Source organism: Monodon monoceros, unplaced genomic scaffold (genome assembly GCF_005190385.1).
Source record: "Monodon monoceros isolate NGI ecotype Baffin Bay Population unplaced genomic scaffold, NGI_Narwhal_1 Super_Scaffold_5, whole genome shotgun sequence".
In the NCBI taxonomy this organism is placed as follows: Eukaryota; Metazoa; Chordata; class Mammalia; order Artiodactyla; family Monodontidae; genus Monodon; species Monodon monoceros.
The window spans coordinates 112473227-112538192 of NW_021703782.1; the positions used below are offsets into that span (position 1 = coordinate 112473227).

General features: G+C 62.5%; 4 protein-coding genes across 13 annotated transcripts in view; 3 read left to right on the forward strand and 1 right to left on the reverse strand.

Annotated features, from left to right (window-relative positions):
- The first annotated feature begins 5357 nt into the window (after positions 1 to 5357).
- Positions 5358 to 26056, forward strand: TRAF2 (TNF receptor associated factor 2). Of its 3 annotated transcripts, XM_029202804.1 has the most exons (11): positions 5358 to 5416; positions 12531 to 12747; positions 13208 to 13286; positions 13451 to 13549; positions 17654 to 17815; positions 18589 to 18663; positions 20223 to 20297; positions 21755 to 22081; positions 22563 to 22740; positions 23288 to 23436; positions 24084 to 26056. In XM_029202804.1, the coding sequence occupies exons 2-11, from the start codon at positions 12560 to 12562 to the stop codon at positions 24300 to 24302; spliced, it is 1551 nt and encodes a 516-aa protein (XP_029058637.1). In that variant the 5' UTR covers positions 5358 to 5416; positions 12531 to 12559; the 3' UTR covers positions 24303 to 26056. The 3 variants fall into 3 exon arrangements, with proteins under 3 accessions (XP_029058637.1, XP_029058639.1, XP_029058638.1); XM_029202806.1 differs by lacking the exons at positions 5358 to 5416; positions 12531 to 12747; positions 13208 to 13286; positions 13451 to 13549 and adding an exon at positions 13632 to 13678 and having other exon boundaries at positions 13877 to 17815; XM_029202805.1 differs by lacking the exons at positions 5358 to 5416; positions 12531 to 12747; positions 13208 to 13286; positions 13451 to 13549; positions 17654 to 17815 and having other exon boundaries at positions 17829 to 18663; positions 20223 to 20443.
- Positions 26057 to 32407: 6351 nt separating this feature from the next.
- Positions 32408 to 36720, reverse strand: FBXW5 (F-box and WD repeat domain containing 5). Of its 2 annotated transcripts, XM_029202879.1 has the most exons (9): positions 36623 to 36720; positions 35571 to 35786; positions 35249 to 35406; positions 34719 to 34893; positions 34346 to 34494; positions 33858 to 34263; positions 33512 to 33659; positions 33232 to 33444; positions 32410 to 33160 (listed from the first exon to the last, which is right to left on the reverse strand). In XM_029202879.1, exons 2-9 carry the CDS (start codon positions 35761 to 35763, stop codon positions 32923 to 32925), a joined length of 1680 nt encoding a protein of 559 aa, XP_029058712.1. In that variant the 5' UTR covers positions 35764 to 35786; positions 36623 to 36720; the 3' UTR covers positions 32410 to 32922. The 2 variants fall into 2 exon arrangements, with proteins under 2 accessions (XP_029058713.1, XP_029058712.1); XM_029202880.1 differs by lacking the exon at positions 36623 to 36720 and having other exon boundaries at positions 32408 to 33160; positions 33232 to 33426; positions 35571 to 35805.
- Positions 36186 to 41766, forward strand: C8G (complement C8 gamma chain). 7 transcript variants are annotated; one of them, XR_003790798.1, is made up of 9 exons: positions 36186 to 36483; positions 37052 to 37222; positions 37407 to 37569; positions 37650 to 37786; positions 37973 to 38024; positions 38096 to 38203; positions 38458 to 38559; positions 38646 to 38684; positions 38770 to 41766. XR_003790798.1 is itself a non-coding variant. In XM_029202882.1 (9 exons), exons 1-9 carry the CDS (start codon positions 36323 to 36325, stop codon positions 38781 to 38783), a joined length of 966 nt encoding a protein of 321 aa, XP_029058715.1. In that variant the 5' UTR covers positions 36186 to 36322; the 3' UTR covers positions 38784 to 38942. The 7 variants fall into 7 exon arrangements, 2 of the variants coding, with proteins under 2 accessions (XP_029058715.1, XP_029058716.1); XM_029202882.1 differs by having other exon boundaries at positions 37954 to 38024; positions 38770 to 38942; XR_003790795.1 differs by having other exon boundaries at positions 37973 to 38203; positions 38770 to 38942.
- Positions 41767 to 51750: 9984 nt separating this feature from the next.
- Positions 51751 to 64966, forward strand: part of LOC114884516 (collagen alpha-1(I) chain-like) — a 15472-nt gene continuing 2256 nt past the window's right edge. The window contains exons 1-17 of the mRNA XM_029203505.1: positions 51751 to 51988; positions 52168 to 52268; positions 52621 to 52815; positions 52927 to 53049; positions 55915 to 56112; positions 56232 to 56285; positions 58393 to 58605; positions 59011 to 59220; positions 59302 to 59329; positions 59446 to 59904; positions 60044 to 60101; positions 60316 to 60433; positions 62219 to 62303; positions 63147 to 63204; positions 63848 to 64012; positions 64717 to 64807; positions 64942 to 64966. The exon at positions 64942 to 64966 is cut by the window's right edge and continues 173 nt beyond it. Of these exons, the coding sequence (XP_029059338.1) occupies positions 51751 to 51988; positions 52168 to 52268; positions 52621 to 52815; positions 52927 to 53049; positions 55915 to 56112; positions 56232 to 56285; positions 58393 to 58605; positions 59011 to 59220; positions 59302 to 59329; positions 59446 to 59904; positions 60044 to 60101; positions 60316 to 60433; positions 62219 to 62303; positions 63147 to 63204; positions 63848 to 64012; positions 64717 to 64807; positions 64942 to 64966 (2419 nt within the window). The remainder of the gene's footprint in view (positions 51989 to 52167; positions 52269 to 52620; positions 52816 to 52926; positions 53050 to 55914; positions 56113 to 56231; positions 56286 to 58392; positions 58606 to 59010; positions 59221 to 59301; positions 59330 to 59445; positions 59905 to 60043; positions 60102 to 60315; positions 60434 to 62218; positions 62304 to 63146; positions 63205 to 63847; positions 64013 to 64716; positions 64808 to 64941) is intronic.

The following is a 64966-nucleotide window of genomic DNA, read 5'->3' on the forward strand; positions in this document are numbered from 1 at the left end:
CAGCCTGCTCAGGGGCCGGGGCCTCTGGGTTTGCCTGGAGCCAGCGCAGCTAGCCTCTGATGGCCCCCCTCACTCTGGGACCCAAAGGGTAGATCGTATATGGTGCAATTAGCTAAAGGTTCATGTAGTAATCCTAAATAATGTCAGTGATAAAATACAAATACTCCTCCTCAAAATGTCTCCTGTCGGCTGCTGGCACCGGCAAACTCCAGCACACTTTGTATCCTACGTGGAAATCAGCTACACCCTGTGTTTCGGGGGGACGTTCCTAACATTTGGGTGTCATGTGTACTTCCAGCCCTGGCAGAACTCTGCGCTCCTGCATTTAAACAGCAAAGCAGGTGACATTAGCACCGCCACTACGCCCGACTTACTTCAACCCTGTCGTTCTAAACAGCCACTCAGAGTTTTCATTGGAATTTACAATTTTTCAACTGCGGAGATGTCTGAAAGGCACCAGGGATCGGCTTTGACCAAAGACACTAACAGAATCACAATTTGCAGGAGGTACCTACGGTTCTTCCTAACTTGGTGCATCTGTGGTTTCAAGTGAAAGAAAATTACCACAAGTTTATTAAGGTCAATAAAAAGTATTCTTTGATCAACTACGAGTGAAAATAGATGGACAAATATGGCTGGATACTCTATTGAACATGACAAGAAGAAAAAAGACTGATTGTGACAAAAGCACTGTGAAATTCGCATATTAGGACTCAAAAACAGAAACTGGTCTATACTGTTATTCATTAATGTGAAAAATGGATATGTTGGTGTAAGTATTCCCCTTGTTTTCGAGAAAATACATAATGTAAAGAAAGTTTTGATCCATCACTTTCCCCTCTTGTGTACTGTTTATTGAATGTATTTACTTTTTATTCACATGATTCTGTACATGAAGTTCAGCAAGAAAATATTTTCACAGCTTGCTTTTCTTTTCAGCCATTGTCGTCACCGAATACACTTGGTCCCATGGAGAAGGGGAGTTAAAAGATCCACTGGGCGTCCCCAGTGAGCACTGGAAAGGCCAGGTGTGCGGGAGGAGAGGATGGGCTGTGGTCCAGGAGGGTGAGTGGCTGGACTGGGCAGTGGAGGAGGCTGCCAGCTTCTCCTGCGCACTGGTGGCCACTTCCTTCAGCTGCAGAAAGCAGGACCACTTAGACTGAGCCGGGTGCAGGGCCTCTACAGATGGCCAGGGGAGGGGAGGGGGCCGGCTGGAGAGTGTGGGCTGCCAAGGATGGGCCTGGGGTCTGGGGAAGCAAGGAGGTACGGTTGACAGCTGGCAGAACCAGGGTCAGAGGTCCCAGCTGAGCTGAAGAATGCTGGGTCCTGGACAGGTGGGAGCCCCATGGAAGAGGGTGGCAGTGGTGGGGCGGGGAATGCCTGCTGCGGTGGGGTGCTGGGAGACCCCTGAGGGCCACCCCGAGCCTCTCCGACACAGAGCTGCGGACCTTGGCCAGGTGATCACTTGCTGGGTCCGAGTGTGAGCAGAGCCATCTTACGGTTTGCGGGTCCGAAGTGAGGCGGTGGAGCAAGGTCCCCACAGGGAGCAGGGGCGCGGTGCCTGGGCGGGAGGTCCGGCCGGAGTCAAGGGGCCAGAGCGGCAGTTCCGGATGTGGCCGGCAGAGGGCGCGCGCGGACCCGCCGCTGCTCCCCAATGAGGCCGAAGAGGCCGCTGCCCTCCAATGACCCAGCTGGCAGAGGACACGGGCACACAAACCGAGTCTAGTCCCACGGGGTGTGGGGCGGGGGGACCCACTTAACACAGGGCCAGCAGGAGAGACCTTCTCTATCTGAGACCCTAGGACCTGCAGAGGGCCCAGGCTGAGCCCTCGCCCGGGGAGTGAGGGAGCTGGTCCTGGCAAGGCACTGGCCGGTGTAAAGGCCCTGGGGCCAGGTCGGCCTGGCGATCGGAGGCCAGGGTTGGCCAGGGAAGCCCGGGCACCTGTGATTCTGCATGCGAGGTTGTCCCCCAGGCCTTCGGTTCCGGGTGTGGGGTGGCGTCCGTTTTCTGAGATCGGCTGAAGGGAGGTGGGTGTTGAGTGGGGAATCTGGGCAGGGTGGGGGAATTTGGGGTGATCTTTGCCTTCTTCCTGGTACTTTTCTGTGTTTTCCAGAGCTTCCGAAATGACCTTCTGTTGCTTAAAACCAAATGCGTTTGAATCGGTGGTACCATCAGGTGGTTTAAAAACTGTGGGATGGTGTACAGTGACCATGGCCTGCTCCTTGGCCCCCATCATGTTGATTACTTTCTCCTGCACCCTTCCCAAGTCTACAGAGAGTACAAACAGACACGGAAACCATTCTTTTCCACCTTTGCTTACAGAGGACGCAGCGCTATGTGCACGCTGTCACCACCGTGCTCTCTGCACCTCATTAGGGCCTGGGCGTGGGCGGTCCTGGTCCTAGAGCACTGGCTACTGCCATGAAATCAGCTGCGGGGTCTCACCAGCCTCGTCTTTCTCCTTTTCTTGGGGAGGGACGGTGCTGGCTGTGCACTCCCAGGAGGGGAAGTGGGGGAGCCCCTTGTGGCTGACTCCCGGGCAGGGGAATTCTGGGCAGAGCTGGAGGCCGGCCTTTCTGGAAACGCATCCATCTAGGTGATTACACAGCGAGAGTGAAACCAGCTCCTTTCAGAAGCTGCAGCCCCCGGTTGACCTTCCAATGTCTGAAAAGCGAGAAAAGAAGCGGGGCCGAGCTCTCAGGACGGGAAGTGGGCTGTACTGGGAGGCTGGCTCTGCTCAGTGCCGGCCTCTGCTCTGGGGACAGCACCGGGCACAGTAGGGGCAGCCCATGTCCAGGGTCCTAAGTGGGGGCCCATGTCGGCCTTCCTGCCTCCTGGCCCTGAGTGCTGTCTCCCAGAGGCCTGGGTGTGTAAAGGATGGGAAGTGAGATGTCCAAGGGGACTGGCCATGCCAGTGGGGAGCGGAGGTGCCACCAGCATTCAGAAATGTCCTGGGCGCAGACCAGGACCCGAGGGAGGAAAGCCAAGGGGGCGTGGCAGGCGCCAGGGGCCTGGGAGAGGGGGCCTTGGGGCAGAGTGGGTGGCCGCGGCAGCACCCTCCCCCGGGGTCTGCAGGTCCAGTGGGCAGCTGATGGGGCCTCTCCTGCCTGGCCGGCGAGCTGTGAAAAGCCAGCGTCCACCGCAGCATCGACCCGGATCTGTAGCCAGGCCCACGCCTCTCTCTGGGGGGCACTGAGGCACAGGACAGAGGCCCTAGACCCCAGCCCTCAGGGAGCAGGTGGATGACGCAGGCCCCCTCTAGGGTCTGCTCGGGGCTGTCCCAGCCACCTCCCTGCATGGCTGCCTCAGAGGCTGAGTTTTGCTTTCTTTTTGGCAGGAAGGAACCTGCGTGGGAATCCCCTGAGTTGCCCGACGACCAGAGTGAGTCATCCCTTTTCCAGCCCGTCTGGATCGAGGTGTCACCCGTCTGAGCTGGCAGGCGGGGGTGGGCTGGCCGCTTCTCAGTCAGCAGCCCCTCCCTGCCGAGGCTCCCTCTACCCAGTCTCAACTCGGGGGCCTGTTGTCAGAATATCTCTCTCTCTCTCTCTCTCTCTCTCACACACACACACACACACACACACACACACACACACACAAAATGTATTCAGGAAAATCCTCTGAAACTGGCAGTCTGAGAGATATGAAATCATTTTCATGCTGGAAGCATCGCCAGGTCCTTCGAGATGGGCTCAGCCCTGTCAGTGCCGAAGGCTGCAGGCAGCCTCCTTCCCGGGAAGCAAGACCTTCGTCCAGGAAATCTCTTCGGGATGCAGGGTGGGCTGAGGGGGCCCTGAGCCCAGCGCTCCTGTGCTGTCCCCGATGCTGGAAGGGTGAGTGAGGTCTGACCCTCCCCAGGGAGTCACTGCAGAAGGCCGGCGAACAACTTCCACTTTACCCTGAAGAAAGAGGGGTGCTGCTGAGGGGGGACCTCCTCTCTGCAGCAAGAGCCACTTCCTTCTGTGCTGCCAGTGGGTTCACAGGATGGCCTCGGCCCCCCAGACCCCGGGAGGAGAAACCTTACACCTGAGAGCTCGGTTAGTTATGGGCCTTGAGGGAAACCTCATGGAACGCGTAGGTGGGGACTGAGGAGGTTTCCACGGCTGCTGGTGGCAAACTCAGCCTTGAAGTTCACGGAACTTGTAATGGAGGCCTAGTGGCCTTGCTGCTGTATCCCGGAGATGTGGCGTTTGGGATCGGGGAATTCCGACTCCAAACCTAGTAATGATTTATGCAGTGTGATGTGAGTATTTCTGGACACAGCGTGGACCCTTTACATCATGTGGCTTCACAGCCTGCCTGTGTCGTTTACTCTGTCCTTGAACAGTCTGCGTGGCTTCAGATGCTCCCCCTGGAGCGGGGGTGCCCAGTGTGCTGTGTGACCTGGGTAAGGAATCTTGCCTCTCGTAATCTTTCCTTTTCTGCAAAATGGGGAGAGCCGTCCCCATTTCCGGGTGCTGGTATCAGATGAGACGCTGTTCTCAGGTATTTAGAAAGCTGTATTCCACAGGAGAGAATCCAAATTGTCCCCACTGTCCTTTAGCAGATGAGAAACGGCTTGTCCTCAGGTCACACACTTAGCGGCAGTGTGCTGCCCCTTTTTTCTGGTCAAGACCAGCGCTTCCTTTCTAAATATTTCCACTCGTGTGTGTCCATGTGCCATAGGCTGTGCATATTGTTTTGTTTGGTGGTGAAATTCACATAAGATAAAATTCACCGTTTAAACCATTTTAAAGCTTACAATTCAGTGTCATTTGTACTTTGTAATGTCGGGCAACCGTTGCCACTACCTAGATCTAGAACATTTCACTACTCCGAAAGGAGACCTCTAAAGCCTTCCTACCCTTTAGGTGAGCGGCGTCTATTTGTACTTTTTCTCATAAATGTAACCCACACTGGGGCCCAGCCCTGCGCCGGGTATCGCCGTGGTGCCCTGCGCCTGGAGCTAACCCTCTGCGGGAACAGCGGCACCACGCCCTCCAACCAGCGAGCCGCGCCAGCGAAGGCAGACTCCACCTAAAGACAGTCCGCGGGCGGCTTAAGTACTCTAGCCGCGTCAGCTCCGCCCAATCGGCGCCCGCTGCGGCTCCCTGCGCGCTTCTGGTAGGCTGTTGTGTCAGTCAGTCAGTAGTGAGGGCCCGAGGTGGGAGGGGCGGGGGAGAAAGCTGGCCAATCGGTGCCCGCTGTGGCTCTCTGCGGGCACTTGGTAGGCTTTTGTGTCAGTCCGTCAGGAGGGAGGGCCCGAAGCAGGGGGCGGGGGAGAAAACTGGTCAATCGGGGCCCTGTGTGGCTTCCTGCGCTCTCCTGGTAGGTCTCCACATCAGTCCATCAGGCGGGCTCGTGGGCGGGGCGGCGGCGGCGGCGGCGGCGGCGGCGGCGGCAGGCGGGCAGGCAGTTCCGGGCGCGCGGCGGCGGTTGGTGAGTCGCGCTGCGGGGTTTGGGGTTGGGGTTCGGGGTCTAGGTCGAGGGGCGGGGGGGGCGCGCGGTGCCAGGAGGCCCGGCCGGAGGCACGGCCGCCGCCGCGCGCGGGCTTGAGGGGATTTCTCGGAGCCGGAAACTGAAAGTCGGAGCGGGCCCCTCACAGGAAAGTTCGCGAACGGCGGGGCGTCCACGGCGGCCGGCCCAGGTCCGCGCGCGGTCCACGCCCCCCGGGCCGCCCCCGAGCCTCGGCTGCGGCGCCCCACCCCTTCTTGCCCCCGAGGGGCTTCCTGCCCCGCTCGGGGTCCGGACGGGCTCCGCGGGCGGCCTGGACCTCGGGGATCGCCGCTTGTCGCTTGCTGCCCCGGGCCCTCTTCCCGTGTCTCCGACCCCCCTGAGCTTGGGCCTTGTCCGACGGTGACACCGAGCCCCGAGGTGGATGGGGAGGATGCAGGGGTCTAGGGAGCTGCCGGGGCGGACGGAGCCTGGCGTGGGGACTCAGAAAACTGCTGTGTGTGCGGGGCCAGACGCTCCCTGGAGGCAGAGCGGGCTCCTCGTGGACCGGACGATGGGGACGAGGGAGAGCTGGGGACAGCTGCGCCTGTGACAGCAGCCGCTCCGCCCGGCCTTGAGTCTAGCAGAACAGGGGGCGTGCCAGGCCTGACGCCGGGCCCTGCGTGACTCAGGGACCACATGTCCCCGGCGAGGACGACAGCGTTTAGCAACTCAGTTACTGGCTTTAGGTGGGGGTCCCAAGCAGCCCAGAATTGTTGTTTGGGTTATTTTTAACAGCTTTATTGCAGTGTAATTTACATACCGCAAAACTCACCGTTGCTTGAATTTCAAACAAACAAAATCCTAAGCAGTGCTTTTTTGGAAGCTTTTCTGAGGAGTAGAAGCTTTCAGTGCTTTCGGCAGTAGCATCTCCACACGTTCGAGCAGCCGCTCTCTCTGATGCCAGGCCCCAGCCTGGCCGGTGCCCCACCTCAGCCCCACGCCTGGGGACACAGCCCGGCCCCCGTGAGGCTGCAGCTCCTAAAGGCCGGAGCTGTGATTTGGGCCTCTGTGCTCTCTGGTCCTTTGGCCTGGGACAGCCCTGAGCGCACCTCCTGACACACCCAGGCTGCGCCATGGGCCCTTCTGGTGTCCCCCCTGCGTCCCAGACCTGTGCCACCTGCGGTTGCATTGTGCCCTGTGGCCCTCGCCTGTTGGCCACATCGGTAACGGTGCTGCCCAGTCTCCCCAGCTCCACGCGTGCCGCACAGCAGGAGCCTGGAAACATCCATGCGGAGCGACAGAGTGCAGGTCCCGTAGGTACATCACAGGCTCACTCCCTCTGGGGAGACAAACACGCATGTCATTCCCCTGGGGACCTGAAGAAATGGGTTGTTTCAACAGTGGTCGTAAACTGTGGACTAGAGCAAGGAATTTACAGCCATCACTTGGTGCTGGAGAAAATGTTTTCTCCGGGAAGAAAAGGCCTTCTGACTTAGTTCTGAGCCAGGTGTGGGCCCCCCTCTGGCAGTGAGAGACACCAGCCCGCCTGCCCGCCCGCCTGCATGGTCAGCACACCAGCGTGGACTGGGCACGGTCCGGCAGGTGGGTTTCCACCGCAGGGCAGCGCACACATGGGCAAGGGGAGGAAGGTGCAGAGAAGAAAACGCAGAAAAAATGACCCACAGGTTCCACAGATCATGCCAAGAATGGGGTGCACCCCTTCCGTCTGTTCCTGTGTCCACACCTGGGCTTGTTGCCCTGTCCTCCCTGTGTCCTGGGCCTGCTCCTTCACGGAGATGGGTGAGGATCGCTCGCAAAGGCCTGGGCGGCTGAGCCTCGGGGAGTGAGGGGGGCAGGCTCCGCGGAAGCTGTCCCCTGGCTCTGAGCAGGAACAGAGTGGCCACCGTGTTCCCTGCAGGGCCAGCAGGCGGTGGAGATGGCGTTTGGGGCAGGTGTTCTTGGGGACTGGCTGTGATTTAGGGAGGCGAGGACACAGCAGCGGTGGGGGTAGGAGGTGAGTAGTGGAGGTGACTACAGTGCGGGCTCCAGGATTGGGGTGCCCTGCTTTGTGGTGGGGTGGCGCCCGGCTGGGCCAGTGGTGCAGCACGGAGGAAGGGTCAGACACGGATATAGGAGCCAGTGACCGGCGGGAGCCTTGGGAGCACGGAGGGCACCCCTGCACCTCCCATGGGCCCAGGCCCCTCCTCCCTGCCTCCAGGCCCGCGATGCTGCCCGGGCCGAGGAACGGTGCGGGGAGGCGAGGGTTGTTCAGGAAGCCGAGCAGCAGAGGCCCTGGAAGGCTGGGGGCCTGAGGGAGGAGCCCAAGTCCCCAGCTCGTACTTAAGGGCCTCGGGAGGCTCCTGCGGTGAGTCAGGTCACAGTGGACGGTGGCTGGGCCCAGTGGTAGCAGTGTGGTCAGGTCCTGGATGTTTGTAGCGGGTAGAGCCAGTGGATTTCCTGGCCCGTTTGAGGTGGGCGTGAGGTGGGGCTGAGGCCTCAAAGGGGCAGAATCGCTGCGTCATTGATCAGCGTCTCCCTGTTGATGGCCCCAGTTTTTCGTAAGAATCTGGGTGTGTTGATGGCACGAGTAGCTGTGAGTGGGCGCGGGCGGGAAGGGACAGCGCAGCGTTTGCTGTGTGCTTTAGTGTAAACGGCTGTTGGGCGTTAAGTTGGTACCAGACCACTTGGCATCACGTTGAGCTTGAATGAAGATGAAAGTAGCGTCAACGATAACGTTCACGTGGATGAGAACACACGCTGTGTGCGGTCACAGGTCCCCGGGAGTTGCTTCAGGAGTCTCGGACCTGGGGGGCCCAGCGTGGCATGCAGCAGGGGCAGCTTTCAGTGGAGCGTGGATTTGGGGGAGTTTGGTTCTTGCGTTGGGGCATCCCAGAGGGAAGGTCCTGGGTTGAACCCGTGTGTCTGCTGGCAACAGGTGGCCCCCGGCAGCCAAGTGCTCCGACACCTGATGTGATGTCGGTTTGGGCAGCAATGTAGCCTTCTGAGAATTAGTCCCTGACCCCCACACACCGGGCTGAGGACGGTGGAGCCCAGCTGCCCAGCAGCCTCCGGCTCAGTCGGGGTCTCTGTGATTTCTCACAGGGACGGCTCTTTCCCTGGGTCCTCCTGCTGTGTACCCAGGCGGGACCTGGGCTTGGGAAGGGGGCACAGGAAATGGCAGAACAGCGGTGGGGTGCCAGATGCCCCCCACTCTCCTGGGGGTGGGGAGGCAGGAGGGAGATGCAGCCCCACCTGGGGGGGCTTCTTTTGTGTTAAAACCGGTTTTTGAGGTTATTCTGCCATTGTTAATATTATGAAGCAGGGTTATTCTGGATAAACGTGCATGGGTGTACCATAATTAGGGATTTCACCATCTTTCTTTCGACTCTCGGGAATAGAAACTCCATCTCTTTCTTTTTAAAATGAGGCATACATACAGCAAAATGCACAAGTCCTAAATGTACAGCCAGATGCACCTGTGTCCACATATACAGTCATGCCTTGCCTTCCGGAAGCCCTCACATCCCTCAGGCAGCACTGACCCTCCCGCATGGAAAGCTTCTCTGTTTCGCGTCTCACGGGGTTTCTGACTCCAGATGTGTGGGTTTCCCCACACCAAGCAGTTCTGCCTGGCTTTGGTTTTTTTTTCTTTGCGGTACGCAGGCCTCTCACTGCTGTGGCCTCTCCCACTGCGGAGCACAGGCTCCGGACGCGCAGGCTCAGCGGCCATGGCTCATGGGCCCAGCCGCTCCGTGGCACGCGGGATCCTCCCGGACTGGGGCACGAACCCGCGTCCCCTGCATCGGCAGGCGGACTCCTAACCACTGCGCCACCAGGGAAGCCCTACCTTTCTTGATAGATGCCGACTGGGCATCCTGCAGTTTAATTCAGTTCTGACACTGGCCGTCTGGAGTTAGCACAGACCCCTTGTGTTAAGGGTTTGGTTGCACAAGGCTGCCCCCACCCCACTTCAGATGCCAGTGGGGAGGCGGGGCCTCCCATACTTCTGACTGACCGACTGTAAATTGAGGGTCCCCATGACCCCCTCCTTGCGGTCAGTAATTTGCTAGAAGGGCTCAGAGAAACATGCCTAACAGCCCGCTGGGAGGGACACACAGGGCCAGGTACAGGGAGGGACGCGGAGCCTCCATGCCCTCTCCAGCACCCCCTTCCCAGCACCTCCACGTGTTCAACCCAGAAGCTCTCCAAACCCGGTCGTTTAGGGTTTTCACCGGGGCTCGGTTCTGAAGGCAGGATTGATTGAATCACTGGTGATTAAGTCAATGGCCAGTGTCGCCGCCCCCGCCCCCCACCACGGAGATGCTCCTCTGTCCCCATGGCTCAGGAAGCCCCAGGGGTTCTGGGTGCTGGTGCTTTGTGCCAAGAACCAGGACGAAGACCCAACGTCTGTTGTATCCCAGTTCCCAACCCCAAGGGTAACTGCTGTTCTAACTTCTATCGTCATAGGTTAGCTTCGCCTATCCTCGAGCTTCACGTAACTGAAATTATCCTGTAAATAATGTTTTGTATCTAGTAGAAATGCCGTTTCAACAAAATGCAAGTTTCTTGTATAAAGTTAGTGCATTCACGTCTGGAGCATATTTGGGGAGTGAAGTAAGTGTGAGACCAGGGCCGGGCTGTGTGGGAACACTCGTTCACACTCCCTGGTGAGTCGTGTGAATGGATGTAGTTCTTGTTTTTTACCACCTCACCTGAGAGTCAGGATTTGGAAAATAAACTGGAAGCTTGGAAGGACCAGTAGGGGTGTTTGGTTCCATATTGGAGGCTTGTAACATCTGACCCCTAAGTACAAAGGCTGCCGGTCGCCCAGCCCCCAGCCCTGTGTGACTGCTGGTGGGTGGGGTGTGTGGCACCAGGAGGGTCCGAAAGGGCCAGAGACGCGGAGGTTTCTTCTGATGTTTGGGCAGGTCGGGTGACTTTCAGCGCTGAGTTTGGGCACGGCGCTTTAGAGTCTGTATGATGTTTTCCATTACAGTTCTTGAGGGTTCAAGTGTATAACTGTGACTTGAATAAGACATTTAAGGCCTTAAGCACTGAGACCTCCTAGGGCGTGGCAGGGGCGCCCTCTGACCGCCCGCCCTCCTGCCGCGCCAGGTAGCTGTGACCGCTGAGCGGGGAAGACGAGGCCCACTGTGTGTTGGGGCCTTTTCCTTCTTTATTGCTCAAGAAAGAGACCGTTTGTGGTTCTTTTATGTCCAACAGGAGTAAAGGTCCATGGATTAATAAAATGGGCTCAATCTGCCACAGAAGGTGTGGTCAGTCGGCCAAAAAGTGTTTCCCCCAGGTCGGCCACATTCGGGCGGAAAGTCATCGCAAAAGAAGAAAGTCACTCCTGACAGGTCCCCTGGAGACTGTGTTTGAGATTGGCAGTGAGAAAAGCGTCACCCTCATCCTTACGCCTTGCACGAGCTTCATTTTTTATTTTGCTTTCTGGCCCTGCCTGTGTAAAACATGGCTGCAGCCACAGAGGCCTTTGTGTTTCATCTTGTTTATTTTGTTTGTCTATTTATTTATTTATGGCCGCGCCGCAGCTCGTGGGATCTTAGTTTCCCCAACCAGGGATTGAACCCGTGCCCTCGGCAATGAAGGTGCGAAGCCCTGACGAGTGGACCGCCAGGGAATTCCCACATTTCATTTTATTTAACACCTTATAACAAATACGGGGTTTCGACCTAAAGAAGGTGGCTTTTTTTTTTTTCATGTTATATTCAAAAATAAAAACTCCTCTTTCTCATGTAGTTTGGAGCCATGATATTTTAAACCATCAAGGTTACAAAATCAGTTTAGTTAGCATGACCAGAAAAAGAGGGAAGCTAGGAACGTGATGCCTCTCACGCGGGAGGGAGTGCACCTTCACGGGCCTGTGTTCCAGACGCACACACGCGTGTGGCCACCACAGCCTGATCTTGAGCTGCCCTGGCCCACACTGGGGGCGTGTCCGTGAGCTCTTGGGACTTTTTGTTCACATCGTCCACCAAAAGGTTTTACTAATAAAGGCACCTCTCATGCTTGCACATCTGTGTTGTGAGGGCTTGAAGGAATGAGATCCTCCAGCTGTCGAATTGACAGATGGACCCTCCAGGGGCCAGGCCTGCCAGTGTGAGGAGAGCGCGAGAGAGGCAGAGGTGTGCCCTCCCGAGGTGCCCGGGCACAGCGTCCCTTCTGTCGGTGGTTGGAGGCAAGAATGTCGGTTGTGAAACGTCCTGGGAGCTGCCGAGGGCCCTCCGAGTAAGGCCTCCTGTGTTACGGACCCCACAGCTGATTGAGAGTGGCTTTGCCCAGCAGCTAGGGGGCGACACCGTCTGTGCTGTCCCCTCGGTGTCAGGCCAGCTTAGGACAGTGCACGTGGCCCCCTGTGCACGGTCGCTGCCCAAGCAGACCCCCCGCCTCCGCGCCCCAGAAAGGGGCAGAGTTTCATAGCGTCCTGACTTGACCATGCCCAGACCCCAGAGCAGACGTGGGCGTGTGTGCTGGGGGCGTGCGGGGGCAGGGAGGGCTCTTCGGGGATTTGCACGAAGGGCTGGGGTGGCCTGCCAGGGTAGCGGACGAAGAGCAGGCCTCTGAGCGCTGTGGGGGGCCCTCCGCCCGCTCGCCCATCCTGGGTACCTTGCGTGGCGGCCTTACCAAGGCCTGGTGGACGGCGAAGGGCAGCTCTGAAGCGAGAGGGACCCTGGCTGTGGGGACGGAAGCAGAGCAGCAGCTGCACGCAGGCCGCACCCCTGTCCTGGGGCTGAGGGTTGGTACGGCCGTCTCCTGGGCCTGCCCGGGGCCGTCGCCTGCCAAGCTGTCCAGTGTTCTAAGGACACATTCTCACCTGGAGCCTTGGGGAGACGGCAGGGCGCAAGGATTGGGGTCCGCGATCACGGTCAGATGCGAGCCCGGCCAGCTGGCCTGGGAGCAGAGGCCTGGGCCGGGCGGCCACAAGGACAGCCCGCTGGGCCCAGGGCTGCGGCGGGCGTGTGGGTGCCCGCTGTCTCAGCCTTAGCCCCGCCTGCGCTGGGCTCCCCGGAGCGCTGACGTCCTGCCTCTCAGAGGCCCAATGGTCCAGGCCTTGCACATCCCCGGACCCGCCGTGACACGCTGTGCTCTCCCTTAGGACTTGGCCTTGGTGGGGCTGCGGTGCTCATGGCTGCAGCCAGCGCGACCCCTCCCGGCTCCCTGGACCTGCTGCAGCCTGGCTTCTCCAAGACCCTCCTGGGGACCAAGCTAGAGGACAAGTACCTGTGCTCGGCCTGCAGGAACGTCCTGCGCAGGCCCTTCCAGGCTCAGTGTGGCCACCGCTATTGTTCCTTCTGCCTGAGCAGCATCCTGAGGTAGGGGCGCCGGGAGCTGCCAGGAGCGGACACTGATGCCCGCGTGGCCCAGGGCTGCTTTGGTGTGGGGTGAAGTCAAGCATCTCCTTAGAGTCTGTTTTCCCTGCTTCTCCTTGTCTCTGGTGGGAAGCGGACAGTTTAAAATTGCCTGGAGGCTCCCGCTCCCTTTGTGCTGGGCGCCCGAGTCCCTGCGGGGTCGGGAGGTGGGGCCTCCGGCCCGTCAGCAGGAGGACAGCAGCCCCTGGTCCTGGCATCCGTCTGCGCGGGTCGCATTCAGACGGGCCGGGGTTTGGGGCTGGGCCCCGAGTGTCTCGCACGGTGCGTCGTGTCCGCTGGCCACCCCGGTGGCCGACAGAGGTTCCAGAGCCCGAGCCGTGGCGTGGGCCTGTGTTGGTGAGGCCGCGGGTCTCCCACCCTCCACGGCGGGTTTCACAGTGCGGCCTCCCCCTCTCCCCACCAGCTCCGGGCCCCAGAACTGTGCCGCCTGCGTGAACGAGGGCATTTACGAGGAAGGCGTCTCTATCCTGGAGAGCAGCTCGGTGAGTGAGCCGTCCACGCTGACGGTGTCAAGGGGAGAGGGAACCTGGGAACGGCCATGGGAGAGGCGCCCTGGTCCCGAGCCTCCCCGCAAGGCTTGTGGTGTGGGGCGCCAGGCGGGTGGGCATCTGGGAGGGGGCTTACCCGAGGTACGCTCTCTTCCCAGGCTTTCCCGGACAATGCTGCCCGCAGGGAGGTAGAGAGCCTGCCGGCCGTCTGTTCCAGCGAGGGCTGCACCTGGAAGGGGACCCTGAAGGAGTACGAGGTAGGGGCTGCCCTGCACTGGCTGAAGCCCCTCCCGCAGAGCAGCTTCAAGCCCGCCTGACTCCCGCGGAAGGGAGTGCAGCTGCTGCTCCGGACGTGCCCACCTAGACTCTGGAGCCGGGGGAGCCGGGTGTGTGGCCCGGGGTGGGGTGCTCACCCTGTCTGGGCTGTTTCCTGGTGTGTCCGTGGACGCGGTCCTCCAGCCGCAGTGCGGTGGCGGTGAGCAGTGGTGTGTGCGGGGACCCTGGTCCGGCCCTGAGAGCGCCGCGCAGGCAGGAAACTAGCTTTCTCGCCGACGGGACTTCGTTGTCTTTCCTCACTTGGATAGCGCTGCCACTGGAAGACGCGGGAGTAGCTTGCACATCCATTCTGGGGTCACAGGAAGGCATCTGGCCAGTGACAAGGGCAGTGGCCGGGTGCGTATCTTGCAGGCCTGTCTCTGCCGTGTGAGGCTGGCATGTCGGGGTCCCTGTGTGCTGGGCCTCCGGCAGCTGAACCTGTGGCTGTGAGCCCCTCCGGACACTCTTCCTGGTGATCAAACGCCCTTAAAAACTTCCGTCTCCAAGGTGCCTGCGCGTGAGTGCTCCCAGTAGCACCGTTCCCGGCAGCCAAGTGTCCCTGGCAGAGGGCGGGACACACAAGATGGGGGCTGGTCGTGCCACGGAATAGTGTCCAGTCACGAGAGGAAGGGAGCCCCGCCCCAGGCTACAGCGGGGACGGACCTTGGGGATATCACGCTGAGGCCACTCTCAATCAGCTTTGGGGTCTCAGTGAGATGAGCCCAGCAGAGGAGGACAGAACGTGCGGGAACCAGCCCTGTGAGACAGGAGGTGGAGTGGAGGCTGCCCGGGCCGGGAGGTCGTGTACAGTGGTGCAGAGTAATGGGCTGGGTCCTTAAGGTGGGGAGGCCTTGTTGCTGTCCCATGCGGCCGAGGCTGGCGAGGCTGGAGGGGCTGTTTGCAGGGGACCCGGCTCGCCTACGCCCAGGGCTGCCCAGGCCACGGAGCAGCCTCCCTGCCATGGGGTGGGCGCCGGGCTACGACTGAGTCACAACACAGGGGAGAGCCTGTTGGCTCTGGAACTGGGGTCCTGGGTTCCTGGGGCTCCTCCCTCCTGCTCCCGTCCCGGGCGCTGCGCGGCGGCGTCCTCTGGTCTTCTTGACCGACTCGACCTCGTGGGCTTCAGGCTCTCGGTTGCGTTTTGCCAGAGGAACAGCTTGGCCGTCTCTGGGGAGGAGCCAGTGGTCGGGTGGACAGAAGCTGGGCTTTCCTCTGACGGGCACCTGGAAGCGGAGGCCTCTCTGTGCCCTTCCGGGGAGTAGGACTGCAGTCCGTGGACAGAGGCCTCCGACGCCCAGGGGCCACCGTGGGGCAGGGGCGCAGGCAGGGGGTGCTGCCACCGAGGCCCTGCTCAGCAGACGGGCCTGAGCTGTTGTTGCCCAGCGCTGTCCGGAGAGCCGGCCTCAGGGCAGGGTCTCTCCTGGGCGGGTGGGGAGCCCCGGCAGGGAGTGCAGCGGGTACTGTGTCACCTTTTGAGGGGACCAAAGACCCCCAGGGACAGGCGGAATAACCCCAGCTCCCGAGTCCTCTGGGGTTTCTGCCGTCTCCAGGCCGCTGGTGCGGGTGGTGGCTTCGCAGGCCCCTGGCCGAGGGCCTGGGACTGCAGCCAGCCCGTGGGCCCTGCGCCGGCCCTGCAGGCATGTGGGCTGGAAAGTCCCTGGCTGCACCCGGGGAACTCAGGAAAGTCCCTGGGGGTTGGTCACGTGGGAGACGGGCACTGCTCTGGGTCTCTCGGTGCAGCCTTTGACGTTGGGTAAACCTCTCTCTAGCTGGGGTGAGACCCCACCTCGGGGCGCGGGGCGGCCACCTTGCTGCAGCGGTGGCCCTGCTCCCAGCCCGGAGGCAACACGTTTGCCCTTTGGGTTGCTCAAAATTGGGGCGGTGCTGGGGGATGCTGAGGCTGTGGCTGAGCTCCTGAGAGTGTGGCGAGGTGGGGCAAATCCTGGCCAGCCTTTGAATAAGTTTTCCCTTTGCAGCCATGTCTAGTATTTTCTAAAAATTCAGTGAATTAGGACTCCAGTTCAGTTAGAAGGTGTTAGAAGTGGCTGCCAAGTACACATAGCAGCCCTGGGGACTGCTTTTCTGGAAGTGAGAAGCAGGGGCTGCGTGGAAGGAACAGCAGGGAGAAGGGGCCTCGGGCTTCAGAGGAGGGGTCCGGGCGGACCTGAGGGAGGACCAGCTTATGGGGACATTTTGCAGCTGAAAGGTGAGCAGAGTCGGATGTGCTCACGTGTCAGGGAATCCAGAGTTGAAATGCCTGAGCATTTAGCTTGAGCTCTGGTTGAAGTGTTGATTCCCTGAGCCATCTGGTGGCAGTGGGAGCCCGCAGAGCCCGTGCCAGCCTGTGAGGGCGCTGCTGCTCCTGCGCCAGGTGCGCGCTTCAGGGGCTCTGAATCCCAGGGGCACCCGCTGAGTGGCGAGCTGTGTGGGGCTGGGTGCTCAGCGCTGGCCGCGGGCGTCCCTCTCCAGTTGTCCAGTGGCCCCGGGGCTCACCCTTGAGCGTATTCTTTTGCTCTGATCAGATCCAAGTGCCCTCTGGGTGCTGTCGTTTTTGTTTCATGAGCGTGGTTGTTTCCGAGGCTCCCCTGTGGCTCGGGGTGATTGTTCGGGCTGTGCTCAGTGTGGCCACACCAGGGCCCTGTCTGGGGAAGCTGGGGGTGCCCTGGCGGTCGAGGGAAGCACCTCCCGGGCGTGGCCGCCGTGGAGCCTTTGAGGAGCTGTCGCCGGAGCAGGAGCCCTCGGGGAAGGTGTCCCCTCTGCTCTGCTCCCTGTACCTAGTGGCGTCCTGCCCACCCGCACGGCCGGTCTGTGTCCTGGGGCCGGGCCTCTGCGGCAGCGTCCGCGGAGACCCGTCGGGTTGAGTGGGGTCGCCGGGGAGGCTTGCTGAGAAGGCTGAGTTCCATCTGACGTGTGTCCCTGCGGGAGACGTGGAGCCCGGGGTCCTGTGAGGAGGCGGGAGTGCCACGGGCACCACATCTGAAGTCTCCACACCCCGGCTGCTGGGAGAGCACCACATGTGCCATGTCTCTGGGGTTCACCTGGCACCACTTCTCGCTCCCCAAATGGTGAGCTTTGGCCCTGGCAGCCAAGCCTGCTGCATGGGATGGAGACTCGGCCGGCCTGTTCGCTCGGCCTCGGACTGTGGGCCACGTGGAGACAGAGCCCGCGTGAGGCTCCTCCTTCCTCAAGGTCACTGCGGTGGAGCTCTGCGAGCTCTGCGGGGGCCCTGAGCTGCCCCAGCTTGTCAGGCGCCCAGCCTGAATCTTGGTGGAGGTGCTGACCCCACCACGTGGATGTGCTCGGTGCCCAGGCACCAGGGGTCGATTTTGTGTGATGCGTACTTGACCACAGTTTTTAAAAAACAGCAAACAAACCGTCATCTCCCGTTCTCTGCTTACCGGCCCGCCCTCCGTGCCCCTTCCCGGCCGGCGTTTCCTGAGAGCTGCGCACAGCTTCTGTCTGTCCCCTAGGCTTGCGGCCCTGTTTCCTGGTCCCACCCTTTCTCACCTCTTCAGCCGCTGCCACCTCCGCTCAGCCCGCTGCCGCGGCCCCCTAAGTGCTGCGCTGCTCAGGGCCACGCCTGTCCGGGTCGGGCCCTCCCCGCGCTGCTGGCTTTACTGAGCCCCGCCTGGGCCCCGCCTGACCCTTCGGAAGCCCAGGCTGGGCCCCTGCCTCCCTGGCCACGTCACCCTGCACGTCCTCAGCTCCAGGAGGGCGGGGACGGGGACTCTCAGCCTGGGCGTCGGGACGGGTGTGCGCTTCCATCCGCTTCTCGCTCTGGTCCCCACGGCATCACTTCTCTGCCCTCCGTCCACTTAGAACCTGTTCCCGCAGCCCCTCTCATTGTCCCCTCTGTGTCCCGAGGGCGGGGTGCCGCCGGCTGGATCTGGGTCCTGATCTCTGCGCTGGAGCAGGGGTAGTGGAGTGAACGCGGTGGCCCCCATGGCCTAGCGCCGAGAACGAACCCAGACCGGTCCATGGCCGGCGGGGCAGTGGCCCAGAACCCCACGGGCGCTCCGCCGACACATCGCTCCCTTCGTTGCCAGAGTGGCCACGAAGGACACTGCCCGTTCGTGCTGACCGAGTGCCCGGCGTGTAAAGGCCTGGTGCGCCTGGGCGAGAAGGAACACCACCTGGAGCACGCGTGCCCGGAGCGAAGCCTCAGCTGCCGGCACTGCAGGGTGCCCTGCTGCTCGGCCGACATGAAGGTGAGCGCACGCCCGGCGGCTCGGAGGCTCCTGGCGGCCCCGGGTCGGGGGCAAGCTTGCACGGGGGGACGGCAGCGTGCGGCCACGCCACCCTCGCTCTCGCTCGGCCAGCAGCCTCCCTGGGTTCACGCTGAACAGGCCCCGAATGCCGTGTGGCTTTATCTGGAAGTTGTCGCTTGTTTGTGAAGGGCGGGCCACCTTCCCGTGGGTTATATCACGTCTGGAGCTTCACAGGCTTCCTGAGGTCACGAGTGAGCTCGGTGCCCACGTTTCCAGAGTCTGTCCATGTGGGTCACGTGGATCTGCTGGGTCGGGACCCAGACGCCCCCCTGTTGTCTGCAGGTCTCTTCACCTTCAGCCTTTCCCTGTGGGTGTCTTTTTCTCTCTGCCGTTTGTTTGTTGAAGAAGCCGGCCGTTAGCCTGCATTTGGCTGGTCGGGTCCTTGAGGTGTTTTTCACGCCCGGGAAGCTCAGCTCTAGAGGCAGCCCAGGGCCCGAGACTTCGGGGCGCCCACCCTGCGCATCTCGTCAGGGGTCTCGGAGGTGCTCTGGCCGCTTGGGTCCCCCGCCACCAGGAAGTCCGCCAGCCTGGCACCCGGATGGCAGTACTCTCGGGGTGCTGGGGCGCTCCTCCTCCTGGTGTTGCCCCAGCGGCTGCCGGGCGAGGGCAGGTCCTGAATCTGCAGACCCCCGTGTCGCATGCCGTCTCCACCTCGGGGCTCAGGAGCGTTGCTGGCCCGGCCCCAGCTCTGATGGCTGCCCCGTCTCTTCCAGGCGCACCACCAGGTCTGCCCCAAGTTCCCCTTGACCTGCGAGGGCTGCGGCAAGAAGAAAATCACACGCGAGAAAGTAAGCGCTCCCCTGACGCCCCTGAGCAGCGTGGTGTTCAAAGGACAGGCCACACCTCTGCTCTGGGGGCGGGGTTCCCAGGGGTGGGGTCGCAGGCTCCTCCTCTTCCCGCCACCCCCCTCCCCCCCCTCCCACTGCGCAGCCTTGCGTCTGAGCCACTTGGCCACAGGGAGCGGGGATCTGGGCAGTTGGACTGTTTACCTGGCTCTTCTCTCTGCGGGAGGTCTCTGTCCCTGAGGACTCTGTCCCTGAGGACAGGACGGTGGCTTGTCTGTGCTCCTGCTGTGGCGATGGTTCCACAGGCAGGCCCCCAGGCCTGCCCTGTCTGTGCTGGGAGCTGAGTCGGTGGTGGCGGCCAGGCAGCCTCCATGCTCTGGGAGAGAGGGAGGGCGTATGCTCACATGCCTGTGGGAAGCCCGCACCTGGTCCCCGGGGAGGCAGCTGCAGTTTGTTCGATGAGGCCCCTTCGTCTCTTCTTTTGAGCTTCTGAGGTTGAGCTTTCGTGGATTTGTCCAACGGTTACAGTGCTCCAGGGCAAGAGCTGGGAAGAGGGTGCTTCCAGAAGCTGGTGGGGCGCGGACCCCTCCCGAGCTGTCCTCGGTCGCGCACGCCTCTCCCACGTGATGGGTGAAAACAGCATCCAGGCTAGTTTAGGTGGCATTTCTCAAGCTGTGAGCGTGACCGAGAGCTTTCTGCCTGAATTTCACCTGCGTTTCTTTTCCTGGGGAGCATTTGTGACTCCTGTGCATTTCTTGGCAGGGCATTTGTCCTCTGTTTTCTCTGTTTTTGGAGCTCTTTGTATATCAGGGCTGTAAGCTGCAGTTATTTATCCCTTTAGTTAATGGTACTTTTGGTTTGTTCCTGTTTTGGGGGGCACTTTTCAAGGTTTTTCTCATTGTCTCTGGATTTTGATCCAGAGTTGGGATCGTTTTCCGCTCCCAGGTGCAGAGGAAATTCTCTGTTTCCTGCAGGCGTAAGTCTGATTTCCCACATTTTGGGTCCCTGGCAGGTGGAGGCCAGTGGCTGCCCCTTCCCCTCCCCCCACTCCTGGCAATGCCGGTCTGGCTGTGTCTCCCTCGGCCCAGGCACTGCTGGGTCAGCTGGCCACGCTCTGGGTCGTGGGTTCTGCTCTGCTGAGTGTGGCCATGGGCCAGCACCACGCCAGGTCCGCAGTGGGGCCTGATCCCTGGCCAGGCTGCTGGTCTCAATCCTGGCTCCGTTTGGAGCCCAGGCTGCCGGCCCCCAGGCCCCAGGGCCTCGGACCGGCCTGTGAGGGAGGGGGTGGGCAGGGCTGCTCTCTGGGACGCAGAGGCCCACGCGCGGGACGGGCTCTGCGGGCGATCCCAGACGGCCCACGTGCCTCAAACACACACGTGCACGTGTCTGCGTGTGTGCGTGAGTGTGCGCTGCAGCTTTGGGAGCAGGTTGTGGGGTTTTGTCCGGCCCGAGCGCGCAGAGGCCAGTGGGGCGGGTGCAAGGGTCCTTTGATGGGACGCGGACCCAGTCGGTGTGGGAGCGGCTGGAGCAGAGGAGGACCGGTGTCTGATGAGGCCCGTCAGTTTCAGGACCACGTCAGGACATGTGGCAGATGCCGAGTCCCCTGCAGGTTCCACGCTGTCGGCTGCCCCGAGATGGTGAGTCCAGGTCTGCGGCGGGACCACCGGGAGCTCCTGGTTCCCAAGCAGAGGCCGGCGGACGTGACCGCGCCGTGCGGACACGGTCTCCACTCCACCTCCAATCCGGCCCTCAGGTGTCCCGGCTCTGTCCGCTCGTCCCCCAGGTGATCTCTGGTGCCCAGCCTTGACCGCCCAGCTGCTGGGAACCCCCAGCGTGTCGCAGCCCCCTGAGGTCTAGTGATGCCCCTCTGCCCGTCCTCTCACCTCACCCAAAAAGCACACCTTGCTCCACCTGGCTCTTCTGGCCAAAAGCGCAGTGGTCGTTCTGGAGCCGCCTCCTGTCTCTCCCATCACATCCAGTCTCCCAGAAGAGCCTCCATTCTGCCTGCAGACGGGTCCTGGAGCCTCTCTGCCTCCCCGCCTCACCCCTGTGGCCTGCGTGGCCCTCCTGCGTCACCGCACCCCGGTCACCGGCCTGGCTGTCCTCCAGCACGCTGACTTGCCCCAGGCCCTGCCCCACCTCCTGTCTGCCCACCGCACCTGCCAGCTTCTGTGCGGCTCCCTCGGGCCTGGGCAGCTCCCTGCTCATGTGCCCTTGCCCTCCTTTCCCACCTGTTCTGTGCCCCCGAGGGCTGGGCGTGTGCAGGCCCTGCAAGCAGAGGCTGGCTCCATAGATACGGGCACACCAGCCCTCTGCTCTCAGCGACACCCCAGCAGCATTTCCAGTGGCAGCAGTCCTGGGGGTGTTGTCACTTGGTGACTTCACAACACTTGGTCTCGGTGTCCTGCTTTGTTTTTTCTAATGAGGGTGAACAAGGGCAGTGCCCCTCCCGTTCCCTGGGTTTGTGCTTGACATCCTGCTTCTGGGCAACACGGTGCTGGTCATTTCCCGCTCAGGTCCGGGGATCCCTGGCGTGGGGGACGTTAGAGGCCAGAGGAAGGGCCTAGGGCACACGCTGCCACGGCCTCTTCACGTCCCAGTGAGGACGAGTGTCCTATTGACCCTGTGGATCCAGCTGGCCTCGGCCCAGCTTCCAGAAGCCTCAGGTGCCCGGCCATCCCAGGGCGCTCCCGGGCGCTGGGCCTCACGCGGAGGTTCGTCCCTTTCTTTCCACTTTAGGCTTTTTGAGGCTGTCTGATCCTCCAAACTCGTTGTGGAGCTTTGGAAGGGATGTGGCTGCAAAGCCAGATCCATAGGGACTATTTAAGATGAGTTCTATCCCTCTCCCCCCCCGCCCAGCCGTGGCCACTTCTTTCGCGGTGTTTCTCCCATCACCTGAAACACGAGTGAGTCACGTAGGGAGGTCTGTGTTTCGCAGACGTGGTTGAGTTCAGACAGTGACAGATGCAGTGCTGGCAGGTGAGCGAGAAGGCAGGTCACCCTTGTGTCGCCGCCGCGCGCCGGGCTCCGGTGCTCCAGCGAGGTGTGCGGCCGCGGGCCCCCAGGGCTGAAAGCGGGCGTCGTGCCTCGGCAGGTGGAGGGCGAGAAGCTGCAGGAGCACGAGGCGCAGCGGCTCCGGGAGCACCTGGCCCTGCTTCTGGGCGCCCTCCTGGAGGCCGGGCCCCCCCTCCTCAGCCAGGGCGAGCAGGGCTGGGGGGCCAGCACGCCAGGCCCGGCGGCAGCGCCCTCCCAGGCGGCGGAGCTGCTGCAGAGGTGCGAGGCCCTGGAGCGGAAGACGGCCACCTTCGAGAACATCGTCTGCGTGCTGAACCGGGAGGTGGAGCGGGTGGCTGTGACTGCCGAGGCCTGCGGCCGGCAGCACCGGCTGGACCAAGACAGGATCGAAGCCCTGAGTAATAAGGTTTGTGCCCGCTCGCCCGCGGTGCCCAGGCCTCGTCGGGTGGGTGCCAGGGGCTCAGGGGGCTGCAGAGCCAGGAGTTTGAGGGCAGCGCCTGCATTTCCAGCGGGCACTCGGCTCTCCGCGCTGGGCCTGAACAGAGCTCCTCTCTGAGCCCGTTCCCCGCAGGGCCCGACACGGGGCTCAGAGAGGCCGATGGTGGAGCCTCTTCTCTGACTGGGGGGCAGAGGTGGCCGTGGGGAACGTGCCTGGCGCTTCATGCGGGTCCCACGAGCGAGCGCGTTTCCTCCTGGGGTTGGGGGTCTCGTGGGCATGGAGCCCATCCGAGAGCAGCTGACCCAGCAAGGCTGAGGCACTGTGCACGGGGGTCGTTTCATAGCGTGTTCCTCCCAGAGGGAAGCTGGTCTCTGTGGAGGCGGGTGAGCCCCAGGCCCCTCTGGCCCGGCGCCCCAGGGGCGCGTCCTGACGGGCCCCGTGCCCCCAGGTGCAGCAGCTGGAGAGGAGCATCGGCCTGAAGGACCTGGCCATGGCTGACCTGGAGCAGAAGGTCCACGAGATGGAGGCGTCCACCTTCGACGGGGTGTTCATCTGGAAGATCCCGGACTTCGCCAGGAAGCGCCAGGAAGCCGTGTCTGGCCGCACGCCCGCCATCTTCTCCCCAGGTGTTCTTCCGGAACTTGCCCTCCCCCTGAGCTGCTGCCACCCTGGGCCCCCGCATGTCTGGGCTGGAGTCTGTCCCCTGCTGCGGCCGGGAGCAGCAGGGTCCCCCGGCAGAGCCAGCTCCTCAGCCCACAGTCACCAGCCTCACGTCAGGGTCACATCTCGTTCCTTAAACGGCAGGCCCACTGTGTCCGTGGTCGCCCCCTCTGCTCCCCGTTGGACATGAGACTTGTCCAGGTCGGGCTCAGTCCAACCGCAGCCCGTCTGCCCAGAGCCCCTGCCTGGTGCTCAAGTCTCAGTCCAGCCCCTGAGGTTCCTTCCCGGTTGGTAGCAGGGCCAGGGCGGGGTCGCATTTAGGGTTTCTTAGAAGTGCTGTATCTGATTACTACTTCCATTTTCAAGAGAAGTCTGTTTGCACGAGCAGCTAACTGCGTGCCTGGAGGAGAACGTCCCCTCCTTGTGCCCTCCACCCTGAGTGGCGCGTGTGTGTTTCCTGGGGAGGTGGCTGCATGGGCTGAGCCCTGGGCGCTCACCAGCACCTCCCCACAGCCTTCTACACCAGCAGATACGGCTACAAGATGTGTCTGCGCGCCTACCTGAACGGAGATGGCACCGGGCGCGGGACGCACCTGTCCCTCTTCTTCGTTCTGATGAAGGGCCCCCACGACGCCCTCCTGCACTGGCCCTTCAACCAGAAGGTGCGCAAGGCCCTGCCCCGGCTATGCGGGCACGCGGGAGCCCGTGGGTGACCGGTGTCGGCGTCACCACGCCTCAGTGCTTGGGCAGTGTCCATTGTCTCCTGGGCCATGCCGCTGGTCAGCCACTCGGGACCAGCAGTTAGTGGTGGTGCTGCCTCAGAGTTTGTTCCAAGGAAGGGGGGCCGCCAGGGGGCCTTGATCTGAGGGCATGGCCCAACCCTTGGGAAGCCAGAGCCCACGCGGGGGAGGAATCGGAGACCCGGGCACTAGTCAGGACAGACGCCATGACGACGCTGGGCAGCCCCGTGGCCCTCGTGGAGGAGGTGGCGTCACTGAGCGCGGGGCCGGCTCGTGCTTCTCCCTGAGGGGTGCTGTTCCTGGGGGCGGGGACAGCTGCGTGAGCTCTTTGGTGAGAAAACGTCCCTTAGACAAGTGTCAGAAAAAAGCACAAATGGACGTGGCGCGGGGTCCTGGGCTTCAGCCTCGGATCCTGGTGTCAGTGGACAGAAGACGCCGGGATGGGCACAGATGGACAGACCCGGGCCGACCCGTGGCGGCCGTGCTCCTGGCACTCGACTGCAGACCGGGCTCCCGCCGGCTGGGCAGGCTGTGACTCACGTGCTGTCCCCTGGGCGCTCTCCTCCCAGGTGACCCTGATGTTGCTGGACCAGAACAACCGGGAGCATGTGATTGACGCCTTCAGGCCCGACGTGACCTCATCCTCGTTCCAGAGGCCGGTCAGCGACATGAACATCGCGAGCGGCTGCCCGCTTTTCTGCCCTGTCTCCAAGATGGAGGCCAAGAATTCCTACGTGCGTGACGATGCCATCTTCATCAAGGCCATAGTGGACCTGACAGGGCTCTAGCTGCTGCCCACGGGAGCAGGGCCACTGTGCTGGGCGGGCACCTGCGAGCTCACGTCCCAGAGGCAGGGGCCGCCTCCCGGGAAGGGGTTCAGCCCAAGGCCATTGGGGTGGGCTGTAGGCCCGTGTGTCCCCAGCAGGTGGGCCGTGCAGGTGTGGAGCCCTCAGCCTGCAGCGGGGCGGCTGGGGCCACAGTGAGGAGCTGCTGGAGACGAGGGACGGTCTCGGGCCCGGCTGCCACTCCAGGGAGAGCCCTGCTGGGCCAGTCTGACCAGGCCGGCAGGCGGGGAGGGCATCCCGTGTCCCCTGCCCAGTGGCGCGTGCAGGGCGCATGTCCAGCACCCCCCTGCCCAGCCTCCGCAAGACACGTTGGCTTCCCTGTTGGGTGTGGAGGAGTTGCTGTTATACCCTTGAATCTCTGCGGTGAGTGGTGTCCATCTGGCTCTCGTCCTGGCCATCAGTGACTTTGGCCAGGGCCTCCTGGCCTGCTGGCCTCCACGCCCCGTGTGTCGCCAGCTTCTTGAGTGGTTCCGTGGGCTCCCTGACACTGCAGGCTGGCTCGTGCGGGCCTCAGTGAAGCCAGCCATTCTCTCTTCTGGGATGTTACTAGCTGGGCAACTCCTCGTCCCTCAGGCTCCCCAGGGTCTGCCCTGGAGAGCAGTGCCATGTGCGTGCCCCTGATTCTGGGCCTGCCCCGCCCCTCCGTGCGGGGTCCCCCGGCCTGGAAGGGTGGCCGACAGCTTTGTCTGCATTTGGGACCTGACAGGTGGCATCTCCCCAGGACCAGGACTTGCCCGGCCTCCAGGTGTTTCCTCGACAGCGGCAGAGCCTGGGCAGCCTGAGCACAGGCTTGCACCTCGGCTGGACCCAGTCAGGGCTTCAGCCCGGGGCTGCAGGATGGGCACGGCGTCCTGGCCGGGAGCTGGCCACACCCAGGTGCACTAGTGACCGGGACTGGGTGCTCAAGAGTGGAGTCCTTACGAGGACCCATGACAACGCTGTCGCTTCTCTGTTTTGAGAAGTTGAAGAATTGAAAAGCGCAGAATAATAAGCTCCGTGTGTCCAAAATTAACACGTGTACACGTTTTGAATTCTGTATTTTAATTAAAAAGAAACATTGCAGAAAAGTTGAAGTCCTGCTTCCTTTCCCTCTCACCACCTCCTTCACTGGCCAAGGCACCGCCCTCATGGATTTGGCTCCTTTTCTGTTTGAATTTCTGTCTCTGTGGTCACCCACAAGTAAGGCTCGTGTACCCAGTCCTCTGCAGAGCCCTCTTCCCCTCCCCCAGGGGAACGCCTGGTGTGCTGAGCACCGCACGGCGGGCCAGGCGCAGACACAGACGGTGTCCCTCCTCCACGTTCCCTCGGGCACGTGCCTCCCCGCTCTGCCCTCCTAACCTGGACAGAGCATCCCCGCTGCTGCCCGTCCCATCCCGTCCGGCCCTTGCTGCTCGTGCGTGCAGGCTTGTTGCTCCTCCAGGGTCCCTGCCTGCCGCCCGCCTGCCTGCTGGGTTGTTGGTCCTGTTTTCCTCCTGGTCGGAGAGAGCTCCCAGTATTCCCGGAAACTGGCCGTGGAGCACGTGCGGGCCATGTGTGCAGGTGTGCACAGAAATGGAGCGCTTGTACACATGCGGGTCATGGACAGTGCCGCTGGCCACTTAGTCAAGAAGTCCCAGCCCCCTGCCCCCACCGGCCTGACAAATACTGTTTTCTTCTGATGGTTGGGGTTTTTTTAAATAAATAAATTTATTTATTTGTTTATGGCTGCGTTGGGTCTTCATTGCTGCACACTGGCTTTCCCTAGTTGCAGCGAGCGGGGGCTACTCTTCGTTGTGGTGCGTGGGTTTCTCATCGTGGTGGCTTCTCTTGTTGCGGAGCACGGGCTCTAGGCACGTGGGCTTTAGTAGCTGTGGCTCACAGGCTCAGTAGTTGTGGCTTGCAGGCTCTAGAGCGCAGGCTCAGTAGTTACGGTGCACAGGCTTAGTTGCTCCGTGGCACGTGGGATCTTCCCGGACCAGGGCTCGAACCCGTGTGCCCTGCACTGGCAGGCGGATTCTTAACCCCTGCGCCATGAGGGAAGTCCTGTTCTGATAGTTTTAAACATACTGTTTGTTTTTAACATACTGGGTTTTTACGTTTGAAGTTTGTTTATATATGGTGTTTGTGTGTGTGTTTCCATCAGGTCACTTCAGGTTAAACCAAGTAGATTAATGAGTTTGTTTCCTTACCCTTAAAATGAAAGAGAACAGTAAAATGAGAGGCGTAGAAAGGTAGTCTTCAGCCACAAGGACAAGGAGCGGGAAGAAGGTGACAGCAGAAGGAAGACTTGAGCCCGTTCGTTGGGAAGGTGGGACGTGGGCACGGGAGTGGCTGCCCCGAGGTGCCCAGGGTCCAGAGAAGGTAGCGCTGGAAGGGCGTGGACTCAGAGACTGCAGCGGGAAGGCTCTCCATCTGGGGGACTTGCCAGAGGAGCTCGGGACAGGTGCCCTCCCTGCGATGGAGCGAGGAGTGGATGTCTGCAGTCAGGACTGCAGGCGCCGGCCCTGCCCTCGAGGAGTGTGAGCTGCTGTGGAGTCACTTCTGCCAGGGAACCAGGGTTCCAGGGGGAAACTGAGCTCCAGAGGAGGAACCCGGGGGCGGGCCGCTGCCTTGTAACCTGGTTTAGGACGTTCCCGTCCCCCGCCCCCTGCCCCTGGCAACCACTGACCCACGTCTCCACCAATTTGCCTGTGCTGGACACTCGTATAAGCAGAGTCGCACAACCTGGCCCTTGACGTCTGCTTCTTGGAGCATGAGGTTTTCAAGGTTCTGAAGCCTCAAGCTGAATGACCGTCCCGGTGTGGATGGACACGCAGTAATGGACTCGTGGGTGGGTCCGCCTTTGGCTGCTGTGAGCATTGTGTACGAGTCTTAGCATGGACGTGTGTTTCCCTCTCTCCTGGAAGATGCCTCCGAGGGGAGCTGTGGGGCGTGTGTTTAACTATCGGAGGAGCTGTCAAGTTACCTTCCGAAGTGGCTGCACCATCTGGCATTCCCACTGGGATGTGAGTTTTAATTTATGCCTTTATTTGACCTCCTACTCCCTTGTCTTCCATGTTATCTAGAATTTAATTCCATCTTATTTTTTCAACGCACAAAATAATCATTTAGAAACATCGAGTAGGGACCTTGCTGGTGGTCCAATGGTTAAGACTCTGCGCTTCCACTGAAGGGGGCACGACGAGTTCGATCCCCGGTTGGGGAACTAAGATACCGCATGGATGCATTGCGGCCAAAAAAAAACAAACCTTCAAGTAGAGGGACAGCATCATGTGTGCTGTCTGCTCACAGCTGACTTGTGCCCCCTCGTCTTCCTGTGTCTGAGGCTCCTTCTGTGGTGCAGGCTGTGGTCCACGTTGGTGGCTGTTTCATGTGCACTTGAAAAGAACATGTCAGGGCTTCCCTGGTGGCACGGTGGTTAAGAATCCACCTGCCGGTGCAGGGGACACGGGTTCGAGCCCTGGTCCGGGAAGATCCCACATGCTGCGGAGCAACTAAGCCCGTGCACCACAACTACTGAACCCGCGTGCCACAACTACTGAAGCCCACGCGCCGGAGCCCGTGCTCCGCAACAAGAGAAGCCACCGCAATGAGAAGCCCGCGCACCGCAACGAAGAGTGGCCCCCGCTCGCCGCCACTACAGAAAGCCCACGCGCAGCAACGAAGACCCAACGCAGCCAAAACTAAATAAATAAATAAAATAAAATAAAAAGAGAAAAGAACGTGTCTTCTGCTGTCGGTGGGGGAGTGTTCCATACGTATCGATTAGATCCAGTTGGCTGATAGCTGTCATGTGTTGAATTGTGACTCCCCAAAAGATATGAAGTACTAACCCTCAGTAACTCAGACTGTGACCTTATTCGGAAATACGGTCTTTACAGAGATAAGTTAAAATGAGGTCATTAGGGTGGGCTCAATCCAATATGACTGGTGTCCTTCTGAAAAGGGGAAACATGGACACAGACGTGCACAGAGGGAAGAGCACGTGAACAGGCCCAGGGAGGAGGATGCCACGTGAAGACAGAAGGTCGCAGTGATGCGTCTACAGGTCAGGTGCGCCTGATGTCTGGCAAATGCCAGAACCTAGGAAGAGGCCAGGAAGGGCTTCCCCCAGAGAGAGTGGCCCTGCCAGCACCTTGACCTTGGACTTTCGGCCTCCAGAACTTTGAGACAATAAATTTCTGTTGTTTTAAACTTCCCAGTTTGTGGTACTTTGTTCCAGCCACCCAGGAAGCTAACACAGGGGAGGGCTCAGTTCTCCTGCACGTTGCTGCCTCTGTGACTAGTTCGACCTTCACTGAGAGAGGAGCACCTAGTCTCCAACTGTACCTCCAGATGCATCTGTTTCTCCTCTCATTCTGTCACTTCTTGCTTTGTGTATTCTGAGGCTCTGTTGTTAGGCGCACACACATGTAGGATTGTTATATCTTCTTGGTGAATTTACTCATGTATCAGTGTGTAATGTCCCTCTTTTTTCTTGGTAACAGACTTTTTCTGAAATGTGCTTTACTTTGTCTGATATTAACATCCTGTTTCTTTTCACTGGTATTTTTGTGGTATACATTTTTCCATCCTTTTACTTTTAACTAACCTATACTATATTTGAGTTTCTTAAAGATGGCATAGTTGGGTTGTAGGTTTTTTTGTTTTTAAGTTTCACGTTGACAATAATGTAATTATTGATACGCTAGATATAAGTTGACCATTTTGTGTTTGTTTTCTGTTGGTTCTCTCTGGGTTTTTTGTTTGCTTGTTTTTTGTTGACCATGCAGCATGCAGGATCTTAGTTCCCCAACCAGGGATCAAACCCGTGCCCCCTGCGTTGGAAGTGCGGAGTCCTAACCACTGGACTGCCAGGGAAGTCCCAGTATTCAATTTTAGTTCATCTGTTGTGATACTGACTCTCTCTCTTTATGGTTTTAGTGGTTGTTCCAGTCTACTTGGAATCAGTAGTTTGCTCTTTAACTGGGATGTAGAAACCTTACCACCCTGGAGGCCCCTTTGTGGTTCCCCCGTTACCTTTGTGTGCTGGACATGTCACCGGACGACACCATAACAAACTTCCTTTCAGCAGCCGAATGTGTTCGGAGAACTCAAGAGGAGAGTGTTCACCGTTTCTGTTGCTGTCCCCTCCCTGCTGACCATCCAGGTTTCCTGACACCATCTCCTTCCTGTCGGAAGAGCTCCCATCGGCATTTCTGTTAGAGCAGATCATTTTCACTGGATATAGAACTCCAGGCTGAGTCTTTCCTTTTCCCCAGCACTTAAAACATGTGCTACTGCTGGGAGTTCCCTGGTGGCCTAGTGGGTAGGACGCCAGGCTTTCACTGCCGGGGCCCAGGTTCAATCCCTGGTCAGGGAACTAAGATCCCTCAGCGCACCCCAAAAAAAAAAAAAAAGTGCTACTTCCTGTGGCCTCCGTGGTTTCTAATGAGGAATCTGTAGTCACCACAGGCTGTTCCCCGGGGGGCCGAGGTGCATCTTCTCACTGCTTTCAGGTTTCTTTTGTCTTCGGTTTTCAGCACCGATTTAGATGTGTCCGGGTGTGGATGTCCTTGAGTTTGTCCTTTTGCTCAACCTCTTGAATCTGTAGGTTTATATCTGTAGGTTTATATCCAAATTTGGGGACGTTTTCAGCAATCATTTCTTCAAATCGCTTCCTCCTCTCCTTTTGCGCTTAGACCTTTGCGCGCCTGTTCAGGTTGGACCATCTCTGTTGTCCTGTCTTTAGTCAAGTTCACTGACTCTTTCCTCTGACTTCTCCATCCTGCTATGGAGTTTGTCTAGAGTTTAAAATTTTTGGTTATTTCCCTTTTTTGTTTATATCTTAACATCCACTGCAGAATGTGTTTGCTCACTCAGGCATTTTATAAGAGCCACTCTGTCTCTGTCAGGTGACTTCAGCATCCTTGGCTTCCCTTGAGTTGAACGTTTCCCAGCTCTTCGTGTGCTGGGTAACTGTAGATTAGATTCTGGACGTTGATCTTATCAGGTCTGGGTCTGGTTAGGCCCAGGCTCACGTTCCCACTGCCACCCGCGGGCTGGACCCCACGTCAGCCCAGCCCCGAAAGCCATGCTCTTCCGGCCGGTCCTGCGTGCTGCTCTGCAAGCTCACCGAGCCTTGGGCCTGAGCCTCAGGAGCACACCGGCAGCTCACGGGCGGTCCTGGGCGTCACAACCACTTCACGGGCTGTTTCTCAAGCTGCTCCCTCTGGTCTGGTTGCTGGCACCCCGTCTGGCCTCCAGCCTGAAACCTGGCACTCCCGTTAACCCTGCTCTGTCGTGCCCCTCCTTAGTCTGGCTGTGCCTGGGGCCACACAGCCCCCGGGGATCACCCGGCCTCTCTGCACTCAGCTTCACAAGTCCCTTTTCCCGACCCCATGGCAGGCTGGCGGCTGTGCCGTGTGCAGGCCCAGGAACTGAGGGTGGGCACCGGTGAGAGGCGCCAGTGCTGAGGGCCCCAGTGCTGCCACTGCCCCTGCCCCGCCTGCCATGGCACCCTTGTCGGAGCCCTCGGCTGCCCCGTGCCTCTGCTCAGGTTTCTGGCCACACCTCCGGAGGGGCAGGGCCTCGAGCCAGCTCCCCGCCTCCCCACCTGCACCCACCTCCTATGGAGCTTGGAGGCTCGAGCCTGCTTGCTGCCCTCAATCAGACCTCAGCTCGCGTGCTCTGGGGATGGGTGTCCTCTTCCAACCCCGCCTCCACCTGCTCTCCACCCCCACCCCCCCACCCCCCACCCCCACCCCCCGCCTCCCGGGCCTCCCCCCTCCTCTGGCACGTTTCTTTCTCTCTGCTTTTTGTCACCCGCTTCCCAGTCCTCACACCAGGTGGGCCTGGTCCAGCCTTCTTTCCATGTGTTAAGCATTTAGTTCCAATCAACCTCTCTCTTCTCTGTTGGCTCCCTTCTTTCGATTTCTGCATGTTCTTGATTCCGATTCCGCTGCTTTTGTTTTATAGATTTTGTAGGTTTCCTTGATGGCTTTAAATTAAACATATCTCCAGTCTTTTCCAGAAACCGCGTCACCTCGCAGCTACCCGTGGGGTTTCCTGGCTCCTGTCTGAGGCCGAGCTTGGGCTCCTGGTTGCGGATCCAGGCGGGTCCCACGCAGAGCGCTCGGGCTCCACTGCTGTTGGGCTCCCTTCCCTGTTCTCACCCGTCCAGTTGTTCGGAGACAGACCAAGGGGTCCAGGCTTCCCCGCTGCAGCTGTGGGGCTGGGGCTCTGTCCTCAGGGCGCAGCTGTGCCACTGGCTGGCTCCTCCGGGCACCTTGCCCTCCAGTCCGAACTCCTCCTGGGTCAGCTTCCCTGACCTCGTGTCTGTACCCGGCCCTGCCCAGCCCATCTGCCTGCGGCCAGCTTGGCTCTGACCCCGCAGGCAACCGGGGCAGCCTCTGCTCACCGCTGCCTCTGGCCTGGAGAAACACGCTGTCCCCCAAGGCCCATCCACGTGTCTTCTCGACTGTCACGTTGGCGCGTGCCAAGTGTGGAGCCGATGGCAGTTCAGCACCATCGCTCCACGTGCAGCCGGGCTGCACCTCCACCCCGGGGTGTCCCGAGATGAACAAGCGGGCCAGGTGAGCCCCCAGGATGGGCCTGGGCCAGGCTTAAGGGTACAGCTGGGGCCACCCCCGCCCCTCTGCTGCCACCTCTGCTGTGTCCACATTGTCACATGCCAGGCCCCAGAGGTCTGCCCCTGCCACTGCCCCAGCCAGGGCACCCCCTTGAGAACTCCAAGCCCTGAAACCAGCCCCCCGCCGCCCGCCCCGCCTGCCGTCCCTGGTGCCTGGCACTTGCCAGGCCGTGTCCCTCTGCGCCCCCTGCTGGCGGGGAGCGCACACGTGCCGGACGTGCTCCAGAGTCTGCGCTCGGGGACTTGTCCACAGAGGCAGCGGAGGGCAGCGGCTGGGGACGCAGACTCGTGTCCCGCTGCCCAGTTCAGGGCAGCTCCTAGCGTGTGCCCTAGGGCACCCGCCCCGTCCAACAGGCACGACGAGGGCCCATATAGATGCACGCCCTCCCTGCACACACTGGATGCCATGCCCCTCCCTGCACAGACTGGTCAGCGCTGTGCTGTTGCCAACTTTTTATTCAGACCCTGAACCAGTGACATGCAGGTCCCCTGGGCCCATGGCAGCCCGGCCCATGGCAGCCTGACCCGCATCTCGACCCTGACGCTGGGAAGTTCCCAGAAAAGGGAGCCTGGGCTCCCTGGGCAAGGCTGGGCCCAGCAAACACCGCCAGGGCCCCACAGGGCTGGCCAAGGGGAACGTGTTGTGCAGACTGTCCCAGAGCCCAGGCCCAGGGGAAGGGGGTGGGTGAAGAGCGGGGGCCCAGTGTCCTGTGCGGCCCAAGCCAGCCAGAGACGGCCCCGGCTGCCCAAGGCCGAGCGCCACAGCTGTGGGAGGCGGTGTGCGTGCACGAGCGTGGTGGGGGCCAGGCCGTCCCCCGCCGTGGCCTCACGGGGCCCCCCTCCTGAGGCATTTCTGCAGCAAGCTTCTCTGCCCCCGCGCGCTCTGGGCAGCAGCTCAACCCCCGAAAAAGGGCCATGGGCCTCCGTGGCCTCCTCGGTGGGTGCCAGCGCCCCTCAGCGCCTCTGGCTGGCGAACCAGGAGAAGAAGGGGCGCGGGCGCGGGGCCTGGCGGACACGCACCGTGCGTGGCGAGCGCCAGGCTTTGATGGTGGCGTCGTCGCTGGCCGTCAGCAGGAGCTCCTGCTCCTGGGGGCTGAAGACCACTGAGTTGACCACGTCCTGGTGCCGCAGCTTGGCCAGGCAGATGTTGTAGTGGCGGTCCCAGATGTAGCCGTGCCGATCCTCTGCCCCACTGCGAGAGCGCCTGGGATGAGCCCCCGACCGCCCACTGGGGCCCCTCCCCACCCGGCTCCGCCCCCGGACCTGGCCACGAAGTCCCTGCTGACATCCAGGAAGATGAAAAAGCACTCATCATTGGGCGTGTAGGCGCGGTGGGCGCGCAGGGCCCGTTTCACCTCCCGCATGGTCTTGAGGTCGAACACCAGCAGGTCGATCTCCTCCGCGATCGGCGGCGGCTGCATGGGGTCGGCCACCACCGAGCCGCTGGGCCAGGCGCGGCTGTTTACGTACAGGTACCTGCATGGGCACGCTGCTCAGTAAGGGCCTGCGGACGCCCCCACCCAGGCTGCCAACAGACGCCCACCTGTTGTCGGGGGACAGGCCCATGCCAATGATGTGTCCGTGCACGTCGATGACGTGGTCGAGCGCGTCGAAGAAGGCGTCGGAGCCCCGGCCCTCGCCCAGCACGGGCCCCGCCGTGGTCATCTGGTGCGGCAGGATCTGCTTGATGCCTGTGGGGGCCGGGTGGGCAGCGCCTCGGTGCCTGGGAGCGCCCAGACGCCCGCGGCGCCACTGGCCCTGTGCCCCTAGATCCGAAGGTGCGCCCCGGGGGGCTGCACAAGCGCTCACCCCCAGGGCAAAGGGAGGAAGGGACTCTGCGCACAGACGGGCCCCGCCCCAGCCCAGGGAGCCTCGCCAGGGCCCCTCACCGATCTGGTGCGGCGAGTAGGTGAAGCAGCCCGTGGTGAAGATGAGGAGTTTGTTGCCAGCGGCGGCCGTGCTGCGCTCGGGGGGCTTGGTGTGGCCCTGGGCCAGCAGCTCGGCTGCCTTGGTCTCCAGCGCGCACTCTGACAGCTGGGGCTGGGCCCGGCCCTCCAGGACGTGCCGCAAGCCCTTGGCGCGGGCCGGGCCCGGGTCGACCGCCTGGTCCTCGCTGTCGCTGCTCAGGTCAAAGACACGGCTGGGGCCTGCGCCAGGGGCGCCGGCGTCCAGCAGGAGCTCCGGGCTGTCGAAGCGACTGCAGTCGGCCACCATGACAGTGCGGATGGTGCTAGCGTTCAGGTTCTGGATCTTGAAAAGCCGCTTCACCACGTTCACGTTCTCCGACTCCACGTCCTGGGGGCAGGAGCGCAGGGGTGGGCACGGGCTGCTGGGGGCTGCCGCCGGCCGCAGGCCCCCCCCCCGCCCCCCCGCGCACCTGGAAGGCGTTGTTAAGCCAGAGCACAGAGCACGACGTGATGTCCCCGATGCGGTGCAAGTTTCCCGAGATCAGGCTGGTGTCCGTGAGCCAGCAACCGAACACGTCGTAGGGCTTGTTGCGCACGCGGGACAGCAAGGCGAAGGTGTCTGCGGGTAGCAGCAGAATGGGGCGAGGTGGGGGGGGGGGGGGGGGGGGGGGGGGGGGGGGGGGGGGGGGGGGGGGCGGGGGGGGAGGGGGGGGGGGGGTGGCCCGGGGGGGGGGGGGGGCTGGGCATTAGGGGCGGGGTTGTCGGGGCAGAGATGGAGATGGAGCAGGGGCCTGGGTGGGACAGCCCCGGTGCGAGGGCCGCCCACCCTCGGCCCACTCTCACCTAGGCTGATGACGGCGATCTCGCCCGAGGAGGAGTTGTGGGGCCCCAGGAACACCCCGGACGCCAGCAGCAGAGAATCGTCCTGGTTGAACTGGGAGAACTGGGTGTAGCTCCAGTTGTAGGGCCGCATGTCTGCGCTGTGCAGCAGTGAGATGCTCAGGTCATTGTTCCAGATCTGCATGGGGAGCCGAGCAGGCGCACCTCGTGATCCCGCCCTGCACGGGGCCCCTCTCCCGGTCGGCTAGGCTGAGCCAGTGCTTGGAAACCGCCATCCGGTGGGGGCCCCTTGTCTTTGGCTGTCAGACCGCCGGAGGGATGTGAGTACGTGGAGCTTGGGGCCGGCTCTGGAGCAGCTGCGAGCAGGACCCTCTCTTCTCTGTAGGCAGTTAGGGCCGCCCAGCCCCAGCCTCCCAGCCCGGGTGATCCAGGCCAGTGGTCCAGGTCCCGGGCCTCCCCATGCGGATGCAGCAAACGGGCCAGCTGTCACTCGTGGCCTGGCCCTCTCTCCCTACAGGGTTAGCCGCCCTCACCTTCACGGTGCAGTCCTTGGAGCAGGAAGCAAACTGGAAGCCTGAGTGGGAGAAGCTAAGGTGCAGGACCTGGTCGGTGTGCTCCTCGAGAGTCTGCACCTCCACGCAGGGCACCGTGTCGTAGAGCCGCCGAAACTCCTCGTACCAGGATGTGGCCGCTGTGTGTGTGTATGGGCGTGTCACACTGGGGCCCCACGCCTCAGGGGCCAGCCCTGCCCACCCTTCGGCCTCCCTCCCAGGCCCTGTGTTTTGAGGCACAGCCTGGCTGTCCTCGACCAGCACGAGGACCAGTGGGGCTTCAGGGCGGAGTGCAGGTGCTGACCTGGGTGTCGGGGCACGTTGCGGGCCACCTGGTAGTAGCGGTAGAACTGCTCCCTCCACAGGAACTCATCCCGGGACACGGCCTGCCATTGGTGGCACACCAGCCCCGCGGCCAGCACGTCGGCCGGGCCCAAGTTCAGGAAGATCTGGTAAACGAGGCTGTCGGGGAGCAGGGGTATGCCCCCCTCCTCCATCGTGACATTCTGCCCAGGCGGCCCTGAAACCCATGCACGGTCCCCTTAGCCGCCAGCTGGACCAGGGAGGACACCAGCCCCCAGGCCCAAGGAGAGGCGCAGGGGCCTGCGGCTGAGCTGAGGCAGCCCGCCAGCTGCCCCGCTGGGAATGCCACGGGGCTAGGCATGTGCGGAGAACGCCCGTGGCCAAGGGTCCAAGAGCCCCATCAAGCCTCCTGGACAGCCACGCTGCTTGGACCCCACACTCCTGAGGGTCCCCGGAAAGGCCAAGTCATCCCCGGAACAGGCAGCTTCCGGGCCTGGTCCAGCCTGAGGTGGAGCTGGCGGCGGGCCCTGAGACCCCAGACCCACCCTCACCCCAAAAGCCCCCTCCTCAGGACAGGCCTTCTGTCCTGAGTGGGGCCCTGGGCGGGTCCCTCTGACCTCCCCCCACAGGATCCCAGGGAGTCATCTGGCTGGCAGGGCTGGTGACCGCTCTGAGGCCGAGAAACGAAGGGTCGGTGACCCCTGTGCACCCTGCCTCTCTGACCTTGCTGCCCCAGCCTTCGGAACTGTCAACATGGGACAGAGGTCCTTCTCAGGAGAGACCTGGGGCCGGCGGGACGAGGGCCAGCCCGCCTGCCCCAGACGCCGCCAGGGACACCAGCCGGCCCTGGCCCCTGCCCTCTGGCCTAGGGGAGCCCTGCCAGGTGGGCGACGGGCCAGTGCGGCCACTGCCGGGTGAGCTGGGGACGGGGGCCGGGGGGCCGGGCCGGGGATCGGGGCGGGGTGACGACGCTCCCCGGGGCCAGGGCGCTGGGGTCCGGGCCGGGGTTCGGACATGGCTGGTGTCGACGCTCGCCGGGCCGGCCCCACTCACCGCGGCCGCCTCCGCCCGGCTGCGCTGCCCCCGCCCCGGCGCCAGGCCTCTGCCCGCAGACCCGCTTCCGCCCTCCGTTGCCGCTCCGGCCGTCGCGTCTCTATGACCGAGCCCGCCAGGCCAACGTCACGAGCCCCGAGGCATCGATGGCCGTCGAGGGCCGAGCCCAGCAGCCCGCGTTGGCTGTTACTGCGCCTGCGCTTCAGGCCCCGCGGCCCGGGCGGTGCTCATTCGTTCGCCTGTGTTTGCTCGGTCTCTCCAGAAACAGCGCCTCTGGCGGCCGGGAGGGGCGGCGGCCGAGCGCCGTGGGTCGTGGGCGGGGCTGCGGGCGAGGCTCGAGATCTCCGGTTCGAGACTTGGCTCCGGCGCTTCCCAGTGTCGGGCACAAGTGTTCTTCGCTGTGGGGATAAGACTAGTCCGTACTTCAAGGAGCTGCTGGCGGTTTAAGGGAGATGAATGTGCAAAGGGACGAGCACCAGCCACACTGGAAGTCACGTGGGGGCTTGTGGGCAAGAAGCCAGAGGTCAACTCGGACTTTGTACACAGGACATGGCGACAGGGCCCTGCCGGGAAGTGCAGGGCCGAGGTCAGATGTGCAGGGTGAGGCTGAGTTCGTGAGGAGGCCAGGGCAGGGGCAGGGCCGGGGTGGGGGGCGGTCCGTTTGCTTGCCCCAGGGCCGGGGGGGTGGGGGATGCACACAGACTTCCCGGGCCGGACGGCTGGGCAGCAGTGGGCAGTGGACTCCGACCCGGGACTTGACCATCCTGCCCTGCGCCTCCCCCAGGCCTGTCACCGTCGCTGCTGTCACCATGCTGCCCCCCAGGACGGCATCCCTCCTGACTCTGCTCCTGGCCGTCGGCTCCTTAGGTCAGAGGGCTCAGAGACCCCTTCGGCCCCCGTCCCCCATCAGCGCCATCCAGCCCAAGGCCAACTTCGACGCGCAGCGGGTAGGCTTAGAGGAGCTGGAGCGGCGCGCGCCCAGCTTTGCAGCCCCCGTCCCTGCGTGCCCTCACGGGGCCTGTTCCAGTTTTCAGGGACCTGGTTCCTTGTGGCCGTGGCCTCTGCGTGCCGCTCCCTGCAGGAGCAGGGCCACCGGGCTGAGGCCACCACACTGCATGTGACTCCTCAGGGTGCAGCCATGGCTGTCAGCACCTTCCGGAAGCTGTGAGTCCCGGCACGGAGCCCCGCCCCCACCCAGCCTCCCGACTCCCACCCCGGCCCCCAACCCTACCCCTGCTGCGGCCTGCGGCCCTGGGACCAGGGTCCCGGGAGGCCCCACCCAGTTTGGGGTCCCCAAGCCTGCTGTGCCTCCTCCCACCCCCAACCCCCAGGGATGGGATCTGCTGGCAGGTGCGGCAGCTCTACGGTGACACGGGGCTCCCAGGTCGCTTTCTGCTCCAAGGTGAGGCGTGGGCCACGGGGACAAGGGTGCAGGGCTGGGGGTGAGGCTGACCTCGACCTGGCTCCGCCCAGCCCGAGGCGCCCGAGGGGCGGTGGACGTGGTCGTTGGGGAGACGGACTACCGGGGCTTCGCCATCTTGTACCTGGAGCGGGCGCGGCGGCTGTCGGTGAAGCTGTACGGTACGTCCCCGCGGGACCGGGTCTGCACACGCGCAGGGCCGTCTGGGTGGGCCCGGATGGGCACATGGACGCTCCCCTCCCTTTCCCCTGCCCTTGCCGTTAGACCCAGATGTGGGGACAGAGAGGAGACCGGGGGTGGGGGGCAGGGGTCAGATCACAGCCCCCGGCACACAGCCCAGCTCCCAGAGCGCCCTGCCCGCCCAGCCCGCACCCACCCAGCGGGCGCCCAGGAGCCCCGTGTGTCCCGCACACAGCCCGCTCGCTCCCCGTGAGCGAATCATTCCTGAGTGTGTTTGAGCAGCGGGTCCAGGGTGCCAACCTGACCGAGGACCACACCCTGTTCTTCCCCAAGTATGGTGAGTGTCCCTGCGTCTCCCGCGGTCCACCTCGCCCTCCCCCGCGCCCCGGCCCCACCACCCCTGACCCCAGCCCCGGCCCCCAGGTTTCTGCGAGGCCGCGGACCAGTTTCACGTCCTGGATGGTGAGTGGGCAGCGCCGGCGGGGCGGTGTGGCAGGGGGCTGGCAGCGCGCGGCTCCCTCCTGGTTGGGTCTCATCTGTGCTGCAGAAGTGAGGAGGTGAGGCCGGCGGCAGCCCTGCACCAACAAGCAGCCGAGGCCCTGGAGGTGCAGCACCCGCCGCCCCCTTGCTGAGTGGGGGACTCTCTCCCGCCCGACCCCGAAGCTGCGCCTCGCTGCCAGGAGCTCGGGGTGCTGCCTTCATTAAACGCTGTCAGTCTCAGCTCCTGAATTCTTCCTTTCCACGCTGGACCCGGCCGGGGTCTCTGCCCACCTGTCATCTCACGGACACGTGGGGCTGCTTCCCGGGTGGGCCAGGAGGGCATCGGCTTGTCTCCTGGTGAAGAGCCCTCCCCAGGGAGGTGGGGGTGGGGAGTGGCTCCTTCTCAAGGCCTAGAGTGCCCAGACTCCCTGTCCCCCGTGTCCCCTCCTCTGGCCATCGCGCTGTGATTGTCCTTGTCTTTCCTGCTCCCTGACTCTGTGCACGCCTGCCCTGCTGGCCTCGCTGGGATGCCCCGGGTGGGCCCAGGACCTGAACTCGCCTTGTCCAGACACGTCGGCCTTTTCTAGAGGGATGCGGAACCCGCCCCTCAGATCCTTTTTGTCGCCTGCTGACCACTGAGCGCCCTCCTGGGAGGCAGGGGCCCAGAGTCCCAGGGGGCCCTGTGGCCAAGGCAGGAAAGGCCCTTGGGGAGGGTAGGCAGTTTCAAGGGAGCTGGCAGGGAGGCTCCATTCCATTTCCTGGGTCGTGCCTCGGCCTGGGGTGAGCTGGCATCTGTCTTAAGAGGATGTGAGGCTGAGCTGCTCCTCACAGCCACCACAGGGGCTGGCAGGGCCAGACAAGGCACAAGACTGGCCCGCGATTGGGACCGACCACCCCGGCGCTGGGTCCACTCCTGGCATCGGGCAGCGGGTGCCCCTGAGGGGAGATCATGTGGGTGAGCGGCCAGGAAGCACAAAGGGGGGGGGTCTCTACCCCAATCTGGGGGAAGCAGGCCTGCCAGTACTGGGGTGAGCACGGGAGCTCTAGGTGCAGAGGGAGGGACCCCTGGACAGACTGGGTTGCCCCCAGGAGCCCACACCCAGTGTCAGCCCAAGGTCACCAGCCATGAGGGCCCACAAGATGACCTCTGGCCTGTAGAGAAGACCTTTCTGGAACGTGGGAGCTCCGAGGCCCAGGGCGAGGCAGGCGGGGACTGGAAACGATGTCCTCGCCCCCCCAACCGCTGCCTGGAGGGGCCCCTCCGAGTGACTGTGGACTGTTGGGAGGGGGTCGAGTGCTGGGACAGGGCCACACACACCCCCAACCCCCCCGTAGACTGCGCGTCCCTTCCACACACCAATGTCCTGGCCAACCCGCCCATCCCTCGCCAAGGGTCTCCGACGGTGGAAGAAACGCCAAAGAGAAAATCCGCGGTTGCAACCATCTGATGCCTGAGAAACGGAGACCAAAGGGCGCGAGTACAGAGCAAATCACTCTGGGATCCAGCTGTCCTTCCGTCTCTCCAGCCAGGGTCTTCCCGGGGCTCCCACCGGCAGGGACAGCTGCCGGGGGCCGTAGGGAGGGAAGTGCTCTCGCCTGCGGTGCCAGGGTCCACGTGGGCTCAGCTCCGGCCCCTGCCCACGAGAGCTCGCCTGTCCAGACCCGTCCTGTTAAACAGCTGAGGACATCGGCCAATTCCCACAGCACTGGGGACGTGGGAGGGTGCTGCCCCCCACGCACGCCCACCCACCCAGCGCCCTGTTGGGTCCCAGGACGCCCGCCCCGCTCCCTCCCTCACCCCGCCCCCGCCCCTGCTGGGCGAGAGCCACGGCCAGTCAGCGCTGTCTCCAGGACGCTGTGGACGCCTGTGCCTGGTACACACTGCCCGGCCAGACCACTGTGTGCTTGCCTGTCCCCCTCCCGCTGTGCCCCCCCCAATCAGGAGAAGGGGCAGCCTCCCTCAAGAGAACCTGGGGAGAGCTTCAGGGCAAATGGCAGCCCCCGGCTTGGGCTGGACCGGGGCTGGAGGGTCAGGGAGCCGGTCATCGGCTTGGCCAAAGCCGGGCCTGGGAAAACGCCCCAAGTCGCCCTGTTTGGGGAGCCTTAGGGTCTGTCTGATGAGCATTCCTGAAATGCCCACTGCATGCCAGCCTCTGGGCACACAGGTGGCAGGTTCCAGCCTCTGGGCACACAGGTGGCAGGTTCCTGACCCTGGAAGCTTGAGGTCCAGTGCTCACCATTCCCTGACGATGGCGAGGCTGAGGGGGCACCTGGGAGCTGGACCCCCACCCCAGCCCCATTTCATGCCCCCAGCAGCCTCTTTCCCTGGGCTGCGGGGAGGACCAGGCCTCCGTGGGTGAGCTGTAGGCCACAGAACGGGAGGGACCGGTGCCTGGTCCCCGGAGAGCAGGGTCAGAGGCCCCTGGCCCCACCTCTGTATGCCCACCTGCCCTCCGCACCCGCTGACCCAGTCCGGACCAGGAGGCCTGGGGTGGTGGTTGCTGGCAGGAGCCCGCAGCCCTGGAGGGCTTGGTGTGTCCACAGTGAGCAGGGACTGTGCCCGACACCCCAGTCTGGGCCGTGCCCACCCGGTGTCCCTCGGCACCGGCCTCCCAGAAGGGCAGACAGGGCTGGTGGGAAGAGGGGAAGACAAAGACCCCGCAGAGCAGAGCTGGAGGCCACACGGGCACCTGTGTCACATGGGCCGCAGCACAGAGCTGGCCGGGCCCCAGAGAGACCACTGCATGCCTGGCCCCGCATCCACCAGACAGAAAGGAGGGCCTCTGCTCTGGGGTGTGGGCAGGCCAGGCTCCTTAGAGGCCCCTCTCAGAGCTTCTGGGGGAAGAAAGGGTCCTTCCAGCAGAGCTGAGCATCCCAGGGACCACGCCAGGACCTCTCAAGGGATCAAAGGGGCGAGGCCACAGAGCAGGCCAGCCCCACCCGCGGCTGGCTCCTTACATGGGAGGGGGCGGTGGGGAACGGAGGGCTACCGTCGCGATGCATTTTGCTTTTGCTAAAATGTTTAACAAGCTCTAATTAAATTTTCAAAAACTGGGTGAAACAATTGTAGCTCTAGATAAATCGTTTTTGTTTTAAATGTATTTATTTGTTTTTATTTTTGGCTGTGTTGGGTCTTTGTTGCTGCGCGCGGGCTTTCTCTAGTTGCGGCAAATGGGGGCTACTCTTCCTTGTTATGTGTGGGCTTCTCATTGCGGTGGCTTCTCTTGTTGCAGAGCACGGGCTCTAGGCACGCGGGCTTCAGTAGTTGTGGCTCGCGGGCTCAGTAGTTGTGGCTCGCAGGCGCTAGAGCGCAGGCTCAGTAGTTGTGGCACACGGGCTCAGTTGCTCTGCGGCATGTTGGATCTTCCCGGACCAGGGCTCGAACCCGTGTCCCCTGCATTGTCAGGCGGATTCTTAACCACTGTGCCACCAGAGAAGCCCCAGATGAATCGTTTTTAATGTAAAGGTATTTATTAATTATAATTTGTTTGGGCCTTTTAATTATGAGAGGTGGTTTTTAATATCTTAGAAGAAAGAAAAACTTTGAAAACTCTATGGAAACTACCCTCTAACTGGCAGTCTTAGTTGGGGAACGTGGAGGGGCCGCTCACGCCCAAGGAGCACTGACCTGGAGCGCACTGGCCTCGCCCGGACGTGAGGCTGCCGTGTCCCAGGCCCCCGGCGCCATGGTCCCACAGCAGGTGCATCGCTGGCCCTGTCATGGGACCACCAGGTGCTCTATGCTTAGCCCTTCTCTCTCTCTCTCTTTTTTTTTTCTTGCCACATGGCTTGCGGGAGTTCCCAGTCCAGGGATTGAACCTGGGCCACGGCAGTGAAAGTCCCGAATCCTAACCACTAGGCCACCAGGGAACTCCCTGTGCCTGGCCCTTCTTTTTTTTTTTTTTTTTTTTGCGGTACGCGGGCCTTTCACTGTTGTGGCCTCTTCCGTTGCGGAGCACAGGCTCCGGACGCGCAGGCTCAGCGGCCATGGCTCACGGGCCCAGCCGCTCCGCGGCATGTGGGATCTTCCCGGACCGGGGCACGAACCCGTGTCCCCTGCATCGGCAGGCGGACTCTCAACCACTGCGCCACCAGGGAAGCCCTTGCTTGGCCCTTCTTGCTGGGCACCTGTCCACACAGGAGCTCCAGTGGACAGATGGGCCAGGCCCCTGAATGTGGGGACGGGGGCCAGACTTCCCTCACCGCAGAGGGGACCTCCAGCTCCCCCAGCGCGTGGGGGGCCTTCAGGGAGGTCATCCCACGCTGCCTGCGCTCACCCAGCACTGCCCTGCTCTGCTGGCCCCACACCAGGGAGATGAACAGGGCCTGGGGGTGGGATCCCTGGGCCTAGGGCACCACTCAGGCCTGGGGTGGGGTGGGGACCCCGCCTGGCCTCCGCTGCTGACCAGGGAAGGCAGGTGGTCGCAGGGGTGGGCGTACTTGTGGAGGGGCCGACTGCTGCCCCTCAAGATCTCCCCAGAGCACCCAGTGGGAGGGCACCACCTGAGGGGGGCAGAGCGCCCCCAGCCCGGGAGGGGTGTAGAGGGGCAGGTTTTAGGCACGATCTCGGGGGGGTTTAGGATCAGGTTGGGGTCAGCGGGGTCGTTGGGGCCTGTAGGGTGGGAGGTGGAGGCCAGGTCTTGGGGGAGCTGCCGCCCCAGCTTCTGTTGGAGCGTGACGGGTCCTTTGGGAAGTTCCAGGAAAACCAGCTTGTTGTCTGCAAATTCTCTCGCTGTGGCCAGAGTCTGGAAGCAGGTGAGTTGTGCTAACTGGCCAGGCCCGGGGAGGTCAAGGCATGGGGGCTCGGCTGCCCAGACCCCCGCCCCTTCCCCGCCCGGGGCCTGCAGCTGACCTGGAGAGGCCTTGGCAGCCGTCCAGCTGGCAACGGGGAGACACTCCCGGGGGAGGAAGGGCCCCAGCGAGGGCCAGGCCCTTCCCAGAGGAGAGGGGGCCTGGGACAGAGCCAGGGCCTGAAGCCCTGGGCCTTGGGCTCTCCCAGTGGCCTGGCTGGGGCTCCTGTTTAGGACAGGCTGCCCCAGGCCAAGGGCGGGAGGTGGTGACTCAGGACGAGCCCACGGGCCAAATACAGGTCCTTCCCGCTATCCGATGGAGCCCAGGACCCACGCACTCCGCTGCCAGTGGGGAGGAGGGGCTCTTTGGGGGCTGCCCACGCCCTCCCCAACTATCCCCCAGTCCCCAGGACCCGCCAGGCTGGCCTGCCCTGCCCCCTGCCCTCCCTCTGGGTTGTGACTGCAGGGACCCCCACCTTGGCCTCAGGGACTGTGGAGCAGCGTGGAGGCTGGCAGGCCCAGGCTCTGCGCCATGTTCCTGCAGCGAGAATGCCCCAGCCCTGACCCGTCGGGCAAGGAAACGTCATGCTCCCGTCCTGGGACGGAGCATTCTGTCCTCCACCGGTGGTGGAGTGCAGCTGGGGTGAGGCTGCAGGGGAGACACTGCAGGCCTCTGATCCCCAGCGTGGGGTGCCCGGGATGGGGGCCAAAGCGGTGCAGAGCCTGGCTCTCAGGAATCTGAATGGGAAGTTCGGGGCCCTCCCTGGGAGCTGCTGGACCCAGCGGGCACCCCACCTCCCCAGGCTGGGACCCAGATGCCCCCCCCTGCTGAGGTGGGCCCCGCCCCTGTCCAGCCCACCCCCAAGCCCTCTGCACCCACCTCTCCTCCTGTCAGGGTCCTGAGGAGGAAAGTGCAGGAGATACACCCCCAGGGAGGGCCGCCTGCCAAGCAGGCCCATAAAAGGGGAGTCCCTGCGTCGGCAACACTGATGGCCACTTCTCTCCCCTCCGTCCCTGCCGGGATGGGGCCGTGGTGTGCCCCGTGGGTACTACTCTCCCTGTCGAGGGCCCTGAAGGGCCAGACCTCACCCCCACGGACAGTCCCCAGCTCGGTTTCGCAGAGCTTCCAGGAAAGCCAGGTCAGGGGCTGGGAGGGAGGGGGAGGGGGCCGGCCAAGTGGGGTGCGGGGAATCCAGCCCGGCCAGCCCTGCTCTCGTCCCTGAGAGGTGGAGACATCTCAGTCCCTCTGCACAGATGAGGAAACCGAGGCCCAGAGAGGCCAGCCAGGGGCCAGGATCACCGTCCCCGCTAGGCCCAGGGCGGCCTCGGGCTCCTGCCTGTGTGACCGGGGCAGGCCCAGCCTGGGAGCCATTGCCTAGTGCAACGGGGGGTTCTGGGCCATCCTGGACTCTGCCTACCCCCAGCCCCTTGAAGCTTCAGGGCGAGTGGTTTGTCCTCGGCCTAGCAGGCAGCACCCACAAGCCAGAAGACAGGTCCCTGCTGAGCCCTTTCACAGCAACATTCTCGCTAAATGAAAACCACCTCTTGGAAGTGGCATATGCCATGATCTGGTGCGTGAAGACCCGGGGCCTGTACCCCCAAGGACGGCTGGGGCGCGGGGAACAGGCGCTCAGGTCCTGCGGGGCACAGCCGGGGCTGGACAGAGAAGGATGCTGCAAGCGTGCGGCCGGGCCTGCGGCTGCTGTATTTGTCACAGTGGGAGGACAGAGGTGCCGCGTTTAAGAGTCTGAAGGGCAAGCTCTGCCCTGAGCTGCCCACGCCTGACGGCAGGGGGAGAGGGCCCGGCCCTCAGTGACAGCAGCGCAGGGGCCCTGCGGGACGTTCCCGCCGCTGCACCCTCCTACCCGGCCCTGTCCTCCGAGCGCAGGGGCCCTGCCTTTCCCAGTGGCTTGACTTTGGCCAAGTCAAGGAGTAGCTGTTCAGCATCAGTACAGCCTGCACAGTCACCGTGAACAGCACGCCGCCCACCCCTACCGGCCTGAGTGTTGTCACAGCTGTCCTGCTGGCCGGCTGCCCGGGACACCCCCTCGCCCATCCCACCCGCACCCTCTCTCTGAGCCTGGCTGGACATCCCTCCCCACGCTCTGGGCAGCCTGGTTACCAGCCTGTCCCCAGGATGGGTCAGTGTCACCTGGAACCCCACCTTCTGCCCTTCGACAAGCAGAGACCCTGTAGAGTCAAAACGGGGGGCTCTGAGGCCAAGGACACGGGTGGTCCAGCCAAGCCCTGGACGCAGACTCGCTGGCACCTGGATCTTTAGAGGCACGGAGACATCAGAAGACCCGACTCCCCAGATGGGCTCCGCCCCCCATCTCTCTCAGCCAAGCCCTCCCTGCAGAGCTGGAAGTGTGGCAGCTGTGTGCCAGACAGAGGCAGACGTGGGCAAGGGCCACAGACCGCGTCCCACCCCCCGCGGTGGGATTCTAACCCAGCTGGCCTGGGCCGGGTGGACGTGTGGGCCCAGCCCGAGCTGTGCCCACGACATTGCTGGGGATACTGAGTCCAGGAACCTGTGAGCTAGCGCAGTTCTGGTTCCTTCTAGGTCTCTGAGGTCCCCGAGGGCAGTGACATGGGCGGGAAGACAGAGCTGCATCTGGGTGGACGCAGTGACCGCCACCTGGGGGGCCATTTCAAGGGGAGCAGCCCCGCCCCCGGCAGGGAGGGCCCTTGAGGTCTCAGGAGTTTGCTGGGGTTTAACCGTGCACGGTGGGGCCAAGCCAGGGCAGCCAGAGGACGGCTGCAGAGCTGTGGGAGCTCAGAGAGAGGGGACACGGGCTCCGGCCACCGTGGGGCCAGCCTGGGTGTGGGAGAGGGCGGGACCACAGGAGGGTCAGACTGCCCCCTTCCCTGGTGAGGAAGCCACAGTTTTCCAGGCTGCTGTGGAGAGGAGTGGGAGTGATGCTGAAACGTGGCCTTGCCTGGGTCTCCCGCACACGTGTCACACGCACACCACACACAGAGACACCACGTGCACACGCACAGGCGCACACAACGCACGTGCCCACACAGCCTTTGCTCCTGGTAACTTCAGCGCACCTGCTGTGAGGGAGCGAGGTCCGCAGCAGCCATACACTGGGGACAGCCGAGTGTCCACAACAGATGAATGGACACACAAGATCCCAGCCATCCATCAACAGAGGACGTGACCGCCGCCGACCAGGGCCATCGAGGCTCCTCACGCCTCCCCCAGTTCCGGCACGCGGAGCTGTTTCCAGGACACAGCCTGGAGAGAGCCCTGTGCGGCTGGGCCACCTGGGCTGCACACGCGCCCGCCTAAGCCCCTAAGGCCCCTGAATGAACTGTTCGGATTCGTTGGGTGCGGAGAGCTACTCGTTTTGCGGCCCAGGACAAGCCTCGTGAGGACGTTCCCTGTTCCCTTACTCATGGCGCCTGCCGACCTGTAGGGTCCGCCTCTTCTGCTGTCTCTCGTCGTCCTCCATGTGCGGGGGCCGGTTCCCGGTTTCGGCAGGAGAGCTCCGGGGGCTGTGAACCTGCACCGCAGCGTGGATCTCTTTTAGCCACAGAGAGGAAGAGGATTCTGACACGCACTGCACGATGGATGAACCCTGAGGACACCGAGTGAAAGAAGCCAGACACAGAAGCTCACAAGTTGTGTGGTTCCGTTTGTGTGCAAGGTCCAGAACAGGAAACCCACGGAGACGGAAGGCGGAGCAGTGGTTCCGGGGGAGCGTGGTTAGGAACCCCTACGAAGCTCTAGGGTGGGGACTGGTGTCCAGCAAGACCAGGGGGCTCTTCCAGCCCCACGCTCGACCTCCAGGGAGTTCATCACCCACGGGCAACGATTTCATCAACCACGCCTGCGTGATGCAGCCTCCACCAAACCCCCCAGCTGTGCGGTCGGAGAGGCTCCGGCTTGGTGAGCACGTGCAGCCCGGGAGAAGGCGGCGCCACAGAGGGTGTGAAGGATGTGCTCCCAGCCCTGCTCAGTGCATCGTGTGTCCTTAATAATAAACTGGAAATAGCAAGTAAACTGTTTTCCTGAGCTCTGTGAGCTGCTCTAGCAAATATCCTGAGGAGGGATCACGGGAGCCCGATTCATAGTTGGTGGAGAAGTAGTGGCGTCTGGTGTGAGGACAGTCCTGTGGGGTCGAGCCCCTAACCTGTGGGGTCTGCACTGACTCCAGGTAGCTAGCGTCAAAATTGAGTTGTAGGCCCCCAGTGGGTGCCGGAGAACCAGAGAGCTGGCTGGCGTGGGAACCCTCACATTTGCTGTCGGCGTGTTGCCGGTAAAAACGGCTCAGAGCTGTATGCTCAAATGGGGCTGCTGCGTCACAGGAAATCCCGTGTCTGGTGTTTCTGTGGTTTTTAAAATTTTTATTTTATTTTAACTGCTTTGGGTCTTCGTTGCTGTGCGTGGGTTTTCTCTAGTGGTGGCGAGCGGGGGCTACTCTTTGTTGCGGTGCGCAGGCTTCCCGTCACGGTGGCTTCTCTTGTTGCGGAGCACGGGCTCTAGGCACGCGGGCTTCAGTAGTTGTGGCTCGCTGGCTTAGTTGCTCCGCGGCATGTGGGATCTTCCCAGACCAGGACTCGAACCCATGTCCCCTGTGTTGGCAGGCGGATTCTCAACCACTGCACCACCAGGGAAGTCCCCGCGTCTACTCTGCCGACACACATATATACACACACACACACATAATATATATACATGTATACATACATGCATACACATATGCATATATGCACACAATTATATACATATATACACAGGTACGTATATATACATATATTTATTACACATTAGTACAAAGAAAATGATGAATTGAAAAATAATCCAAGGAAGTGTCAGGAAGGTAAAAACAGGTGGGGAAAATATAAAGCACAAAATAAGATGGTACATCTAAACCCCAATATATTAGTTATTACATTAAATAAAGTTAACTAAATGCACCTCTTAAAATAACAAGCTGATCAGACAGGACTTTTAAAAACTCCATCATACGCTGTTTTATAAGAGAAATATTTAAGACAAGAGGGTAAAGAAGTGTTAGGAGGTAAGGAAAGAAAAAGATCCCCTGGGTAATACTAACCCAATGAACGTTATAGTAGTATCGGACAAACAGACTTGAAGACATAAGAATTACCAGTGATTAAAAGATTATTTGAGAATGATAGTAGAATCAATCCATCAAGAACATAAAAGAATTTTAAATTTGTATGTGACTAATAACATGGCCTTGTAACAACCAAACCAAAAATAACAGAACCACAAGAGACACAAACCCACAATCCCTGTGGGGTTACTTTATACACCTCCCTCAGTAGATAACAGTACAAGCAGGGGTGCTGATCCATAAGGACAGCGAGATCTGAATAACATGGGTATGGAGAGGGCACTGCATTCAACAGCCTTAGGACGGACGTTTCTCACCAAGCACACAGGGAAATCCTTTCCAACAGCTCTACTGAGGCAAAACTGACGTACAGCAAACTGAACACATTTAATGTGGACACTTTGTTCAGGTTTTAAGTATGTGTATGTCCATGAAACCATCACGATGAAGGTAAGTAAACGTGTTTGTCACCCAAAAAGTTTCCTTGGACCCCTCCCCCACAACGGCTGCTGTCACTACAGATAAGTTTTCATTTTCCAGAGTTTCACGTAAGTGGAAACATACAGAACCTACACTTTTACTGGCTTCTTCCACTCGGAAGAAATGACCTTGCAATGCATCCGTACTGTTGCTTGAATTGGTGGTTCCTCCCTTTTCGCTGCTGAGCCGTATCCAAGCAAAGATGTACCGCAGGCTGTTCGTCCGTCTGCCCACTGACGGGCATTTCGAGTGTTTCCAGTTTTTGACTGTTACACATAAAGGTAGCCCACAAGGGTATTTACAAAAATTGATGAACTACCAGACCACAGAGCAAAAAGATGAAAGAGAAAGAGAAAGATTAAAATGGAGGAGTATATTATCTGATGACAAACAAGCATATTATACATCAAATCTTCTAAAAAAATCTTTGCAGGCCTGGCCATTAAGAAATGTCCTTCTAGCAAGACTGTAAATTAACCATACTTCAATTTAAAAAAAGAAAGGAAAGGGGAAAAAAAAAAGAAATGCTCTTCTAAACAGCTGAGGAGCCGGAGAGGAAATCACATGGATATCAGAAAATATTTTGACCTAAACAAATTAAAAGCACTTTACATCAAAGCTTGTGAAACATACCTGCAGCTGGAGAGGGGGGCCCACGGCCTCGTCGGCGTGTGTTCACGGCGGAGACCAAGGAAGGGTTAACCCTCTCGCTCAGGAAATGTAGAAAGAGCAGCAGCGTGAACCCCAAAGGTGGCTCAGGAAGAAATAATGCAGAGCGGCCACGACTGAAATGGAAAAAGCGACAGAGCAGATGTGCATAGTCAAAGGTGGTTTCTGAAAAGGCTAATCAAGTAGACAGATCTTGGGCAAGTCCGCTTAAGGGAAAGAAATGAGGAAATAAGGGAAGAAGGAAAGAAAGGAGGAAGCAGAGAGACAGACAGACGGAAAGTACAAATAACCCGTGCTGCAAATAGGAGACACAGCGTCACAACACAGCCTGAGGCGATTTAAGCGGTCACAAGAAGATGTCGTGGACACCTTTACACGCCCAAGTGGAATATTTCGATGAAACGGGAAAAGTCCAAAACAAAACAAAACACCTACTAAACTGTCACAAGAAAAAACAGCAAGTCAGGAGGGCAGAGCAGTCGTCTGCGGTGGCGCTGAGGACGGTAGACAGGACCCACCCGCGTCAGGACTGGGGCACGTGACGCCCGCTGCGGGTTGAGCCCCGCAGGTCCCGCAGGAGGAGGGGGTGCGGGAGCCCACGAGGGGACCCCTACACGAACATCAGGCCAGCGGCAGAGAGCTGCTCGCGGCGTGAAGTTCTCATAAACGAAGGGTAACGGAGGGCAGATTTGGGCCGAAAGGCACTGAATTGATGAACGGCCCCCCTGCACGGCGGCCTTCTAACTCCCCTCCAGGCCCACGCGATCTTCCCGGCAACAGGGGGAGAGGATGATTTCCCCCTAAAGAGACCGGGATCCCCCATGCAGGTGAGGAGATGCCCGCCTTCTCCTAACCCGAGGCACCGCGCCGCCCCTGCAGCTGTCGCCCAGAGGAAGCACCTACTTCCCACACTCGGCCGCAGCCCCACGGAAGGTTCTGCTTCCAAAAAACCACGATTATAAAGTTAACCTCCAACGACATGTATATAAAACTGTAATGGGAAGAAGGAAAAAACACGAAGGAATCACACACTCGCACGAGCAGAGAGACACGGGCCAGGCTGCTGGGCCTCACTCGGGGCCTGGCCTGGGGTGCGGCCGACACGCGGGCCCTCCTTTCTCCACTGCCCGCTCCGCCTTCCCCGCCCGCAGCCCGCCTGGCTTCGCGCCTGATGGACGATCCCCCCTCTCAATCCCCCAGGTGGCTGAGTCTTTGGTGGCCATGGTCCCACCAGCCTGTCCTGCAGACCTGGAAGTACCAGGCGGCCCCCAGGGAGCTCTGTGCTCCCACGCGGCTCTCCTGGCCCTCATTCTGTACAGAAACCCACTTTCCCCTCCTGCCTGGGGTCAGTAGCCAATAGGAGAATCCTTTCCTTTGCTGGGGGCAGTCACCTTCTCTAATTCTGTTATTGTGTCCCCTGGAAGGAGCAGCAGGTGTCCTGCCCGGACAGGAGGTAGGTCACAGAATGTGTTAGTGACCAATCCCCCCTGCACCTCTGGTTCCTGCCCCCCTGGCACCATACGCATGTTGCCAGGTTGAAAACGTTCCCTGCGTCCTTTGAGATAGAAGCCATCCTCCGGGCACTGCCCCCGCTGTCACTGTGATCAGTCCTCAGAAGCCAGCCCACAGTTCCAGGGACAGGGACCGCATGAGGATGGAAGTGTCCACAGCAGGAACCCACCCTGCGTGCTTCCCTCCTGTGAAGAATGCTGGGACCTAGGTAAGGCATCCCGTGGGTATGGACAGTGGATATGGACCCACACGATGTGGCCTGACCATCAAACCCAAGCAGCATCAGGAAAGGGCAAGGAGGCAGGTGCCTGAACCCCCTCGTCCCGTACATGGACACCATGACCAGGCATCGGGGAAGGGAGGGCCTGGGCGTGGGGATGGGATTGTGCGAACCCTCAGTGCCCACCTCCCCGCTCAGGTCCCATGGTGGGTGGCTGAGCTGGACGGGGGGAGGGCAGACCAGGCAGAGCTCGTCCTGGAATGTTGGCCCCTGAGGGGCTCATGATGGGACCCGGGGAGCTGCTGGCTGGAGCCGTGCGGCCCCCGCTGTGGGCCCCAAGCCGTGGCCTCAGGCCCTGTGGGCAGCTGGCTCGTCTCGTCATCCTGGCCCCAGAGCCCCCATCACCATCTGGGCCTGCTGGGCCCAGGACCAGCCCCCTGGGCGCTTCCAGAGCTGACGCTGCCTGTTTCCTGGAAGAGGAATGTAGAGAGAAGGTGGGCCAGGGTGACGGGGTCCTGAGTGGTCAGCCCTGGGGAACGGGATCTGTGGGTGCAGAGCTGAGCTGGAGCCCCTGCCACCCTGCCCTCTGCCCTCCCTTCTGGGTCCTGAGGCCTAGCGCCCACTCTGGCCCCTGGGGAAGCACCTTTCCCGGTAGCCCCCGCTCAGAGGGTAACCTGGGCCTGGTTGCCTGGTTCCCGAAGAGTCAGCCAATGGACCTCCCGACGCAGACAGTGAGGACGTAGGGCCCCTGAGGAGGATGGTGTCACGTAGCTGGGGGGCCACCCAGTCCAGGTGTGACAGGGTAACCTGGGGAGTCCCTCTGTTCACCCTGGGGCCTGGGGAGGACCAGGAGATGCGTCCTCCCAGTTCCCAAGGAGCCCAGACACCTCTGCTGGGAAGAGAGAAGGGGAAACGCTGTGTGGACGGGGCTCTGTGCACCTCCAGGCGGGTCCACGGGGCAGGTTCCCAGGGACCGGGGCTGGTGAGGCCTCCAGGGTCAATCTCGGCCTGGGAAGGGGCCCCCACCAAGCTGCCCACCTCTGCAGGCCCTCTGACCTGGCCAAGGAGCCAGACCCAAGGGGCTTGGATCCCAGCACAGAGGGGAAGTGCGGGGACTGACAGGCCAGGCTCCCTCCGCCCCGCCTCCCTGTCAGCTGACCGGTTCCCAGGAGCCGGAGGGAGAACAGGCCCACCACCAGCCCAGCAGGCAGGGCCCTCCTGACCCCTGCCCTGGAGCACCCCAGAGCCATCACACCCCTCTTTCCTCGCTGGTGACCTTGCTGGAGAAGGCTTGCGAGGCCAGGGTGCCCGGCGGCCAGAGCTCAGGCTGCACTGTCCCAGGCCTGGATGTCAGGGTGTCCAGTGTCACCCACCACCCGTGGCTGACAGCAAGACAAGGGGCACCCAGGGCTCCTCCCGGGCAGCCATCCTGGGGACCACCTCTGGTGTCCTCCGGGCAGACTAGAAACGGGAGTGGGCTCGAGCGGAGGGGCTCTGGCCACTGTGGAACCAGACCGGGGACCAAGAGGCCTGGGCGCCCGCAGGACCGCGGGGAGGGTCTGACCGCCCACCTCCTTCCCCCGGTGAGGACGCTCCGGTTCCCCAGGCTGTTGCAGGGGCGGGAGCGGGCGCTGAAACGTCGTCTCTACCGTGTTCACGCACACAGCTGCACGTGCACACGTACATGCACACTGGCCTCCAACCCAAGACACGCTGTCTCTTGTTTCTCTTTGGAAGGACCTCCCCGGGGGGGCGGGATGCTCTGAGGCTCAGGGAGGAACGCCCTGGCGGGAGCTATTTTGTTTTCAAGGAAGTTATTGGATTTCTTAGGTCTGTGTGGATTAGCTGGGAGGCAGGTTTTTTCCACTCCGTCAGTTACTGGGCCTCTGAGACCCTAGACAGCACACGTCCCCCAGAGCAACTGCACCTCAGCGGGCGGGGTCCCCTGGCTCTGTCCCGGGGGGAGGGCTGGGCTGAGTGGCACAGCGGCCCTGGGTCTGGGCTGGGGAGGGCAGCAGAAGGCCGGGGCTGTCCCAGAAGCAGACCCCGCTCTGGCTTGTCCAACTGGCCTGATCTCGGCGTCCCCACACCGACCTTCCCCCGTGTCTCTGGGGCCTGTGTCAGGTCTCACCTCCCACAAGGCCCCTGGGGCTCGGGGACGCTGGTGCCCGTTGTGCCGCCGGGTCCCATGGCGCCATGGGGTGGGACCCTTGGGAGGCCACCGCAGCATCCGTGCCTACCCTGTCCTGGCCTGGCTCTTCTCGGGCCGAGTGGGCAGGGTGGCTCCGGGGCAGGGAGCTGCCCCCGCCCAGAGCCGGCCATCTGGAGACGGTTGTGGCTGAGCCCTGGGGGGCTGGGACAGGGCGTGGGCGCAGCACGTGTGTGGGGAGCGTGCGGCCCTTCTTCTCACCCTGCAGTGCTCGTTTTGCAGGTCAAGATGCTCAGAGCCCCAACCCCCTGACCTGTTTATTTCTGGGGAGGGGGAGGGGCACCCCACGCCCACCCCTCCCCTGCCTGGCTGGGGGAGGAGCCACGTCATCCTTCAACAGATGCGGGACAGGTGGGAGGGGAAGAGGAGTAGGGGCGGGAGGCATGGAGGGAGGGGGCCGGCCGCGCTCCGGGGAAGGGGCCGGGGCAGAGACGGAGGGGCGTGAACCCCAGGGCTGCAGACGCGGGTAGCCCTGAGTGAAGAACAAGTGGCCGTGGGCACCTAGGTGTGTGTGTGCAGGTGTGTGTGTGTGTGCATGCTTGTGGGGATGTGCATGTGGGTGTCCCCAGGAAGGGGACTCACGGGCCACACCTAGGTAGGGGACGGGGACTGACACGGACTCGGTTCTGAGCCCAGGGGGAAAGGAGGAAAGACCAGCCCCCGAGCCCCCAGCCCCCGTCTGGATAGAGATGAGGGTCCCGCTCCGCCCGGGCTCAGAGAGGTGCTGTGGTCGCCCACACAGGGCGCTGTGATCTGGAAGCCGCGTCTGCGTGCAGCTCGTAGTGCTAGGGACATGGTGGCCTTCCCCGGTGCTTCCCGTGAGGGCTGCCAGCCAGGCCAAGCATGAGCCACAGGGGCTGTAGGCAGAGCCCCCAACGCCGCCCCAGGGAGCCCAGGCCAGCAGCCCCTCCCCAGCAGCGGGGCCCCGGCTGGGCCTGCGCTGCCGAGCTTGGCAGGAGCCGTGGGCTGGGGAGGCCGCCCTGGGTCCGCTGACAGCGACCTTGGCCACACAGGCTCCTCCGAGCAGTGCTCACCCTGAGGGTGTAGAGACAGTCAGTGCCCCCGCCCCAGCCCTGCCGGGAGCCCGGTGCAGCCCCTCCCTAGGCCCCCGCCAGCCCCGTCCTTCTCCGAGTCTGGCTCTGGACGCTTGTTACAGGCCTGGATTTGGGTCTTCAGAGCCCTGGGCGAGGTCAGACCCACCGCAGGGCACGGGGAGCTCAGGCCCGGGCCTGCGGGGAGGTGCTGGGACCGCCGCGCAGACCCCAACTTCATCGTCTGCCGGACAGCAGGGCAGCCAGCCCCTCCCCCCACACGCCACGCAGGGCAGCCAGCCCCGCCCTCCACCACGCCGCGTCGGACTGGCGTCAGCAGGACGGCCGCCTGCAGCCCCGTCGCTTGGCTCCCTGCCCGGTGCCCACACCACCTCTTCCCTAATCCTTACAGCCGGCGACCCTGGTCCACAGCCCCGCCAAGCGCCTGAGGCCCAGAGGACCTCGGGGCTGAGGGGCCAGCTGTGGCCGAGTTGGACGGAGCCCTGAGCCCAGGTCTCGGCCATGGGAACCCAGCCTGGGCAGTGAGGCCCCTGCTTCGCCCACCTCTCGGCCTCTCCCCTCCCGACCTGTCCCGATCCCGTCTTCTAGTCCAGCGTACATTAGGGCCGAGCAAGCCTCTCAGTCTCCATCCCCCATGGCCAGGCAAAGTCCCACGCACAACTGTCCCCGTGGCTCTGGGACAGCGGGGGTCGGTGCCCAGCGTTCTCACACGGGAAAGGACGCGCCTCTCTCCAGGAGTGGGCAGAGCCTGGGTCCCGCCGGCCCATAACCTCCGTGGCCTCCCTTGACCTCTGATCCCGGTGGCCGGTCTCCTCCCCCAGGCCTCACCCCACGGCCCTCCTGCTTCCCCTCCGGCCTCTAACGAATCTGGTTCCTCTGTGTCAGGGCCTCCAGGCACAGGCCTCCAGCCGCCCCTCCCTCCCCCTATTCTGTCACCACCTGTGACTGCAGCCTTGTCCTGACTCCAGGCCTGGGCTTCCAACCACCCCTGGGACTCCACTGGCTCCTTCCCCACCTGCCACTGGCTCCCTTCTGCTCCTGCCACGGGTCAAGGGAGCCCCAGCACCCCACATCCCCACTCCACCTCCCCTCGAGATCTTCTGACTGTCCCTCTCTAACCCGGGATCCCCCCAGGTATCTCATCTGTGAGCCACTGAAACAGGCCCTTGCTGACCCCCCCTCCGCAGTGGCCTGCCTCCGCCTCCGCCCAGTGTGGGGACCCAGCTGGCCGCTGGACGGGGAGGGTCTGCCCGGATCTCTGGCACGGACTAGCGGGGGTCAGGGTGTGCCCTGGAGGGCCTGGAACCTGGGGGCCGCAGAGCCGTGGCCCAGAGGACGCTGACCTCACGTGGAAGGAGAGGAGGGTCGCCCTGGCCTCTGGGCCTGTGCGGTGGCTGGACTGTGGGTGACTGGGGAGATCGGCCACAGAAGACAGTGGCCAGGGAGCAACTTCCAGCCTCCAGCACCAGGGGCTACCGGGCCAGCCCCTTCCTTCCCCCCCCAGAGAGCGTCCTGGTCCCTTGTGCGCCAGGGCGTCCGCCAGCGCTGCCACTTCCCAGTGAGGCTGCCCGGCCTCTGCTCCTCTTCTGCACACAGCCTCCGGCCAGGACATCGGCAGCTGTCGGGAGGGGACACCTTGGCTTCAGGCTTCAGGTCTCAGCACTCTGAGAAGCTCCTCGAGACCCAGAGGCTGGGGCGCGGCTGGGGGGGGTTGTGGGCCTGGCGCGGGGCTTGTGGTCATCGTCCTTGGGGAGGGGCACGAGCTGCCTCCCCTTCTTGTCTGTGGGGCTCAGTGTGAGCCAGTGACACGGCCACGCGGAATGCAGACTGCGATTCCTGGCTTCCCAGGTAGCCGATCCTGGCCTCGTGGCTAAGTCTAGACAGAAGACGTGTGGTGACCTTCGCATCCTCCTGGAAGCCTTCTGAGAGAGGGGCACCCTCGCCCCTGTCCTTGGTGCTGGTGGAGCCAGCAACTGGGGCAGAGGCCATGCACGGTGGTGACACCGGCAGGAGGGCCAGCGAGCCTCGAGGCCCCACATGGGCCCCAGCCACCACCTCTGGGCTTTTACATCAAAGAGAAACAAAATCCCGTCTCATCTAAGCCATAGTCACGCCCGGCTTTTTTTGCCAAATCCCAGCAGAGGGGTGGTCTACGAGATCCCTGCCCAGGCCTCCAAACTGTCAAGGTCAGCAAAAGCCAGGAGCATTTGGGAAGCTGTCACAGCCCAGAGAGCCTGAGAAGCCTTGACGACCGACTGTCGTGCTCTTCCCAGATGGGGTCCTGGGACAGGAAAGGATATTTGGGGGAAACTGAGGAAATGGGATAAAGCACGGACTTCAGTTAATCGTGTGTCAACACTGGTTCATTAACCGTGACAAATGTTCCACGCTAACGTGACATGCTAACAACAGGGCAGCCGGGTGGGGGGTGTATGGGAACCTTCACAACTCTTCTGTAAATCTAAAACTAGTCTAAAATTTCCAGTTTATGTAAAGAAATCTTATCATTCAAACACTTTGCACACGTGCAGGACACGGCAAGTCAGTGACCCCCAGGAAAACGGACCGCGTTGTGGTGCCGCGGTGGGAAGATCTGTCGACGGGTCCGGCTTCTGCTCAGACTTTTTCTTCCTGAATCCACTTTGCTGGGCTTGCTGGGAAATTCCCCATCTCTTTGTGGCGGTTTCCTCTCGTTATCCTTCGGATGTCTGTAGACTTTTTTTTCATTCCTGCCGTGTTGATTTGTGCCTTGTCTCTGTGTCTCGATTAACCATCCCGGGTTTCTACCTCTGTTATTAGTCTTTCCCGAACCTCGACGTTTGCCTGATATTCTATTATTTTACTAATTCTTGGTCTGCTGATAGAACGGCCCTTCAGAGCATCCAGGCTGCCCCCTCCCCGAGGCCCACGCCTCCGGGTAGCAGCCTCCTCTCTGCCCTGCCCCCACTTGAGTCCCCGAGCCCCAGGGTCTGAAATCAGCCACCCCTCGGGGTTGTCTACAAGCCCCTGTGTGCTCTCCGGAGAAACGGGACCGATAGGATATGTGTATAGATGCCTGTGAGGGAAATCTATTCTAGGAATGGGCTCACGCGGTTATGAGGCCGTGAAGCCCCACGGTCCACCGTCTGCAAGCTGGGGCCCCAGGAGACCGGGGGGTGCGATTCAGTCCAAGTCCGAAGACCTGAGGAGGTGTAGACCCTGGTCTGGGTCCAAAAGCACAGGAGCCAGGAGCGCCGATGTCCTCAGGCAGGGGAAGAGGGTCACGGCTCAGCTCCAGCGGAGTGACTTTGTCCCCCACCTCTTTCTTCTATTTGGGCCTCCCGGGGGCTGGATGGGGCCCCCAACCCCGCTTTCCTCTGGCCCCCAAATCACAGGCTAATCTCTCCCAGAGACACGCTCCCAGACACACCAGGAATGAGGTTCTACCAGCTCTCTGGGTGCCCTTAGCTCAGGCGACTGGCCTGCCTGGGGCACGGCCAAGCCCCTCAGCCCCTAGCCAGGGGGCTACAGCTCCGCACACAGGCCAGGATTCCCAGGGACCCATCTCCCGAGAGGATCCCAGGTTCCCGGGGAGCAGGCCTGGGAGTGGGTGTCTGAGAGCGGGGGCCTTGGGTGTGTAAGCAAAGACCCAGGATCCGTGAGAAGCTCTGGTTCTGCCAGTGCAGGCTGAGCTCCGGGCGGGGGCTGGGGGACCCTTTGGACTGCTCAGCCCCGAGAGAGGAGAATACCCTCCTGAGGCCTTAGGGGGTCCAGAAGCCCCCCAGGCCCAGAGGGAGGTGCCCAGACCCTCCAGCCTGCACCCTCCCCACCTGCCTGCCACCTCTGTGGGCAGGTCCCATGCTGAGAGCCAGTTCACATCACGGGCCGGGACCCTGTGGGTGAGTGTGCTCTGCCCCCGCCCAGGGTCCAGGCACCAAGCCCTGAACCCAGGAACTCCTGTATCCCCCCAAGCCCCCAAGAATTGCCCTGCCAAGGGTCAGTGGCCAGGCCGAGTTCTCTCTGGGGCACCCCCTGGCCGGGTCCACCTCACCCAGGGGCACCCGTTCAGGACTCCGGGAGTGGAAGGGTGGGGGCCACCGTGGCCAGCCGGCAGCCACCATGGGGCAGCGGACCTTGCCATGTCCGGGAAAGAGGAGGTTTGCCTGCTCCCCCGGGTCTGGGGCTGCCGAACACGGCGGTGGCCTCAGGCGGCCCTGACCCAGACCGGACCTGGGCGCAGAGCGGGGTCAGTGGCCAGCCAGCCTGGCGCTACCCCTCTCTGTCCCTCCCTCTCCACCGCCCAGCCACCTGCCCCGGGACCAGAGCACGACTCAGCCATCTCCCAGACCGGGCAGGCAGGGACGGGTTCCACACTGTGGGCCCTCAGCTCAGGTGCCTGTGTGACCTCCCGGGCCTGGCTGGGCGCTCCCAGCAGGCGTCCTGGCCCAGGAGACCCTGATGTCCAGTGTGGGGAGACGACTGCTCGGACAGTGGACACAGGGGGCCGGGGGCATGTGAGTGTAAGGAGGCCAGGCTGGGGCACGTCCCCGTGGGCTGGCAGACTCAGCAGGTGTCCCTGCCCCACCCACTTCTAGGGCCAGGGCCCAGAACGGGGCCGGATGGGTAAAAGGACCCACTGTTTGATCTTCGCTGGGCCAAGTGCAAGGGCGGCCTCACAGCCTCCCCACCCCAAGCCCTCCTTGGATGCTCTCACTCTTGCACCTCTCCTCCTGGCCCAGTCGCACCCAGGAGACAAAGGGGCAAAACCTCACCCTTCCTGGATTTGGAGGAAGGTGAGCTTGCCCTGGGGTGGCGGCTAGCAGGTGAACCCGTTAACAGGGGCTCCCAGGCCAGCCCCTCCGCCACGCCTCCACCACCTGCCAGGCCAGCGGCCGCCCAGGCCTCCCGCCTCCTCGCTCAGAATGGAGCCCCTGGGACCCTTGCGGGTGGCATCATCCTGCCGGGAGCGTGGCAGACCCAGGCCCAGCGCCCCGAACATCTCCCGGGGCTTCAGTCACCCCAGGGCCCGAACTGGCCTTGCCACAAGGTCTATCCCTGGCACAGCCTGGGGAAGGTGGGCCGAGTGGGCATCCGGGGCGGAAGGCCCGGGACCCTCCTGGACAGGAGGAAAGAGGGCGAGTGCAGCCGGGCCCAGACCGACTCCAGCCCTGCCTTAGGCCACAGCCCTCAGAGCACCGGTGAGGCGGGAACATCTCAGTGCCTCTGCACAGATGGAGAAACTGAGGCTCGGGAAGGTCAGGGTCATCCTGTCCCTGCACAGATGGAGAAACCGAGGCTCGGGATGGTCAGGGTCATCCTGTCCCTGCCACACCCAAGGGAGCCTCTGGTCCCTGCTCGTGCCTCGGGGCAGGTCCAGCGCGGGGACCTCTGCCCGGTGAGAGGGCCCCTGGCTCCTGGATGCCCGGGCGGTGTGGGATGGGCCTCCCGGGGCCTGCTCAGCCCCAGCTCGGTGCAGTTTCCGGGGGCGGCATTCCCTCGTGGCCCAGCAGGCAGCACCTTCGGGGAGGACCAGTCCTGATTCAGGGCAGCCTCAGCGATCTTCAAGCTCAAGGACGACCATCGCTTTGCCATCACCTCTCTCTCCTCAGGATGCAGCTGGACGCCCAGAGCCCCTGCCTGGAGGCGGGCAGGCCAACAGCTCGAGGGAGGGTGGCCAGCACGGGCCGGGCACCTGCTCTCTCTCCCCGCAATGGGGAGAGGAGCCAGGTAGGTGCAGCCAGAGCTCGGCTGGAAGGAGGAAGGTACCCAGGTCCAGGCTGGTGGCAGAGAGACGGGCCCAGGACACCCGACTTCTGCATCCGCCAGGCTTCCCACCAGGCTCCCCTGAGGGATGGGCCGCCACGGGAGACATGTGGCAACAGGACTGTTCCGGAAGGACCCAAGCCTCCCCGACCCGGTTCACCCACCTGCCCCGCCCCCCGTCCCCAAAGCCCCTCCAACCGGGGGCCTCCTCCCTCCTCCCTCTGTCCAAGCACTCCCCACGGGGCCCCAGCCCGCGCACACGGGGTCCACAGCCCTGTCCCCAGGGGCGGCCAGACCAGGACCCCTCGGAGGCCTGGAAGGGGGCTCTCCCACCCAGGAAGGGCCCAGAGCTGCTCCTTTGGTCACAGGGCGACCAGGGGGGGCCTGGGGGGCACCCAGAGGGAGGCCATGCTCAGCAGCCCCCCACCAGCAGGAGGAGACGCGCGGGGTGGAGATAGCTGTCAGCACTTCTCCCTGGCGCTCCACGCGGAGGTCAAGGGCCACGAGGACAGAGGGGCGCAGTCTGGAGGGAGGCTCCTCCCAGGACCCACCCCTTTCTCGGTCACAGGGCCGAGGAAGGAGCTGAATTCTGAGCTGAGGGAGAAACTTGTCGCGTTTGTCCAGACGCTGGGCATCTCCCGTGACCACACTGCCTTTTGCCCCAGAGCAGCGCTGGGAGGTCTGCGGTAGCTGGGGCAGGGCACCGGGGGCCGACACTGGGGAAGGGGCCTGGGAGCCTGAGGGGCTGAGGTGCAGGGGCCAGGCGGCAGTGTCCACTGAGGAGGGGCTGTGTGCCCAGCTGGGGTGGGCACCAGACCTCAGACATGCCTGTCCTGGCCCAGGTCCACCTGGTAAGGAGGTCATCAGGACCCAGGTAGCAAGGCTGCGGGCTGGGGCTCGGGAAGAGGGTCCCAGGCAGGACCCGTCGAGCAGCAGAAGGTCCCAAGGGCAGCGGCCAAGCAAAGGCACAGCGAGGGCGGCCCTGGACGAGGGGCACGGAGGAGGGGACTGAGGGGGGACAGCTTGTCAAATGGGGAGGCCAGGGCAGGGGAGGGTCACCCTGAGGGCAGAGAGGACGCACAGGGGCCCGTCTGTGTGACCAAGGGAAGGAGGGGACAGGCCCGTGGGACTTGTGCTGGGGGGCTGGGGAGGGGGCAGTCCTGAGATGAAAGGTTAACGCTGCAAGGACACAATTAGGTTCAGGGCCTCAGAAGAGACCCAGCAGGTGAGAGAGGCCCCGACCCAGCCTTCCTTAACTGCGTCAGGAGCACGGAGCGGAGGCAGCAGGCCGCCACCAGGACCCCGGACCCAGGCACCTCTTTTGCCTCTGCCCAGACCTCCAGGTGCCCCTGCTCCGACCACCTTCCCCCCTCCACACGGTCCCCCCACCCCGGGCCACCCCCTCCCCACCTAGGTCCCCCTGCCCTGGGCCACCCTGTCCCCTCGCTTCAGGAGCATTTCCCAGCGTCCCTGGTGTTTCCTGTCTCTGGCCCTTTACACGTGATAACCGCACACACGCAGAGCTCACGTATGAGCGCACACCACTTACACACCCACACACGCACACGTGCGCACAGGGAGGACGCCCTCGGGTGCACGCACGCTCACAGGCACATGCACGCCCTCTGTGCCCGGCGGCCCATTCTGCAGTGAGCCTGGGGCCCGCGGGCGTTGCCTGAGGAGCCTGGGCTGGGGGCAGGGGTTGTGCAAACAGGCCCTGCCCCTCCGACCAGCGCCCCGGCCTCACAGAGCGAGTGTCCCCCAAGGCCTGAGGGGGCTGTGAGGAAGGCTGGGGAACTGGGGGCCTCCTGGGGCCCAGGCAGCGCCTACCGAGGTGAGGCAGCCAGAGGCCCTGCCCCTTTCCCTCCCTGCGCCCCAGGCCTCCCGCTCTCCAGCGCCTGCCCCGTTTCTGCCTGGCCTCCCCGCTCTCAGATGGCCCAGGCCGGGCCCTCGTGAAATGCTGGACCCACCCCCTCTGGAGCCCAGCCTGGCCCTTGGCTGACCCCATCCTCACAGCCGGTCAAGGCCTTGCCTGTGCCTCGTCTCCCGAGGCCACATCTGTCCCCCTCACCCCTCCCGCACCAGGAATAAACATTTGGTGCCCGGATGGGCCGGCAGGACTGCACAACGACAGTGGTGTCTTGGGGCTGAGGGGCGGCACCCAGAGCCCCGGGTCGCAGGCCCAGGCCGGGCAGCCTGAGTGTCCTCTCTGACGTTTGTCCCCACTTAACTCCCCGGCAACCGCCCCCAAGGGCTGGGCACGCTCCTGGCCAAGGTGAGCCCTGCCCAGCACCACCCCTGCTAGGTGCCCCCCTGCTGCAGGCCTTGATCAGAGCCGTGGCTCCCCCCCACCAGGGGTCACCTTGGGCCCTGAGTGAAAGGCAGGAGTGCCCACTGCAGGAGAATACTTAGGCCCAGGTCCAAGGACCTCAGGCCCAGGCCCAAGGGGTGGCCTTGCTTCCCCTGGCGGGACCAGGAGATCCTGCAGCGCCTTGGGCCAGCCTGGCATGGTCAGGTCACAGGGGCGAGAAAACTTCCAGAATCAGGAGACTCCACTGAGGCCCTGGATGAGGAAGACCCCACAAGAAACAGTCCTGGCTTTGGGGTCCTTTCGGGGGGAGGGGCGGCCCAGCCTGGCCGCAGTGACTCAGGAGGGCCCATCCGTGGATGCTCCCAGGAGACCTGGTGCCCGCAGGCCCCTCCTACCCAGAGACCGTGCACCCAGCCTTCCACAGGTGAGGGGACATGCTTTAGCTCCAACCACCCCCCACCAGGCTGGATGCTTCTGGAAGCCACCTGCTCTGGTCACCCAATCCAGAGTGTCACACCTGTGGGAGGCTGGGGGCTGCGGGCCGTGGTGGGGGGCAGGCCGCTCTCCCCACAGCCCTGCCAGGCCCCTCTCTAAGGCAGAATGCTGCAGCCCCTCTACCTCTCCAGAGGCAGCCAGCCGGCCCTGGGCTCCTGCTGGCCAGGAGGAGCCTCGGGTTGGCCGTGACCATCCTTGGGCCCCTTGGGGTCTGGCAGCAGTGCTTCATCCCACCCCCCTGGCCCTCCCCCAGCTTTGGCTCCTGGGGCAGCCCAACCTCCTGGGCTGGGAAAGAAGACGCCAGGTGGAGACATGGTCATCACCAGGTGTCGACAGTGGCCAACCCAAAGCAGAGAGGGGACGAAGAGACAGAGGCCGGGCCAGCACAGGGGGAAGAGTGGGCCCCCTGTGGTCTGCGTAGAAACTCAGAGAGGGCCTCATTTGGGGACACCCCGAGTCTGGGGTGCTTCCTTAAACTTCAGAGCAGCTATCCTCTGGGGAGCCCAGGCGGAGGTGTGGAGAGCTTCTTGCACCCGGAGGAGCCCTAAGCTGGCTGTCCCGTCGGTACCCAGCCCTGGTGGTCTCATGCTGCAGACCCAGTGCCCCACCCCCACTTCCAGCCCCAGTGCCCCACCAGGCAGCACGGCCACTCTCCGCTTTGGCCATCTCTCCACCGGGCTGCCTCGGGTCTTTCCCAGGGCAGCCCTGGAGGCTGGACCAGTCCAGGAGCTGGGAAAGTGGGCAGGGAAAGGGGATGAGGCCTTCGGTGATTTTCTGGAGTATTCTGTCTAGAAGCTTCTAGGTGACCCTGGGCGCTGCCCCTCTTCTACTTAAAATCTACTGGCTGGGGATCCCCCCATGGGAGAAGCATGCTGGATGGGGTGATCTCCGGGGCTGTGAGCCACCTCTGGAGGGCAGGGGACAGGCCTGAAGGGTGAGGTGGGGTCCAGTGGGGCCTCCCCTGCCCACCAGCTCAGTGCTCCCTCAGAGCCCCTTCCCGCAGGCTGGGGGCACTGATGGCCAAGCAGCAAGTAGGTGGGGTCCATGAGGTCCCTGTGAATCCCCAATCCAAGACCAGCAGACACTCCATTAGCCACCGGTCAGTGAGAGGCCACCAGCTGTTGGGAGAGCCTCAGCTCTGAAGGGCCAACCATCTCTGGGGGATACTGCCTGGGGACTGGGACCCGTCACTGCCCCCCAAGGAGATCAAGCCTAGGCCTGGGCCCGGGCTTGCCTCTGACCTGCTGGGCCAGAAGCAGGGGGCTAGCAGCAGTGACCTCTCAAGGTCCAGGCCAACTCCCGGCATCCTTGTAGCCCAGCAGCTTCCCTCCCAGGCAGATGCCCATCCCCCCTCACGCCTGGGCCTTGGGCTCCAGGGAAACTGCAGCCTCAGCTCCACTGATCGCTGAGCAGCCACGTCTGCGGCTCACGTGGCCCCCAGGCCCACGAAAGGCCTGAGCCCAGCCACATCCAGAGCTGCCAGCTTCTGCGATGGGCCAGAGACGGAGAGGAACCTAAGGCGGGGACCCCAGGTCAGCCTCCCGGGGGTCTCTCCTGGTGCCAGGGCTGGGAGTGGGCTCCTGAGAGGCCAGGGTCTGGCTCCCGGGCTCAGGGCAGGCACCCTGCCCTCTCAGACACTCCACCTGCCTGTCCCCCTGAGACCCAGGGAGCAGCCCCTGGTCTGCCAGGAC

Excerpts from the sequence above, each read along its gene's own strand:
- TRAF2 (XM_029202804.1), top strand. The coding sequence starts at position 12,560 with ATGGCTGCAGCCAGCGCGACCCCTCCCGGCTCCCTGGACCTGCTGCAG. Across the intron at positions 13,287-13,450 it reads CTATCCTGGAGAGCAGCTCG|GCTTTCCCGGACAATGCTGC; the intron begins GTGAGTGAGCCG and ends CTCTCTTCCCAG. Across the intron at positions 18,664-20,222 it reads AGAAAATCACACGCGAGAAA|TTTCAGGACCACGTCAGGAC; the intron begins GTAAGCGCTCCC and ends GAGGCCCGTCAG.
- FBXW5 (XM_029202879.1), bottom strand. The coding sequence starts at position 35,763 with ATGGAGGAGGGGGGCATACCCCTGCTCCCCGACAGCCTCGTTTACCAG. Across the intron at positions 33,660-33,857 it reads CTACTCGCCGCACCAGATCG|GCATCAAGCAGATCCTGCCG; the intron begins GTGAGGGGCCCT and ends CGGCCCCCACAG. Across the intron at positions 33,161-33,231 it reads AGCAGGGACTTCGTGGCCAG|TGGGGCAGAGGATCGGCACG; the intron begins GTCCGGGGGCGG and ends GCGCTCTCGCAG.
- C8G (XM_029202882.1), top strand. The coding sequence starts at position 36,323 with ATGGGACAGAGGTCCTTCTCAGGAGAGACCTGGGGCCGGCGGGACGAG. Across the intron at positions 38,204-38,457 it reads GCTGTCGGTGAAGCTGTACG|CCCGCTCGCTCCCCGTGAGC; the intron begins GTACGTCCCCGC and ends TCCCGCACACAG. Across the intron at positions 38,560-38,645 it reads CCTGTTCTTCCCCAAGTATG|GTTTCTGCGAGGCCGCGGAC; the intron begins GTGAGTGTCCCT and ends CCCGGCCCCCAG.